Source organism: Triticum aestivum, chromosome 4B, assembly GCF_018294505.1.
Source record: "Triticum aestivum cultivar Chinese Spring chromosome 4B, IWGSC CS RefSeq v2.1, whole genome shotgun sequence".
NCBI classification, from domain to species: domain Eukaryota; kingdom Viridiplantae; phylum Streptophyta; class Magnoliopsida; order Poales; family Poaceae; genus Triticum; species Triticum aestivum.
Window position 1 is genome coordinate 450,979,546 of NC_057804.1, and position 72,089 is coordinate 451,051,634.

A 72,089-nucleotide genomic window follows, 5' to 3' on the forward strand; every position below is an offset into this window, starting at 1 on the left:
AGAGGCAAATGGCAAATAATGTAAATGCGAGGGAGATGAGTTTGTGATGGGTACTTGGTATGTCTTGACTTGAGCGAAGACCTCCCCGACAACGGCGCCAGAAATCCTTCTTGCTACGTCTTGAGCTTGCGTTGGTTTTCCTTGAAGAGGAAAGGGTGATGTAGCAATAGTAGCGTAAGTATTTCCCTCAGTTTTTGAGAAAGGTATCAATCCAGTAGGAGGCTCCACAAAAGTCCCACGCACCTACACAAACAAACAAAGAACTTGCAACCAACACAATAAAGGGGTTGTCAATCCCTTCACGGCCACTTGCGAAAGTGAGATCTGATAGAGATAGTATGATAAGATAAATATATTTTTGGTATTTTATAATATAGATTGGAAAAGTAAAGATGCAAATAAAACTAGATTGAAAGCTTATATGATAAAAGATAGACCCGGGGGCCATAGGTTTCACTAGTGGCTTCTCTCAAGATAGCATAAGTATTACGATGGGTGAACAAATTACTATCGAGCAATTGTTAGAAAAGCGAATAATTATGAGATTAGCTAGGCATGATCATGTATATAGGCATGCCGTCCGCGACAAGTAGACCGACTCCTGCCTGCATCTACTACTATTACTCCACACATCGACCGCTATCCAGCATGCATCTAGAGTATTAAGTTCATAAGAACAGAGTAACACATTAAGAAAGATGACATGATGTAGAGGGATAAACTCAAGCAATATGATATAAACCCCATCTTTTTATCCTCGATGGCAACAATACAATACGTGCCTTGCAACCCCTATTGTCACTGGGTAAGGACACCGCAAGATTGAACCCAAAGCTAAGCACTTCTCCCATTGCAAGAAAGATCAATCTAGTAGGCCAAACCAAACTGATAATTCGAAGAGACTTGCATAGATAACTCAATCATACATAAAAGAATTCAGAGAAGATTCAAATATTTCTCATAGATAAACTTGATCATAAACCCACAATTCATCGGATCTCGACAAACACACTGCAAAAAGAGTTACATCAAATAGATCTCCACAAGAGAGGGGGAGAACATCGTATTGAGATCCAAAAAGTGAGAAGAAGCCATCTAGCTAACAACTATGGACCCGAAGGTCTGTGGTAAACTACTCACAACTCATGGGAGGGGCTATGGTGTTGATGTAGAAGCCCTCCATGGTCGATTCCCCCTACGGCGGAGCGCCGGCGAAGGCTCCAAGATGGGATCTCATGGATACAGAAGGTTATGGTGGTGGAAATTGTTTTTCTTTGGCTCCGTGGATATTTTCGGGGTACGTGGGTATATATAAGAGGAAGAAGTAGGTCGGTGGCCGCCCAAGGGGCCCACGAGACAGGGGGCGCGCCCTCCACCCTCGTGGTCACCTCGACCGCTTCTTGACTTGCACTCCAAGTCCTCTGGATCACGTTCGTTCCAAAAATCACGCTCCCGAAGGTTTCATTCCGTTTGGACTCTGTTTGATATTCCTTTTCTTCGAAATACTGAAATAGGCAAAAAAACAGCAATACGGGCTGGGCCTCCGGTTAGTAGGTTAGTCCCAAAAATGATATAAATGTGTAAAATAAAGCCCATAAACATCCAAAAGGGGTAATATAATAGCATGGAATAATAAAAAAAATATAGATACGTTGGAGACGTATCAGGAAGCCGCTGACAAAGCGGCGAAGGAGTTGGAGGCTGAGCAAACTGCCCGCCGCAAACATGAGGCTCGGGTGGGCGAAGTCGAGCAAGAGCTCAAGGACACCATTACCAAGTGCGAGCCTTGGAGCAGAAGACTTCAGACCAAGCATCTGAACTCGCCAAGGCTCTCTAGGATATTAAGGAGGCCCAGGTTGTGTCCTAGAGCGCTCACCAGGAGATCCAACAGGAGAGGCAGATAGCGGCTGGTAAGGCCTTTCTTCTGCAGTGTAAATTTGGAAGTAGGAGGTATATCTTGCTGACCTGAGTTTGGAGTTCCCCAAGAGCGTTTGCGGATCTTTCAAGGAGTGTTGCCGATGCCGCGCAGTTCTTCCGAGCTGAGGAGGGGAGCTCGACCGAGAAGCTGTTCTGGTCGCAGTATCTTGCGCAAGAATATCCGACGCCTCTCAGCGACCAGCTGAAGCAGCTGACCGAGCTGCACAGGGTGGCCGGTTTGGCCATGAAGGATCTAATAGTCCAGCTTTGGCCAGCCGAGCCCATGCCCAACAGCTACTTCGGCCTTGTGAAGCGGCTTGTCAACGCGCGTCCTCGGATTGATGCCATCAAGCGGTCAGCCTGCATAAAAGGTGCCCGGATGGCCTTTGCCCGCGTGAAGATGCAATGGGTGAAGATGAAGGCTACCGAAGTGGCGACCGCAGGTCAGCCCGAGGGCAAGAATCACCGGAAGTCGGAGAAGTACTTGGAAGATGTCCTAGAAGGGGCCCGAATAGTAGAGGGCTGATACGTCTCCAATGTATCTATAATTTTTTATTGTTCCATCTATTATATTATCTGTTTTGGATGTTTAATAGGCATTTATATGCTATTTTATATTATTTTTGAGACTAACCTATTAACCGAGGGCCGAGTGCCAGTTTCTGTTTTTTTGCCTAGTCTAGAGTTTCGCGGAAAAGGAATACCAAACGGAGTCCAAACGGAATGAAACCTTCGCGATGATTTTTCTTGGATCGAAAGTAAACCAGAAGACTTGGAGATGAAGTCAGAGAGGCAACAAGGCGGCCACGAGGCAGGAGGGTGCGCCCAGGGGGTAGGGCGTGCCCACCACTCTTGTGGGGCCCTCGTAGCTCCCCTGACCTAGTTCCTTCACCTATATGTACTCTTATACCCTGAAAACATCCAGGAGAGCCACAAAACCACTTTTCCAGTGCCGCAACCTTCTGTACCCGTGAGATCCCATCTAGAGACCTTTTCCAGCGTCTTGCCAGAGGGGGATTCGATCACGGAGGGCTTCTACATCAACACCATTACCTCTCCGATGAAGCGTGAGTAGTTTACCACAGACCTTCGGATCCATAGTTATTAGCTAGATGGCTTCTTCTCTCTCTTTGGTTCTCAATACCATGTTCTCCTCGATGTTCTTGGAGATCTATTCGATGTAATATTCTTTTGCAGTGTGTTTGCCGAGATCCGATGAATTGTGGATATGATCAGATTATCTATGAATATTATTTGGTTCTTCTCTGAATTCTTATATGCTGTTCGCACACGAACACGTCACCGTGTACCCTCGACACCGGGGGTGATGCACCGTAGCTCACGTTGAAGGAGACCCGTCCCGAAGCGCGGTATGCAAGCAATCCGGCGAGCGCTTTTGTAGACCCAAAACCCCACACGCCCGGAGGGACCCCGTCTGGGCGCGCGGAGGCTATGGGCTGCCCTAGGTCAACATGATCGCCCCTAGGGCCTTGAGGTTTGCCGCCCTACAACAAGAAGAATAGACGAAGAACGAGGAAGAAGAAGAACTAGGGTTAAGGAGAAAAGATAAAAGATAAAAAGTGGTAGATGTGTTTGTTCGATTGTGTATTGTTGTTCAATCGGCCGTCATCTCTTGTCTATATATGAGGCGAATGGACTTCCAGTACAAGAAAAGGACTTTCCTAGCCGTCCAAATCATCAAAACCTAATAAAACACAGAGTACTCATGACCTCCGGCCCGGATAACCGGCTCAAGGCCCGGATGATCCGGCCTAGCCCTGTTTTCTGACAGCAGCTCACTAATCGGGTTGTAACTTTTGCATACGAACTCGGAGTAAGATGGTCTTTATATCAAAATCAACCACCTCGACGAGACGCACAACTTTTCTGCCGAACACTTTTTGATATGAGGTCATCTTGAGGGAGTTTCGGGCTGTTTTCTAACATATGCAACAGAAAAAACTGCCCGGACGTCCGGACTTTTACCCGGGCCGTCCGGCCTCCATCCGGATCATCCGGGACTGTAACCAGGTCATCCGGCTTCAGAGCCAACCTTCTGGTATCTTTGTGCTTCAATTACCCGGATGATCCAGACCCCGGCCCGGATGATCTGGCCAAACATTGTTGCAGCGCACGGTTTTGCCTGTAACTTTTGCATACAACCTCGGATAGGGACGCTTTTTATATCAAAATCGTCTGTTTCGACGAGGCGAAGAACTTTGCAGTTGTAACTTTTCCACCTGAGGTGGGTTTAATTAGGTTTCATGCCATTCTTTAATCTGGCATCAACACGTGTATCTTAGAAATTGTCATATCTTTTGCACTTGAGCTCTGTTTTGGTCCATCTTCATATTTATTTCGATCATCTTGACGAGGGACATCAAATGGTGACATGAACTCATAATTTTAACCTCATTCCATTATAGACTCAAGTCACTCTTTGCGATCATGCCATTTTTTAGCGTCAACACATGCCCCCCTGTTTTTCGGCAAAGGTAGTATGCCGAAAAATAACTTGTTCCGTGTTGGTTCTAAGGACGATGTCAACACTCCATCGGCCACTTTGCATGTGCTTGGGCGATAAATATATATCGGCCATTATTTCTTTGAATTCTTGATGCAAAATTGGGTGAAACCTTCTCAACTTCCTTAACAATCTGATGATAAAGCTCCATAGATATGTATCTCAAGGTCATACTATGAATCATATTGTTCACCTTTTTGCTAGGATTTTGCAGATAATTAATAATAAACTTTCTCCAATCCTTACTTTCGCCTGCATAAAAAAACCATTAGTGGCCAAAGCGGTGGACTTTGGTTCGGCCTTACCTCTGTTGACGAGACTAAGCATCGACTATTGACATAAATGCAATACACCATGATTAACATAGTAGCCATATGCTTGCTGTGCCAACTCTCTTGAATTGTCATGTCTAGAAATATGAAAAATGTTAAAGGAACCCAAGGTAAATTTTGCATCTACATACCTCAAGATAAACTATAAGTGATTCATCAAAACATTGATAACTCTTGGATATTTGTTGTACTACTCATAACGAATCACCCAAATCCTTAATATGTATAGCACCTATGGCAACCAAAATCTCCAAACCGAATAAAATTTTATATTTGGCTTTGATCATTGTGAAAAAATATTTTAAGCGGCATGAGGCTTGTTTTGGTCTCCAATTGAACTAAGGACGATGTTAGGATACTACACCAGCCATGCTTTGACATATTCTTAGGGCGATAGATAAATATCAGCCATTAACATGAGGTCCATGTAGAATTCACCTACCAAAGTATGTATAGCCGAAATAAACAAATAAAATAGGAATAAAATATTTCAGCCCCTTTGTATTAGCAACAATGTAACTAACCAAATGTATAGTAATTTGGTAATACCCTCTCATGATATAGAAAATTATGTTGCATCCATGGATCAAAATAAATCCATGGAGGATAATTGATCATACCTAGGGATGAATTCCATGGCAAATGCATCAACGGCATGGTTGAAGAAAATGTATGATGTGCTAACCGAAGATTTTGATGTTGTGATGTGCACCTTCGGTTTAATTGTTTGTTGCTTTCATTCTTTTCCTTCTTCACTTTTATTGTACTTGTTGCAATAGAAGCATGCACATCATTTTTGTCTTGATTGATCTTCTTGGGAACCCATGCCATGTTCTTCTTTCTCAGCTCTTGTGCACTAAGATTTTGTAATTTCTTCTTTTGCCAATATGATAAGCCGAGTGGGCATCTCGGCTATGATTCTGTTTTGACCAATGTCAATTCTTTCTTGGCCTTGTGCACTCTCAACTTTTTTTCTTCAGATTTGGCACTTTGACTCTCAATAATTGGTTGCTTCATCTCATTACCTATAGTAGCCAATGTCAACATTTTCATTGGCTCTTTTTCATTTGAGATCAAATCTGAAGTAGCACTCTTATGACCATCTCTTTTAACGCGGTAAACTTGTTTGACTACCTCTTTCTTCTTCCTTGAGCTCCGGACCGATTCCTTATGATTGAAACGGTCTTTAACATGTGATTGTTCAAATGTTGTTTTTCTTAGAGCTGCATAATATTGGTGAGATGTTCTAAAATAAGATGGAGAGTGTTCCCTTGTATCATACCTGTCCCATGATGGATATGGATCTACATGAGCATAGGGAGGCATCCACGACATTGGCATTGGCGGCCCAAAATAAGGATATGAACAAGTTGCATTCAAATTCTCTTCTTGCCAATATCGATCCTTGGGTTTGTGCCTAGGGGGTGATCTTGATGCTTTTGCATTAGTTGGCCGATAAGTACTGTTCTTCTCACTTATCTTCTGATATTTTTCCAATAGTTGTGCGAAAGTGACTTTCGGCTTTTTACCTTTGTGCTTACGTCGACCTTTGTTTTCTTTGGTTGTGCTTGCACCGACCTTTGGATTTGCTTGCTGCCCCCAGTACTTGGTATCTCCATTGTAGCTTTGATGGACTTGCCCTCAAGATTATGTTCATTATGCCCTTCAGCAACTTGTTTACTTGAAAGCTTGATCCCATCACCTGAAGTTTTTACCTTCACTTTAAATGGATCGGCTTGAAGCAGTCGATGCAAAAACTTTTTGCCATTGGGACCAATCGGAATAGACTGGTCATCTCTTGGTGTTTCAACAAACTTCAATCGTCCTTTTTCAATGGCCGATTTAACTATTTGACGGAACATGTTGCAATCCTCAAAATTATGCTTGAACGAATCATGCAACTTACAATACATTCGTCCTTGGATAGATGGCTCAACATGGTGATCAAGAATTCTTATGTAATTATTTTTCAGCAATAAATCAAATATTTGGTCACACATGCTTGAATTGAAGGTAAACTTCTTGATTTCTAGCCGATCTTGCTGTGTGAACGGCTTTGGAGATAAGCAAACGAATCGTTCAGATTTGGAATCTCCTCATTCGGCTATACATTGTGTTTTCCACTCTATCTCCGGTGTCTTTGGATAAGATATTATATTAGCATCGGATTTCTCAAAAGAAATTAACCTTGGCTTTAAACTTCTAAAACGATAATATTTAGAACACACATGTCTCAATTGAGACCAAGTGCAAGCCAAGTAAGTGTGCAAGCCAAGTAAGAAATAAGCAAAGCTACCCAACTAGATATGAACTTTAGATAAATCAACGGGGAAAGCTTTGGCCGCAATAATAAGTCATTATCGGTCTTTATAAATGGTGCAATGGGTTGACCGATATGTTCCGTAACAATTTTATTGCTAACAAGTAGATTACCCTTCTTCATTGGTCTTTCAAAATTACTTATGAGGATTTTTCTAATAGATGCATTAACAATAAAGTTCTGACCAAATCTGAAAATAGGTAAATTACTTGCTAAACATACCTCTTCAAATATGTTGGGAGAGCATGACGGTGGTGTGACTTGAACAATATCTTGCTTTGCATTTGGATGACTCCCCAACGCCTCTTCATCATCTTTTTCTTGATTCCGTGTATCATTACATTGAAGATTTTTGTCAGCCGAACTTTGTTCGACTACTTGTTCTTGTCCTTGAAGCTTGTCGATTTCTACGGCACGGAACTCATAGGGCAGGAAGTAGGTTCCATTAACTTCAGAAAAATCAAGCACCGTTGTTTTCTTATGCTTGCCATGCCCTTTCTCAGTAATGCTTGCCTCGTTGGATTTGATGGATTCAGAATATATACTACTTGATTCAGCTTTTTCAATCGAAGCACTTTCATGTTCCGAATCATCCTTCTTTTCGTGATACTACCAATTGGCAATGCTTCTTTTATCTGAGCCAATTCTTTTTCTATTTGTTTCTGGCGGCGAGCGGCAAAATTGGCTTTAAGATTTTTCTCAATTTCAGACCACTCCAGATATGATTGCCCCCCAATGCTTTTAGATTCTTTCGGCAATGACACACGGGTGTTGCCGAAATTTTGCAATTGTGTAGGGGGTGTATAATATGATGTAGTACTAGGTGAAGGCATATGCATTGTTGTAAAACCATATTTTTGCTCGCCAATTTTATCAATTGGCAAAGATTCATCTTCTTGCAAAACTCTAGCTTTTATTGCGGCATAATCAGGAAATAGCCCATTTTCATGTTGTTCAAGGCAAAGAGCACCAATCCTCTTATTTTGGGCTAAACTCTTCAATGCAGCCACCACTACCTCATCTTCTACAATATAGGGCATGACCGCTCCTAGAAAATTTACATTTATTCGGCTATGACCAGGAAGGTGTGAAGCCAAATTATGAACATCTAAAATTGTGTATGGTGCTGAAAAATTACTAACATGAGGTGTATCATATGATGGTTGAGAGTAACTGGCCGAGTGGCTAGTAGTAGCATGAACAATTCTCCCATCCATCAGCAAGGTTGGATTCACATATTGCAAATTAGTTGCCGATGAATAAAAAGGTGAAACACTTTCTTGTATGCTATTGGAAATTTTAACATGAGGTGTTTCAATTTGATTAACCAAACCCATCATGTTGTTCATCAGCGTATGGATTTGTGGGGTTGCCGATGCATGAGAGTTTGAATACATATGTTGTACATTGCTAAAATCATAAGAATTTGAGGCATGAAGATTGTCTTGCATCGGCCCTTGCGCATAATTAGATGCATGATTGATAAATCTAGGGCTAGCCAATACATTATGCTCATTAGGTGATCTAGCAACAACATATGCATTATTTGCATCTACATATGTGAATTGGGTATTCATATTACCTTTGTAGATTGCAACCCCTAGATGACGATCTCTTCGTAGCAAGAACGGGCCGGAGACCGTTCAAAGCTTCGTCCCCAGCGGAGTCGCCAAAAAGTGTGTTCGCACACGAACACGTCACCATGTACCCTCAACACCGGAGGTGATGCACCGCAGCTCATGTCGAAGGAGACCCGTCCGGAAGCGTGGTACGGAAGCAATCCGGCGGGCGCTTTTGTAGACCCGAAACCCCACGCGCCCGGGAGGGACCCCATCTGGGCGCGCGGAGGCTATGGGCTGCCCTAGGTCGACCTGATCGCCCCTAGGGCCTCGAGGTTCGCCGCCCTGCAACAAGAAGAACATACGAAGAACAAGGAAGAAGAAGAACTGGGGTTAAGGAGAAAAGATAAGAGATAAGAAGTGGTAGATGTGTTTGTTTGATTGTGTGTTGTTGTTCAATCGGCCGTCACCTCTTGTCTATATATGAGGCGGATGGACTTCCCGTACAAGAAAAGGACTTTCCTAGCCGTTCAAATCATCAAAACCTAATAAAACACAAAGTACTCATGACCTCCGGCCCGGATGACCGACTCAAGGCCCGGATGATCCGGCCTAGCCCAGTTTTCTGACAACAGCTCACTAATCGGGCTGTAACTTTTCCATACGAACTCGGATTAAGATGATATTTATACCAAAATCAACCGCCTTAACGAGACACACAACATTTTTGTTGAACACTTTTTGATCTGAGGCAATCTTAAGGGAGTTTTGGTCTGTTTTCTAACATCTGCAGCAGAAAAAACTGCCCGGACGTCCGGATTTCTACCCGGACTGTCCGGCCTCAAAAAGTGTGTTCGCACACGAACATGTCACCGTGTACCCTCGACATGGGGTGATGCACCGCAGCTCACGTCAAAGGAGACCCACCGGAAGCGCGGTACACAAGACAATCCGGTGGGCGCTTTTGATGACCCAAAACCCCACACGCCCGGGAGGGACCCCGTCAGGGCGTGCGGCGGCTATGGGATACCCTAGGTCGGCCTGACCGCCCTAGGGCCTCGAGGTTCGCCGCCCTACAACAAGAAGAATGAACGAAGAACGAGGAAGAAGAAGAACAAGGAAGAAGGAAAAATAAAGATAAAATGTGGTAGATGTGTTTGTTCAATTGTGTGTTGTTGTTCAATCGGCCGTCACCTCTTGTCTATATATAAGGCGAATGGACTTCCCGTACAAGAAAAGGACTTTTCTAGCCGTCCAAATCATCAAAACCTAATAAAACACAGAGTACTCCTGACCTCCGGCCCGGATGACCGGCTCAAGGCCCGGATGATCCGGCCTAGCCCAGTTTTCTGACAGCAGCTCACTAATCGGGTTGTAACTTTTGCATACGAACTCGGATTAAAATTATCTTTGTATCGGAACCGCCTCGACGAGACACACAACTTTTCTGTTGAACACTTTTTGATCTGAGGTCATCTTGAGGAAGTTTCGGGCTGTTTTCTAACATCTGCAGCAGAAAAAACTGCCCGGACGTCCGGACTTCTACTCGGACTGTCTGGCCTCCATCCGGATCATCCGGGACTATACCCAAATCATCCGGTTTCAGCACCAACCTTCTGGTATCTTTGTGCTTCAATTACCCGGATGATCCGGACCCCGGCTCGGATAATCCGGCCAAACATTGTTGCAGCGCACGGTTTTGTCTGTAACTTTTGCATACGACCTTGTATGGGGACTTTTTTTATATCAAAATTGTACGCTTTGATGAGGAGAAGAACTTTTCAGTTGTAACTTTTTCCATCTGAGGTGGTCTTAATTAGGATTCATTCCATTCTTAATCTGGTGTCAAGACGGGTATCTTCGAAATTGTCATGTCTTTTGCACTTGAGCTCCGTTTTAGTCCATCTTCATATTTATTTCGATCATCTTGACGAGGGCCATCAAATGGTGACATGAACTCATAATTTTAACCTCATTCCATTATAGACTCAAGTCACTCTTTGCGATCATGCCATTTTTGAGCGTCAACATATGCATGATTTGATATCTTTGCAAGTATCTTTGAATTATCAGATTAGTTTGGCCTACTAGATTTATATTTCTTGCAATGGGAGAAGTGCTTAGCTTCAGGTTCAATCTTGCGGTGTCCTTTCCCAGTGATAGTAGGGGCAGCAAGGCACGTATTGTATTGTTGCCATCGAGGATAAAAAGATGGGGTTTTCATCATATTGCTTGAGTTAATTCCTCTATATCATGTCATCTTACTTAATGCGTTACTCCATTCTTTATGAACTTAATACTCTAGATGCATGCTGGATAGCGGTCGATGTGTGGAGTAATAGTAGTAGATGCAGGCAGGAGTCGGTCTACTTGACACGGACGTGATGCCTATGTTCATGATCATTGCCTTAGATATCATCATAACTATGCGCTTTTCTATCAATTGCTCGGCAGTAATTTGTTCACCCACCATAATATTTGCTATCCTGAGAGAAGCCACTAGTGAAACCTATGGCCCCTGGGTCTCTTTCCATTATATTGAATCTTGTTTACATCTTACTAGTTTCTGATCTACTGTTTTGCAATCTTTTACTTTCCGATCTATAAATCAAAAATACCAAAAATATTTACTTTACCGTTTATATATCTCTATCAGATCTCACTTTTGCAAGTGATCGCGAAGGGCTTGACAACCCCTTTACTGCGTTGGGTGCAAGTTGTTGATTGTTTGTGCAGGTATTCGGTGAGTTGTGCGTTGTCTCCTACTGGATTGATACCTTGGTTCTCAAAACTGAGGGAAATACTTACGCTACTTTGCTGCATCACCATTTCCTCTTCAAGGGAAAACCAACGCAAGCTCAAGAGGTAGTAAGAAGGATTTCTAGCGCCGTTTTTTGACAGCTAAAACAGTAGGAGAGGCTCCTACTGTGTATATTAAAGTATCAAAAAAAGGTTCTTACAAGGTCATAACCTTACATCCATAGCCATTGACAAACTAAGCTAGAAATGGGAAACCAAGGAGAATACAAGGTTATGGTACAACAAAGGATTGGGCAAAAGAGGAAATAAATGCTCTGTGCTTCTCTTTGGCTCTATGTCTGAGTAGAGAGAAATCCTCTATGAATCTTCTTGCCCATGAACCTAGCATGGGGTTAATCCTTCGGAAGTGTTTGTTATTTCTTTCTTTCCATAGACTCCAAGAGGCGTATAGGAAAATCTCCATGAACATCGGGTTGTCCCATGCTGTCTTTGCTTCTTTGATCCAATTGAGACGATCTCCATTAGTTGTCCAGTGGATGTTCAAAGTATCCCAACAAGTTGAACTGAAATGACACGTAAAAATCATGTGCTCGACTGTTTCTTCCTCCGTACTGCCACACAAGATGCAACCGTGATTGTCTCCAATGTTATAATGACGTCTCTTAAGCATGTTTCTAGTATTCAGGCGATCAGATAGCAGTAGCCAACCAAAAACCTTTATTTTCATTGTGGCCGAAGATTTCCAGAGCCATTTATAACTATCGTGTGCAGTGACCTCTCAAAAGTAGAACTTGTAGTACCTTTTTGCTGTGTAAATCACAGATCGCCACTCATAGACCCAAGCATCTACGCCCTCTTCTGCATCATTGCCAACATGTAGTGTGATCTCCTGGATATCTCGCAGTTCATTGTAAGCTTGCATGGAAAGGGGGAGGTGGAAGGTTTCGCTGAGGTTGGTGCTGCCAAGGAAGTCCCGGACCGAAATATCTTCATATAAGAGAACGCACGCGGATGTGAATGATTGAGGACCTCATCCAGCCAGAGGTCTTTCCACATAAGCGCAGTATCTCCTCTGCGAACGATCACATGCGAGATGCCTTGATAGATAGGGGTAAGTTTGAGCAAATCTTTCCACCAGAAAGAGCCACAAGGGTCTGAGGCATGTGGGATTTTGTCAGTGTAGTATGTGGACCAAATTAAATCAACCCACGGTAGATCCGAATGGTTGTAGAACTTGTGTAGGCATTTCATGAGCAAAGCATCACTTTGAGTTTGTAAGTCAAGCACCCCAAGTCCTCCACATTCCTTGGGTCTGCAAACCATCTGCCATGAGGCCAAAGAGTTGCACTTTCCCCCATCATCAGTCTTCTTAGTCGAAAGACATTGCCTTCTAATTTTATCAAGTAAATCAATAATCTTTTGTGGCAGTTTAAGGGTGCAGAGTGCAAAGATGATGAGTGAAGTGATGACCGAGTTGAGAAGCGATAGTTTCCCTCCATAGGAGATCATTGATAAAGTTGCAGAGAGTCTTCGTTGAACGCCACAAACCAAAGGCATGAGATCTTGTACAGAAGGTTTTGTCGTGCCCATTAGCAATCCAAGATAGGTAAAAGGGAGCTTCCCCACCATGCAGCCAAAAATTTGTGCAATATGTTGGGCAGTTGCAGCGTCGCAATTCATTGGCACCAGGGTTGACTTGTGAAAGTTGATCTTTAGTCCAACAGACGTGGCATAATCGGTGAGTATGTTTTTGACAAGAGTCGCTTGGTCTTGACACGCCGGTAACAAAATGATAGTGTCGTCCGCATATTGGATCACTGGGTAGTTCGATTGGTTGGGACGGTTGAAGGGCAAGTGTAGTTCATTCCTTTGAAAGGAGTCATTAATCGCAGCTTGCAATAAATCTGCCGCCAAGACAAAGATTAAGGGGGACAACGGATCACCCTGTCATACGCCACAGACGCAATTAAATTGTTTTCCCGGGACGCCATTAAGTAGAACAGAAGATTTGGCCGATGAGAAAATTGTTTTGATCCACCCCAACCATTTTTCATTGAAGCCCATGTGCTTCATAATATCCAACATAGCCTCATGATCAATGGTGTCAAACGCTTTTGCAAAGTCCAGTTTGAGGATAACTATTGGATTTTTAGAAGCTTGACATTGGTAGATGTACTCAAACGCCCATGCAAGGCAATCCTGGATGGACCTCTTTTTCAAAAACCCATACTGGTTATGGTGTATAATTTTCAGAATGATTTTTTGAAGCCGATTGGCGAGGAGTTTTGTAATGACTTTGAGACAGCAATTTAACAGAGTAATCGGTCAGAAGTCATTAACTCCTAGAGGTGCAACAACTTTGGGAATGAGAGTGATTAATCCATCGTTAATGCTCTCCAGATTAAGGCCACCCTCGAAGAACTGATCACAGAGAGCATAAAAGTCCTCCTTAATTATATGCCAACAAGATTTGAGGAATGCTCCGTTGAACCCATCCAGACCTGGTGCCCTATCCGCCGGCATTTCTTTGATGACTAGATCAATCTCTTGTTGAGTAAAAGGTACAGTTAGGTCGTCCAATCCCTCAATTCGCTTGATGATGGAGGGAAGATTGAATTTCATATCATGTTTAGATGAGGTCCCAAGTCGTTCTTTGAAGGAGTGATAAATGACCGATTCCTTGCTTGCATGATCATCAACTACAGTTCCATCAAGTAAGGTTAGAGAGGCAATATTGTTTCTTCTGTATCGTTCGGAAGCCATTGCTTGGAAGAACTTGGAATTCTCATCACCAAAACGGACCCATCGAATTGTGCATCGTTTCCTCCAATACTCTCTTTGGTAAGAAAGTAACCGTAGAATGTGGGCTTTGAGAATTTTCCTAAAGTTTGCCTCCGGAATGGTCAATTGCCTTCTATTTTCCATCGTGTCCAGGTGCGCAAGAGTTTTGTTGGAGTTTTCAATTGCAATAGAGAGGCGGGAAATGTTCTTACTCCATTTTTTCAGACAGTACCGTAAGTGCTTGAATTTTCTGCAAAGAATAGTTGCACTATTGGTAGAACATACTGGCTTATCCCAAGCTGACTGCACAATATCCATGAAGCCCGGGTGATGTATCCAAAAGGGTTCGAAACGAAAGAGTTTGCTCCTTGGGATCAAGGTTTCAATTGTGACTACGCACGGGATGTGGTCAGATACTGGCTTACCCAATGGTTTAACAATGGTGTTAGGGTAAGAACCCGTCCAGTTGCAAGAGGTGAAAAACCAATCTAGTTGCTCCAAAAGTGGATCCTGCTGCATATTACTCCAAGTTAAAGAGCGGCCTTTAATTGGCAGTTCAACAAGACATTGCGTACGTATGAAATCGTTGAACGTGATCATGTCATTAATGCTTCCGCTGGGCTTATTACGATTGTCGGGGCTACGGATATAATTAAAGTCCCCGAGGAGAAGCCAATCCTCGTTGGCAGGGATGTTCAAAGAGAAAAGCCAATTAGTGTAATTAGTTCGAGCTTCACCTTGACATGGGCCATAAATGTTCACTAACGTCCAAGACTTAGATGATTGTGTGGACTGAAACTTAATCACCAGAGCAAAATCTTCAGAAGCTATGACCGAGCCAGTGAAAATCGAACTATTCCAAATAGTAGCAATGCCACCCGAGGCCCCATTCGAAGGAACAAAGGCAAATTGGTCAAAACGACAGGGACAACAAGATTTGATAAACGCATGATCGATCATAGGCTTCTTAGTTTCTTGCAAGCATAAAACCGAACAACCACTAGCATTGATAGCATTAGAAAGAGCTAATTGTTTATCCCCAGAGTTTAACCCACGAATGTTCCAACATAGCACATTCCAATTAACCAAAAGACCCATTTGAGCAAATAAACCCGAAGATTAGGTCGAAGACGAAGGACCCGCGTCGGCGGATTCCAAGAGGGCAGCTTCAGTGAGTTCCTCGGTCGGGAGTGCGCATTTGAGGATGCCCACCTATTGGATAATATGAATAGGAGTTGGGGGTGGAATCTCTGGAGAGTCAGCACTATCCAGCTCCGTGATGATCACTGAGGAGGGCGCAGCAGGCGTGTGACGCGGCTTCACTTTGGACACCTTCTTCTTAGTATCAGCCAGAGCATGCACCCGAAATCCATCATATTTATTCGATCTGGCACTGCGATGGAGAGAGACCTCACATTCTGGTGCCTGCACTTTACCACGGTGCGAGGAGGCGCCGATCACACTCTGGGGCCCCTCGGAAAGAGGCAAAGAGAGGGAACAATTAGCCTGAAGCATAGACGAGTCGTCAGAGCGAACAGTCCAGGATTTCTAGCGCCGTTGCCGGGGAGATCTACGTCAAGTCAAGCCATACCAAGTACCCATCATAAACTTTTCTCCCTTGCATTACATTATTTGCCATTCTTGTGTGCTCGTGTGTTAAATCACTTGATTCGCCTTCATGGCTAGTCCTCCTATCATTGTTAGTACTCCCGATAATGAAGTCCTCAATTTTAAACAAAGGAAGGGAGAAAATCTAAAAGATGCTTGGTACAGAATTTGCAATGCTCAAAATAGATCTACCAGAAAGCAATCTACTTCCATTCTTCTCCGTAATTTTTATGTAGGCATCACTCCTTAGAATAGATATGTTCTTGACACCATTACTGGAGGTAATTTCTTGGGAAGCCATACTTTTGATTCTTATAATGCGATGATAGATTTGTTAGGCCCACTGCCTCTTTTGGTCAATGGAACTATTTTAACCTTGGAACATGTGATGCAAAGACTTGATATTATTCAGAATAAAATTGCTACTGTAGAGTTAATCGAAAATGTCGGGGAAACCGATCACCTATGGGGTCACAAGGATCCCTTCTATGTTCAGCGGGGGATTTGTTGCACGAAGAGCAGGTCGAGCCGTTAGGACACAAAGGATTTTTATCCAGGTTCGGGCCGCGAAGAAGCATAATACCCTAGTCCTGCTTTATCTGGTTATATGTGTGTTCTTGAGATTTTGAACTAGCTATGATGCGTGCTTTGTCCAAAAGTCCGAATCCTCTCTGTGTGTGCCTTGGGCCTCCTTTTATACACAAAGGGGTTGCCAGAGTGGCACACAGGAGGTGGCAAGCTACGGTGGTACGAGCTTATCACTCGACCAACGTTGGAGAAGCGCATTTAATGCGTTGCCTACACGTCCTCTCGCTTTATTGGTGACGGCAACAGAGGCCATCTCGTCCTTCGCCGTTTTTCCTCGCCTCGCCACGCGTTCGGGCCGACGAGGCATGCAGCGCCACGCTGGCCAACCAGCTACTGTGTTGGCAAAGTGGTAGTCTTCCACGAAGATCCGCATGCCGCCACGCATGCGACTGCTTTGTTGGCATGCTTATCGCCATGTTGGGGTGGTGGTGAGGTGGCGGAACCCTGCCGAGCATGGGCCTGGCCGCGGCCCAGCGATCATCCTCGACAAGGCTTGCTGGGTGCCTTGGAGTCGTCCCCGGCAAGGGTCTTGCTGGGGGTCTTCATCATTTGATCCCACGTGGACTCGTGGGTTATCGATCTTCGTGAGAAGCCGCATGCTACCAGGCATGTGCTCTTCAAATCTTGATCTGTAACATTGTCGATAGTGTCAGAGCTCCCAAGCCCAAGGGTGGTGGCCTTGCTGGTCTCTTCGCAAGCTGCCCCGGCGAGGGGCTTGCCGGGGGCCGCGCAGGTCGCCTCGGCAAGGCTTGTTGCCGGGCGTGGCCCTGCTTGCCTCTTGCTGCTTGCTACTCTGGGCAGCTAACTTGATATTCTTTGTACCTGTCTTGCCTTCTGCTGTCTTCCTCTGCCTGGCCAAGCTTTGTTGTAGGGGTGGCTGCGACCGTCCATGCACAAGTAAGGGGTACAGAAGTACCCACACTTTTGTACACCGATAGGAGTCCCAGGCCTGGGCCACTCATAAGTGCAAGGCGTAGTTGGGCCAAGCCCAAAGCAGTGCGCGGGCGGGCGTGGCAGAGGCGAACCACCACGATTTTTCTGGCAGTTGCACTTCCCCCCACCCCGCGTCGTGTGCGTGATGTGGGGGTCATGCGCGGGATGGGCGTGGCACACATGCGTCATCCCGTAGTAAATGGTAAAGAGCTGACCCGCGCATTCCCCATAAAAAGGAAAAATCGCGGGGCACTGCTCATTTACCTTTTCTGCTTCTCCCAATCTCGGAACCATCGTTCCCCTCTTCTCCCCCAAATCCGAACCAGACCTTTGCGCCTCTGCTCGCCGCCGTCGCGCCTCCATCGCCTTTCGATCCCTTGCCCCTCCATAGCCGCCATGGCGCCCAAGTCTAGCAAGGGCAAGAAAGTGGCCAAGGCCGCCGCGGGGAAGGAGTTGCCGGAGAGTGAGCTGGTGAAGATGTGGAAGGAGCACACCCTCTTCTCCCATGATTGATGTGCTCACGCTCAAGGACCAGTTCCTGTGCTTGTGGGGGAAGGAGACAATGGGGCATCCTGCCACCAAGGTCATCCCTGCTCCCTTCGCCAAGGCCGGCCCGAATATTTACCCCTTCCTCATCGACTATTTCTCCCACGACCTCTGGCCCCCTTTCTTAGATTTCTTCAACGATATCATTCACACTTACGACTTCCATCTCCTGGACTTCACGCCTAATGTGGGGGCGTGCATGGACTTTTTTTCCCATCTCTGCGAGGGCTTCGCCGGGTTCTACCCCAGCACGACGCTCTTCCGCCATTATTTCTTCCCCCAGGTTCAGCAAGGGGACGCCATCTCTGGCTCCGTCGCTTGGATCTCGAGGCCTCTGTGCAAGGGTGCATATCCGGAGGGCTTCTAGAAGGAGCGGTGGGACAAATGGCGGGGCCGGTGGTGCTGGATTGTGGAAAAAGATCCATAGCAGTTCTGTGAGGTCCGTCAGAGCCCGCCGGTCCGTGGCGATGACTAGAGCGACTCTGACCCCAACGACACGAAGCTCATGGTCGCCACCACCAGGATCGTCCGCCTCGTCTCTGCCGGCCTCACGCTAGAGGTGGTTGGGGCTGATTTCATCCGTCTCCGCATCGCTCCCTTGCACCAGAAGGGGAGGCCGGCCTGGGATTTCATGAACGCAGCGGACATCATGAGGCTCCGCCCCGGCTTAAAGCACAAATTCACCGTGATGCAGCACGCATCCGTCTTCCAGAGGCTCTTCCAGCTCAAGATGGATGAGGACGGCAATGCCGAGTGGACTGCTAAGGCTGCAAAATCCGGCAAGGCCAGCCACCCATTCAGGTTGCCAGCGGGGGTGCATCCAATGAGCAATAACTCCTGTCAGTCTGAGATCATTGCTATGATGCCCGCCTTCAATGCCCACGCCCTGGATCCAACCTGGGCCGAGCCGAAGGCGGAGGTGGTGCAACAATTCTTCGACAACTTGTCGGAGGGCTCTGTTCGCAATGAGCCAGAGCTCATCCACCCTACCACCGCCCAAGAGGTGGCGTACATTGCCGCTAGGGCGAGGGAGGCAGACCTTGCCGCGGAGGCTGGCAGCTGCGGTGTCGTGGAAGACGAGGCCGAAGAAGCTGAAGAGGATCAAAGGTTCCTCAAGTGGGTGGGGCCCACCGGAGAGACCAGTGGCGCTGGTGCCGGGGCTCCCCCTGCCGTGGAGGCAGCCGAAGAGCCGGCCGGGGAGGCGTCCGGGGTGGACGAGCCCTCGGCCCCGAAGAAGAGGCCCGTCTTGCAACGGACCGACTCCAACAAGCCAGTTCGCCCTGGCAAGGCCACGCAGCGGCAAGGGGCTTAGGCTGAGCCCATGCGCCAGACGAGGCGTTGGAGGCGGACGCAGCGGCGAAGAGGGCCACAACGTTGAAGAAGGCCGCAGCTGCTGCCTCCTCTTCGATCAGGCATGGCGCTGCTTCCTCCTCCTTGAGCAGACGCGCCGCCGCTTCTCCTGCGACTGGGCGCGTAAGGACTCCATCTCCTTCCCCGGCGGGCTCCGTCCCAGTGACCAAATATGACCTTGGGCCGTTCAGCCCGAGGAAGAAGAGGAGGGCAGAAGAAGAGGAGGACGAGTATGCACTCTGCTCCATCCATCCATTCCCTGTTTCCTTAGTTGAATCACTTGACCTTGAGCTGATTTCATTGTTTGCAGTGACGCGGAGACACTGGCCCAAAGGGTGAAAAGGGCCAGGGCCTCGACGAGTACTGAGCCCCCAACAAGCACCCCTTGTGCTCTGGGGGTGATCTTCACCAGTCCGTAGTCCAGCCCCCGGCGCCGCCCCCAATGTGAGTTTGTCACTGGGATCAAGCACCGTAAGATTGAACCCATCACAAAGCACCTCTTGCCATTGCAAGATAAATAGATCGAGTTGGCCAAGCAAAACCCATATATCGGAGAAGAAATATGAGGCTATAAGCAACCATGCATATAAGAGATCAAAGAAAACTCAAATAATTTTCATGGAAAAAAACATTGATCTGATCATAAACTCAAAGTTCATCGGATCCCAACAAACACACCAAAAAAGAGTTACATCATATGGATCTCCAAGAGACCATTGTATTGAGAATCAAGAGAGAGAGAGAGAGAGAGAGAGAGAGGAAGCCATCTAGCTACTAACTACAGACCCGGCCTGTAGGTCTACAATGAACTACTCACACATCATTGGAGAGGCACCAATGAGGATGATGAACCCCTCTGTGATGGTATGTAGATTGTATCTGGTGGTTCTGGAACTTGCGTCGGCTAGAATTGATTTTCTTCGACCTTAGGGTTTCTGGAATATTGGGGTATTTATAGAGCAAAGAGGCAGTGCGGGAGGCCACCTAGGTGGGCATAACCCACCTAGGCGCGCCTGGGCCCCCATGTGCACCCTGGTGGGTTGTGCCCCCCTCGGGGCACCAATTTGGTACTTCTTCAACCTATCTTGTGTCTTCTGGTCCAGAAAAAATCCACAAAAAGTTTTGATGCGTTTGGGCTCCATTTGGTATTTATTTCCCACGCTGTAACAAACAAGCAGAAGACATCAACTAGCACTGGGCACTATGTCAATAGATTAGTATCAAAAAATGATATAAAATGATTGTAAAACATCCAAGAATGATAATATACATCATGGAACAATATTTTTTTTATAGATACAGTTAATACATATCAGCATCCCCAAGCTTAATTCCTCCTCGTCCTCGAGTAGGTAAATGATAAAAACAGAATTTTTGATGTGGAATGCTGCCTAACATGTTCATCACATATTCTTTTCTTTGTAGCATGGACATTTGGACTTTTATATGGTTCAAGGCAATAGTCTAGTTTTTACATGAAGACTTTAATACTCAAGCATATCAACAAGCAACCATGTCTTTCAAAATATCAATGCTAAAGCAAGTTATCCCTAGCCCATTATGCTCAATCATTGATCCATTCATGAAACACACTCGAATACTAGCTGTACCCAATGCTCAAGTACCATCATAGTGCCCCTTAGTTGGTGATTTATAAGAGAAGATGGAGACTCAAGTAAAAATTAAAAATTGCATAAAGTAAAAGAAATGCCTTTCGCGGAGGGAAGTAGGGATTTGTAGAAGTGCTAGAGCTCAAAGAGAAAATTGAGAGATAATTTTTTTTGGGAGGCATAATTTTCCCACCAATGAAAATGACATAGAGTTCCCACCACTTTCCATGCTAGATATATCATAGGCGGTTCCCAAACAAAAAAAATAAAGTTTATTCCTTTTTCCACCATACTTTAACTTTCCATCGACGGGTGCCCTCCATACCAACACTTTCCAAGGAATTTATTATTCGACAACATAAATTAAATTTATTTTTCATTTCGGGACTGGGCATCCCTAATACCTTTCTCGTACTCTCGTGCAGTGACAAGTGAATAAACACTCATTGTGAGAATAACACATCTAGCATGGAAAATATCGGCCACCCCTCGCCGCCTCACGAGAAGTACAAGCACACAAAAGAGAAATTTATTTTGAAAATTAGAGATGGCACATACAAATTTGCTTAGAACGGCATGGAAATACCGCATATAGGTAGGTATAGTGGACTCATATGGCAAAACTGGTTTAAAGGGTTTTGAATGCACAAATAGTGATCATACTTAGTGAAAATAAAGGCTAACAAAAAGATTGAGAAGCGTCCAGCCAAGAAACGAAAAATCTCATAAGCGAGCATTAAGCATAACTAACACCGAATAATGCATGACAAGTAGGATGTAATTTTCATTTCATAACTATTGACATTCGTGCTTGCATGGGGAATCACAAACCTTAACACCAATATTCTTACTACAACATAATTACTCATCAACATGACTCACATATCATATTGTCATATCTCAAAACCATTACAAAGAACCAAGTTTATTTTGCCCAATGATGTTCATGAATTTTTTTATTATATCCTCCTTGGATATCTATCACTTTAGGACTAATTCCATATGTTGCTTTTAATAAGCTCAAACAAATATAAGTGAAGAACATGAGCATAATATTTCTTCCTCTCAAAATAATTTAAGTGAAGCAAGAGAGAATTACTAACTCCCAAATAAATCTAAGTGAAGCATGAGATAATTTCTTCAAAAATAACAAAGCACACTAAGCTCAAAAAGATATAAGTGAAGCACTAGAGCAATTCCATGCTCTAAACATTTAAGTGAAGCATAGGAGCAAGCATAACATAATTTTTGGCTCTCTCAAATAGATGTGTCCAGCAAGCATTCAAGACTTAACATAAAAATCAAAACAAGCAAAATTCATAATATGTCACGAATAAAAATACAGCTCCAAGTAAAATACCGATGGTCATTAGAAGAAAGAGGGGATGCCACTCGGGGGAATCCCCAAGCTTAGTTGCTTGCTACTTCTTGAATATTATCTTGGGGTGCCTCGGCCATCCCCAAGCTTAGCCTTTTGCTAATCCTTATTCCTTCATCCATCGTAATATCACCCAAAACTTGATAACTTCAATCACACAAAATTCAGCAAAAACCTTCGTGAGATCCGTTAGTATAAGAAACCAAACCACTACTATAAGTACTGTTCCAAACCCATTCATATTTGTTTTTTGCATTATATATACTGTATTCCATCTTTTATATGGCAAAGACTCTTCAAATAAAACCATAGAATCATCAAAACAAGCACACAACGCAAAGAAAACAGAATTTGTCAAAAACAGAACAGTCTGTAGCAATCTGGATATTTCCAATACTTATGTAACTCCAAAAAATGTGAAAAATTAGGGCAACGTGGGCAATTTGTATATTAATCTTCTGCAAAAAGAATCAACTCAAAATCACTTTTCTGTTTAAAATGGGAATTATTCACATGAGCGCAAAAGTTTCTGTTTTTCAGCAAGATCAAATCAACTCTCACCCAAATCATCCCAAAGGCTTTGCTTGACACAAACACTAATTTAAACCAAAAAAACACATCTAATCAGAGGCAGAATTGGGTATTTTATTGGAAATAGCAAGAAAACCAAAAAGAAAAAAGATACAAGTTGGGTTGCCTTCCAACGAGCGCTATCATTTTACGCCCCTAGCTAGACATAATGCGAAGGATCTAACTGTTGTCATTTTTAGTTCTAGATCCATACAATGCCCTCATGATTGATTCATATGGTGGCCTAATTCTTGTTCTATACCCTTCCTTAGTGGAAATTGAAATTTAATATTGCGTTCTTTCATAACAATCATGGCACCAATAGTACGTAAAAACGGTCTACCAAGTATAATTAGACAAGATGGATTGCAATCAATATCAAGAACAATAAAATCTATGAGCACGTAACTTCTATTTGCAAGAATAAGAACATCATTAATTATTACCGTAGGCTTTTTAATAGTAGAATCCGCCAAGTGCAAATTTAAAGAGCATTCTTCAATATCGGTAAGACCAAGCACATCACATAAAGATTTCGGAATTGTAGAAACACTAGCACCCAAGTCACATAAAGCAAAACACTCATAATTTTTAATCTTGACTTTGATGGTATGTTCCCATTCATCATGTAATTTTCTTGGAATTGAAACTTCTAATTCAAACTTTTGTTCAAAAGCTTTCATCATGGCATCAACAATATGTTTAGTAAAAGCTTTATTTTGTTCATAAGCATGGGGTGAATTTATCATGGATTGCAACAAAGAAGTACAATCAACCAAAGAGCAACTATCATAATTAAAGTCTTTGTAATCCAAAAGAGTGGGCACATCACTAATTAAAGTTTTAACCTCTTCAAACCCACTTTTATCAATTTTCTCAACAAGATTTTCACCCTCCGAATTATCGGGACACCTTCTAGATAAAGTTGACTCTTCTTCAATCCCTTTTTCATCAATATTAATTTTAATAAACAAATAATTAATAGAATAAACACTAATCATTTTAATATCTTCATCACTTTTATGAAAGCAATCACTAGAAAACGCTTTTTCTAAAAATTCTCTTTTAGCTCTAAGTATAGCGGTTCTTTTCTTACTTTCATCCATAGAAACATAAAGAGCTTTAATTGATTCTTCAACCTTAGGAACAAAATTTTTCATCTTGAGAGTTTCTACATCATGAGAAATTCTATCAATACTTCTAGACATATCATCAACTTTATTCAACTTTTCTTCTATCGTAGCATTGAAAACTTTTTGGGTTTTGATAAATTCTTAATATTATTATCAAGATCAGAGGTGTTCCTATTATTATTATTATAAGAAGGATTACCATAGGAATTAACATATTGTTAGAGGAATTACTAGGAAAAGGCCTAGGATTAAAATTACCTCTATAAGCATTGTTATTGAAATTGTTTCGCGAGATAAAATTCACATCTATGGCATCACTATTTTGCTCAATGAAAGTAGACAAAGGCACATCATTAAAATCAACAGGAGCACTTTTATTAGCAGCCAACTTCATAAGAGCATCGACTTTTTCACTCAAAGAATTTATTTCTTCTACCGAATTGACTTTTTTTACTAGTAGGAGCTCTTTTGGTATGCCATTGTGAATAATTTGCCATAATATTGTCTAGAAATTTAGTAGCTTCACCCAAAGTAATTTCCATAAAAGTACCCGCCGCGGCAAAATCTAAAAGAACGAGAAACAAAATTCAATCCCTCATAAATTTTTTGTATGATCATCCAAAGATTTAACCCATGAGTTGGGCATTTCCTTAGCATCAATTTCATCCTTTCACAAGATTGTGCAACATGCTCATGTTCAAGTTGCTTCATGATCTAGTATCTAAGGGAAATGATTTTTGCGGGCAGAAAATACTTAGTAATAAAATCATCCTTGCACTTATTCCAAGAATCAATACTATTGCGAGGCAAAGAAGAAAACCAAATTTTTGCGTGATCTCGCAAAGAAACGGAAATAATTTCAACTTCACAACATCATTCTCCACATGTTTTTTATTTTTCATATCACATAATTCCAAGAATGTGTTAAGATGGTACACGGCATCCTCATTAGGAGTACTGGAAAATTGATCTTTCATAACAAGATTTAGCAAAGTAGTTTTAATTTTACAAGACTCTACACTAGTGGTGGGAGGAGCAATTGGAGTGCTAAAAAAATCATTGTTGTTGGTATTTGAGAAATCACACAACCTGGTGTTCTCTTGAGTCATGGTGGCTACAGAACAAGTTGCACTCAAAATAGATCTGACAAGAAAACGACAAACGAAAATGAGGGCGAATAAAACGACAAATTTTTATGAAGTGGGGGAGTGGAAAACGAGAGGCAAATGACAAATAATGTAAATTGCAAGGAGATGAGATTTGTGATTAGGAACTTGGTTGATGTTGATGATGTCTCCCCTGCAACGGCGCCAAAAATTCATTTTGATGTTGCGTGAACTACGTCGGTATTTCCCCAAAGAGGAAGGGAAGATGCAGCACAACAACGATAGGTATTTCCCTCATTGATGAGACCAAGGTTATCGAACTAGTAGGAGAACCATGCAACACCACATAAATTGGTCCTACACACAAAGAACAAATACTTGCAAACCGACGTAAGAGAGGGGTTGTCAATCCCTCACGGGTGAAAGGATATGTAAAATTGTAGTAGATTGGATAAATAGATTTCGCGGGAACGCGAGATAACATAAATTACTAAAAATTGCAACAAGGTATTTTTGTATTTTTGGTTTAATAGATCTGAAAATAAAAGCAAATAAAAATAGATCACGAAGGCAAATATATTAGAGAAGAGACCCGGGGGCCGTAGGTTTCACTAGTGGCTTCTCTCTCGAAAAATATCAAACGGTGGGTAAAAAAATTACTATTGGGCAATTGATAGAACTTCAAATACTCATGACGATATCCAAGCAATGATCATTATATAGGCATCACGTCCAAGATTAGTAGACCGACTCCTGCCTGCATCTACCACTATTACTCCACATATCGACCGCTATCCAGCATGCATCTAGTGTATTAAGTTCATTTAAAAATGGAGTAATGCAATAAGAACGATGAAATGATGTAGACAAGATCTATTTATGTAGAAATAGACCCCATCTTGTTATCCTTAATAGCAATGATACATACGTGTCGGTTCCCCTTCTGACACTGGGATCAAGCGTCGTAAGGTCGAAACCATCACAAAGCACCTCTTCCCATTGCAAGATAAATAGATCGAATTGGCCAAACAAAACCCAAATATCGAGAAGAAATATGAGGATATAAACAATCATGCATATAAGAGATGAAAGAAAACTCAAATAACTGTCATGGATAAAAACATAGATCTGATCATAAACTCAAAGTTCATCAGAACCCAACAAACACACCGCAAAAGAGTTACATCATATGTATCTAAAAGTGACCATTGTATTGAGAATCAAGAGAGAGAGGAAGCCATCTAGCTACTAACTATGGACCCGTAGGTCTACAATGAACTATTCACGCATCATTAGAGAGGCACCAATAAGGATGATGAACCCCTCCGTGATGGTGTTTAGATTTGATCTTGTGGTTCTGGAACTTGCGACTGTAATTGATTTTCATCGACTCCCTTAGGGTTTCTGGAATATTGGGGTATTTATAGAGCAAAGAGGTGGTGCGGGAGGCCACCGAGGTGGGCACAAAATTTTCATCTTGGGAGTTTCTACATCATGAGAAATTCTATCAATACTTCTAGACATATCATCAACTTTATTCAGCTTTTCTTCTGTCATAGCATTGAAATTTTTTTGAGTATCGATAAATTCTTTAATATTATTCTCAAGATCGGAGGAGTTCCTCTTATTATTATAAGAAGGATTTCCATAGGAATTACCATAATTATGAGGAATTACTAGGAAAAGACCTAGGATTAAAATTACCTCTATAAGCATTGCTATTGAAATTGTTTCACGAGATAAAATTCACATCTATGGCATCACTATTTTTCTCAATGAAAGTAGACAAAGGCACATCATTAAAATCAATAGGAACACTTTTATTAGCAACCAACTTCATAAGAGCATCGACTTTTTCACTCAAAGAATTTATTTCTTCTACCGAATTTACTTTTTTTACTAGTAGAAGCTCTTTTGGTATGCCATTGTGAATAATTTGCCATAATATTGTCTAGCAATTTAGTAGCTTCACCCAAAGTAATTTCCATAAAAGTACCCCCCTCGGTGGAATCTAAAAGATTACGAGAAACAAAATTCAATCCCGCATAAAACTTTTGTATGATCATCCAAATATTTAACCCATGAGTTGGGCAATTCCTTAGCATCAATTTCATCGTTTCCCAAGATTGTGCAACATGCTCATGTTCAAGTTGCTTGAAATTCATGATCTGGGTTCTAAGGGAAATGATTTTTGTGGGCGGAAAATACTAAGTAATAAAAGCATGCTTGCACTCATTGCAAGAATCGATACTATTGCGAGGCAAAGAAGAAAACCATATTTTTGCGCGATCTTGCAAAGAAACGGAAATTATTTCAACTTCGCAACATCATTTTCCACATCTTTTTCTTTTGCATATCGCATAATTCCACGAATGTGTTAAGATGGGACGTGGCATCCTCATTAGGAGTAACAGAAAATTGATCTTTCATAACAAGATTCAACAAAGCAGTATTAATATCACAAGACTCCGCACTAGTGGCTGGAGGAGCAATCGGAGTGCTAATAAAATCATTGTTGTTGGTATTTGAGAAATCACACTAAGGGAGTCCTGGATTAGGGGGTCCTCGGACATCGGGACTGTATGCTTATGCCAGACTGTTGGACTATGAAGATACAAGATTAAAGACTTCGTCCCGTGTTCGGGTGGGACTCTCCTTTGCGTGGAAGGCAAGCTTGGCAATTCGGATATGTAGATTCCTTCTCTGTAACCGACTCTGTGTAACCTTAGCCCCCTCCGGTGTCTATATAAACCAGCGGGTTTAGTCCGTAGGACAACAACAATCATAATCATAGGCTAGCTTCTAGGGTTAGCCTCTACGATCTCATGGTAGATCAACTCTTGTAATACTCATGTCATCAAGATCAATCAAGCAGGAAGTAGGGTATTACCTCCATAGAGAGGGCCCAAACCTGGGTAAACATTGTGTCCCCCGCCTCCTGTTACCATTAGCCTTAGATGCACAGTTCGGGACCCCCTACCCGAGATCCACCGGTTTTGACACCGACATTGGTGCTTTCATTGAGAGTTCCACTGTGTCGTCACCATAAGGCTTGATGGCCCCTTCGATCATCTACAATGATGCAGTCCAAGGTGAGGTTTTCCTCCCCAGACAGATCTTCATATTCAGCGGCTTCGCACTGCGGGCCAACTCGCTTGGCCATCTGGAGCAGATCAATAGCTACACCCCTGGCCATCAAGTCAGATTTGGAAGCCTGAATTACACTGCCGACATCCACGGAGACCTGATCTTTGACGGATTCAAGCCCATGACAGGTGCGGCCTACAGTCATAGCACGACCTAGATCTGCCATCGGATGGTGTTCCGGAGATCACACCTGCAGCTGCCCTAGATTTAAATCAAGAACAGATCGTGCCATTCGAGGACGGGTGGATGGACCCCTCCATGGAGGCCGCACACTCAGCAGCGAGAGAGCTGAACACCGATCTCACTTCCAAGGAGGTCTGCATCATCGGACCCTCGGACTCGTCTCCGGCCATAGGCTCCAAACCGCATGCATCCGTGCCCATCGTACCTAACTGGGCACCGATCATGGAGTTTAGCCCCGCGGATATCTTTCAGCACTCGCCCTTGGGTGACGTGCTAAACTCACTAAAATCTCTCTCCCTGTCAGGAGACTCTTGGCCGAGCTATGTACAGGGAAGCGGGCGACGAAGGAATTCGCTGCCCACGCACCACCCACTTTATAGCCACTGTCGATGACCTAATGAACATGCTTGATTTCGACTCCGAAGACATGAACGATACGGATGATGATGCTGGAGAAAAATGGGAACCACCGCCCCTAGGGCGCTGGACGGCCACCTCATCATATGATATATATATATATATATATATATATATATATATGATGGACACGACGATGACGAAATATATGGCGATGATCGCCACACAAAGAGCTACCCAAAACACAAGCTACTGCTCGAATTTGACGACGAGGCTATCGCGCCCATTCCAACAAAAAATAATACCGCCGATCTGCCAGACAGACCACCCCGTGGCCGAGACAGAGCGGCCAATGACGCCGCACACAAGTTAGCACACGGTCACGTGAGCACTTGGACAAAAGAGCTGGTATGACCAGGTCCATCTATGGATCTAGAAAACATGTTCCTATGCAGGATCACGACCACCGAACCGACTATATTGATCAACTACCAGCTCAGAATCAACACCGAACACTACAGCCGTCGAACCCACGCCACGGCACATCCAAATACAGGGGTGCCGTGAACCCCCTATGCTTCACCGATGAGGTGCTGGATCATGAATTTCCGGAGGGGTTTAAACCCGTAAACATCGAGGCATACGATGGAACGACAGACCCTGCAGTCTGGATTGAGGACTTTATTCTTCTCATCCATATGGCTCGTGGAGACGATCTCCACGCCATCAAATACCTGCCCCTCAAGTTGAAAGGACCAGCTCGGCACTGGTTGAAAAGCCTCCCCGAAAATTCAATTGGAAGTTGGGAGGAACTCGAGGACGCTTTCAGGGCTAATTTTCAAGGGTCCTATGTTCGACCTCCGGATGCAGACGATGTAAGTCACATAATCCAACAACCCAGAGAGTCAGCCCGTAAGCTTTGGAATAGATTTCTCACCAAGAAGAACCAAATCGTTAACTGTCTGGATGTTGAAGCCCTAGCAGCTTTCAAACACAGCGTCCGGGATGCATGGCTTGCCAGACACCTCGGCCAGGAAAAGCCGAGGACAATGGCAGCCCTAACAACTCTTGTGACCCACTTTTGCGCGGGCGAGGACAGTTGGTTGGCCCGCAGCGGCACCAGCGACCCAGGCACATCTGAAATCAGGGATGGCAATGGGAAGCCGTGACGCAATAAAAACAAGCGTCGAAATAATGAAGACAGCCCAGACAACACAACAGTAAACGCCGCATTCAGGGGCTCTCGACCCGGTCAACGTAAAAATCCATTTAAAGGCAGCAGAGATGGACCATCCAGCCTAAATAAAATTCTAGACAGATCCTGTCAGATTCATGGCACCCCCGAGAAACATGCGAATCACACCAACAGAGAATGCTGGGTCTTCAAGCAGGCCGACAAGCTAAACGCCGAACACAAGGGGAGGGAGCCACCAAGTGAAGACGAGGACGAACCTCGCTAGCCGAACACTAGGGGATAGAAAAAAATTCCACCAGAGGTCAAAACAGTGAACATGATTTACGCAACCCACATACCAAAGAGGAAGCGCAAACGCACACTCCGAGACATATACGCTGTAGAGCCCGTCGTCCCCAAATTCAACCCATGGTCGGCCTGCCCGATCACTTTCGATTGCAGGGATCATCCGACTAGTATTCGTCATGGAGGTTCGGCTGCCCTGGTGCTTGACACAATAATTGACGGATACCATCTGACCCGAGTCCTCATGGACGGTGACAGTAGTCTTAATCTGATATATCAGGGCACTGTCCGCAAGATGGGGATAGACCCGTCATGAATCAGCCAAAGCAGTACTACCTTTAAAGGAGTAATACCAGGCATAGAGGCCCGCTGCATGGGCTCTCTAACATTAGAGGTTGTAATCGGTTCTCCCGACAATTTCCGAAGCGAAGAACTAATCTTCGACATTGCTCCATTCTGAAGCGACTATCATGCACTACTCGGAAGAATGGCCTTCGCTCGTTTCAATGCAGTACCGCATTATGCTTATCTTAAACTTAAGATGCCCGGTCCACGTGGCATCATCACAATTAGCGGAAATATGGAGCGTTCCCTGCGTGCGGAAGAATATGTGGCGGCTCTAGCAGCCGAACCACTGAATGGCCTCTCCAACCCAAGTAACTAATCGGTCGTCGTGACCACGGACACGGCTAGACATGTTCGGCGCACCACTAGTTGTAGCAGCCCAGATAAACCTGAGCTTGATTAACGGCTATTCCCCCATATATGGTGCTGGGGGCTGCCCGCACGAAAAGGATCCATAAGTCGGCTAGATCCTATTTACACTCAAGAAATTGAATTTCCACGGTTCATTAAGTTTAACCGACTTTACGCATGGTCACACACAATTCTTTCACCCGGGTTTTTCTTTCTTTTTTACAGATGACCATCGTGCTATACCCTTCTAGGATACGGCACAACGGAGACAAAGGCGCAGACATGCAGAAGGGCCCCATTCCAAGGTTTCTTTTTAGATTAATACCCTGTGTAAACCTTTTTTTTATTATCTCTTGTTGGCTCACACCCTCCTGATACTTAAAATGACCAAGAGGGATATCGGCGTTATTGGCAAGCTTATTTTTCGTCGATCTAAAATAGACGTTACAAGGGCAGCAACCAATGTGTTTTGGGGATCTATGCTCTCACCACAGCTGCTCTTTCGTCACGCTAGATTAATGCACATACCTGGAAATTCCGGGCTCATTATCAAGGGCGGTACTCAACCCAGTATATGTTGTAAAGTCTGAATACCTTCGGGAGTATTTGGCGTCGCGAGTTTGGCCTTATATGCATCAGCTCTGAATCATGTCTTTGGTCAATAGTTGGGTTTGCTCGGCTCCCGTGTTTTGCTACCTTACGTTCCGCTCTATCGGCTAAGGTGGCACCGGGAGAACTACTGCGATTGTGCCCTAGTTCATCCGGATGAGCACCTCAGTAGAGAAAGCCGAAAACTGACTGTCATGATAAAGCTAGAGACTGGTCAACCATTCGATGACTCAGCGGAATCTTTGCGATTCCTCCGCATTAACGAAGGACCGGTTTCCTGGTCACGTATGTACACACACCGTATTCGTATGAACGCAGACATACCAGGGGCTATATAGTAGCCCCAACGTCAAACTCCTATGGCTAAGTGAAAGTGTTAAATCTACATTGTCTGATTGCCTCATTTGCCGCGCTACCACCTCCTTAATGGACCAAGACGTTGGATCAAGTGTGATTACGCGCTTTGCTAAACACCCCCGCATTATATGCGAGGGGGCTGAAGCCGACGACTGCAAACTTTCAGGTTATATACATATATACATAAGTGGCTGCACAGGAGGCACTACAATACTTTACGGGCAAAAGTATAAATATAGCCTTTATTATCAAAAGCATTGTTTTTACAATCAAGATACATGTCACTGGAACATGGTATTCTTTGAGCACCGAGCCTCTATTAAACGGGCACCTTCTAAGAATTCTTCAAAATAGTGCTCGGGCGAGTCCTGGCCCCTGGGCGGACCCCTGGTTGCAATATTGGTGGCCTCCATCTTCGCCCAATACGTCTTAACACGGGCAAGGGACATCCGCGCACTCTCTATGCACGCCGACCTCTTGACAACATCGATATGCGGCACAACACGAATAAATCGTCGCACCAAACAAAAATAACTATCGGGACTTGGTTCCTTTGGCCACAGGTGGTCCACGACGGTCTTCATGGCAAGCCCAGATAACCTATGGAGCTCGGCCCATTCGGCCATCTGCTCATTCAATAGCAGCGGACGCCTTGGATTACTGAACTGCGGCCAGAACAATCTTTCCACCTCATGATCTTCTCGATCTTTGAAATACTGCGCCGCATCAGCAGCACTCTTTGCTAAATCCAAGTATGCGTCTGAAGAACTCCACAATTGATCAAGAGGGGCATACTTAGGATCGCCGAACTTCGTTCGCAATAAAAAGGGCTTCCCAGCCGCGATATCACCGGCTTGCCGAAGCTCCTCCCGCGCCGCTCTGATTTTAGAGTGAGTTTCCTTTGATGCTTGCAAGGCCTTCTTTAGGTCAGCCATTTTCGTTTGGTTTTCCCTTTTGAGAAGCTCATATTGGCTGGCAGCATTTTGTAGCTCAATTGCCATGTTAGCTATTTTATCCTCACTTTGGCGATGAGCAGCCTGTTCGGCTTTTAATTTTTCGGCTGCCTTCATGACAGCCGCATCACTTCTCCTGGCTTGCTCCTTGGCCCGGGCAAGCTCTGCCCGAAGGGTCTCCACGACGGCAGCTCCATCTGCAGTCAAAGCATATTATAAATCCTAGCATCATGCTCTTATTAATATTTGCTGACCACTCAAATATACATACCCTGTGCCTCATCAAGACGCTTGTTCACAAGCATGATGTCCGTATCCTCCACGTCAAGTTGCCGCCTCAGTTCGGCAAATTCTGCAGTCCAGTCAGCTGCCGGATCTACAGTCGCCTGCGAACAAAATCAGCGCTATCATTACCTGAGACTATGTTCCTCTGCTTGCCTCGTCCGGATGGCAACCAGAGTCTCAGGGGCTACCATCTATACAAAGTACACCTTGCATGTACGGTACAATCAAACACACACACACACACACACACACACACACACACACACACACACATATATATATATATATATATATATATATATATATATCACTTTGCGTACCTCAAAGCCTCTTAGCAGGCTCGTAAAAGCTTCATTCAACCCGCTTTTTGCGGATGAAATCCTCTCAACCACCGTACCCATTAAGGTACGATGTGCCTCTGTAGCCGCTTGCTGCAGAAGACCCGTCAATGTGTCTGGTGGCGCATCAGACAATCCGGGCCTTTTTCTGTTGGTCTCTTTAGGAGCTGAAAACCCCAGACCTCGGACGGCCGAAGAGTTACCTACTGGTCTTTGCGGACTGGGAGAGATCCTCCGGGATGACACCTTAGGGTCGTCCGCCTCATGAGGCAGAGAAGTAGGAGGAGGCATTTCGCTCTCCATCATCTCCGGAAGAAGATCCCCCGAAGACGAACATTGTTGAGGGAGGCTATGAGCCGAACTGCAAAAACATATGTCTCGGTCGTTATCATTAGGGAAAGAACAGGGTAGGTTCACTAAGCACCATTGTTCACTTATGGCTCGGTTAATAGCTGGCCTCTCTGAGAGCGTTGAGCAGCAATGTAGCCCTCCGGGGCGGGGCCCCCTGATGAAGCTTTCTTCCCTTGTTTGGAGACCTCTGCTTCCAAGTCTTTAGGGTCGGCCCTTTTCTCCCTGTGGGGAGAGGGGAAGCTGGATTCTCCTTCCCGTTCATCCTCCGACACGGGGTTACTGATTTCCCCGGTTAGAATGCATAACGTACCTCCAGCATGAAGTCCGCTTTTGGCTTCCCCATTCCTCTCCTTGTCCTCCCCTGATGGCACTTGGTAAGGTGCGCGAGCCAGCATCCTGGTTAGTACAGGATCCGATGAGTCTTCGGGAAGAGGGGCCGAACACCTGATCCTCTCCGCCTTTCTTATCCAGTCCTGGCTGAGGGTGGTTACTCAGAATAATGTTGTGACAAATATAATGACGGTGTGTTCGGTTGTGGAATTACTTACCTGGGTTCTGGATGGTTGCAGTTGAGGCCCGCATCCTCTATGGTGACCAGACACTTTATTCATGATCCGAAGAATAATTGATACATTCCTTCGAGCGTCCTGCCAAAGAAGTGCTGAACAGTTCACGGTCTTTTCGGGTTGAACTCCCACATACGGAGAGGTCGACGTTGGCACGGCAAGACCCGACGGACTAGCATTACTTGAATTACTTTGACGAGACTGATATCCCTCTTGAGGAGATCCCGAATGCGGCTTTGCAATATCGGCACGTCATTTACTGATCCCTAGTCTAGCCCCTTGTTGACCCATGATGCAAGATGTGGCAGAGGGGCAGAGCAGAAGGCCGGGGCGGCCGCCCACTTACTCCCTCGAGGCGCAGTGATGTCAAAATACTCCCGTTGCCATAGGTCAGAAACTTCTAGGAAAGAGCCCTTTGGCCATAAAGCAACGACACCTTTGCTTATTATAGCGCCTCTGCACTCTGCATGTCGCCTGTCGATCATCTTTGGCTTCACATTGAAGGTCTTGAGCCATAGGCCGAAGTGTGCGGTAATGCGGGGGAAGGCCTCACACACAACGATGAACATTGAGATGTGAAGGAAGGAATCTAGAGCTAGATCGTGAAAATCTAGCCCGTAATAGAACATGAGCCCTCTAACGAAGGGATTAAGACCAAATCCTAGCCCTCGTAGGAAGTGGGAGATGAATACTCTCGTCGGGTTCGGGAGTAGGGATAACCTGCCATTGAGCAGGAAGCCTGTGAAGGATTTCGGCGGTCAGATACCTAGCCTCCCTAAGCTTCTTGATGTCCTCCTCTGTGACGGAAGAGGCCATCCACCGGCCTTGAAGGTTGGGTCCGGACATGGTTGAAGGTCCGGAGCGCTTAGACTAAACCTTGGGTGTTGGAACTCGAGGTAGGGGAAGGGGAGGATTGGGCGTGGAAAGAAAAGGACAGGTCTTGACCTCTTTATATAGAGGAATAATACCAAGCGTCCTTCACGCGGCCGTTTGGAACTTGCCTAAACCAAGGAGTCGTACTAATGGCGCGTTTGGGTTACCCACGCCCGTATTGATGAGAATCCCGTAATAAGAGGGACACGATTGTCGGATATCGGGTTCCGGCAAAACCCTTAAGGTTTGAACTCTGGGGTGCGCACGAAGATCTACTCCCTACCAATCCACGTCCCAACGCTTCGCCGCGAATCTAAGCTACACGATGAACAACACAAGGGACACAAGGTTTATACTAGTTCGGGCCACCATTGTGGTGTAATACCCTACGCTAGTGTGTGGTGGTGGATTTCCTCTAAGGCTGATGATGAACAGTACAGAGGAAGAACAGCCTCGCGAGGGGTGTTCTTGTGGTGGTGTGCTTGGAGAGGAATGGCTCCATCTCTGTTGGCTCTAGGTGAGATCTCTCTCCTCTACGGTAGTGGCTATCTCTATTTTATAGAGGCCCTGGTCCTCCTCCCAAATATTGAGCGGGATGGGAGCCAACAACGACCATTTTGAAGGGGGACAGCTAGTACAAGTTATCCCGACTAAAGTTGGTCTTCGATTGCCAAAGGCAATGGCGATGACGCCGTCTTGGCTCCACAGTGACCTCCGTCCTGCCGCTCTGCTGGTCTTGGTCTTGTTGCACCCATATGGAAACCTTTGCTTGATGCCTCGGTACTCCGCACCTGCGCTCGCCCCCTTTGCACTAAAGAGGAAACGAGGACACTGTGCAGGCTGGCGCCCGCCTGGTCTTGATCGTCATGGCTTGCGTCACGAGCACCTCGCGAGGTACTCCTTGCCTTGATCTCTATGCCTCCTCGTGAGCCTGCCTGGTGAGGCCGCCCCTGAGGAAGCCTTGCATCGTCCGCCCCGCGAGGCTTGGCCCCTCGCGAGGGTCTTGAGCTTGGGTTGATGAAGACGGGCCGTGCTGGGCCACCCCTTGAGCCACGTCGCAGGCTACAGGCAGGCAAGTCTGGGGACCCCCATTCCCAGAACACCGACAACAATCTCTGCTTCGACAAGACGTGCCAATAAAATCGCCTCGCAAAACATGTAGTGGCAGGTTGGAAAAACGGTTTGAATAATAACCGGGCCGCAACATGATGTCACACCATCTAAAAGTTGTCAGCATATTAGACTCAGGGAATATTGTGCTCTCTATGGTGGTACGTGGAATTTGTTTTGCAGAGCTGGACACGATTCATGCGTTCAGTATCTACCTTGAAGTATTCGGATAAGGAACCCGCCTTACAATGTCGAAGACAATCTGCGCGCCGGACTCATCGTCATTGAAGCCTGGTTCAGGGGCTACTGAGGGAGTCCTGGATTAGGGGGTCCTCAGACAGCCGGACTGTATGCTTATGCCGGACTGTTGGACTATGAAGATACAAGATTGAAGACTTTGTCCCGTGTCCGGTTGGGACTCTCCTTTGCGTGGAAGGCAAGCTTGGCAATTCGGATATGTAGATTTCCTTCTCTGTAACCGACTCTGTGTAACCCTAGCCCCCTCTGGCGTCTGTATAAACCAGAGGGTTTAGTCCGTAGGACAACAACAATCATAATCATAGGCTTGCTTCTAGGGTTAGCCTCTATGATCTCGTGGTAGATCAACTCTTGTAATACTCATATCATCAATATCAATCAAGCAGGAAGTAGGGTATTACCTCCATAGAGAGGGCCCGAACCTAGGTAAACATTGTGTCCCCCGCCTCCTGTTACCATTAGCCTTAGACGCACAGTTCGGGACCCCCTACCCGAGATCCGCCAGTTTTGACACCGACACACACAACTTGGTGTTCTCTTGAGTCATGGTGACTACACAACAAGATTCCACTCAAAAACAGGTCTGACGAGAAAACAATGAACGAAAAAGAGGGCGAATAAAACGACAAATTTTTGTGATGGTGGGGAGAGGAAAACGAGAGGCAAATGGCAAATAATGTAAATTGCAAGGAGATGAGATTTGTGATTAGGAACTTGGTTGATGTTGATGATGTCTCCCCAGCTACGACGCTAGAAATTCCTTTTGATGTTTGCTTGAACTACATTGGTATTTCCCCAAAGAGGAAAGGATGATGCAGCACAACAACAGTAGGTATTTCCCTCAGTGATGAGGCCAAGGTTATAGAACCAGTAGGAGAACCACGCAACACCATGTAAACAGCTCCTGCACACAAAGAACAAATACTTGCAACCCAACATAAGAGAGGGGTTATCAATCCCTCACGGGTAAAAAGATAGGTAAAATTGTAGTAGATTGGATTAATAAATATCGCGGGAACATGAGATAAAATAAATTACTAAAAATTGCAGCAAGGTATTTTTGTATATTTGGTTTAATTGATCTAAAAATAAAAGCAAATAAAAATAGATCGCGAAGGAAAATATATTAAAGAAGAGACCCGAGGGCCGTTGGTTTCACTAGTAGCTTCTCTCGAGAAAAATAGCAAACGGTGGGAAAACAAATTACCGTTGGGCAGTTGATAGAACTTCAAATACTCATGACGATATCCAGGCAATGATCATTATATAGGCATCACATCCAAGATTAGTAGACCGACTCCTGCCTGCATCTACTACTATTACTCCACACATCGACCGCTATCATGCATGCATCTAGTGTATTAAGTTCATAGAAAAACGGAGTAATGCAATAAGAACAATGACATGATGTAGACAAGATCTATTTATGTAGAAATAGACCTTATCTTCTTATCCTTAATATCAATGATACATATGTGTCGGTTCCCCTTCTGCCACTGGGATCAAGCACCGTAAGATCGAACCCATCACAAAGCACCTCTTCCCATTGGAAGATAAATAGATCGAATTGGCCAAACAAAACCCAAATATCTGAGAAGAAATACGAGTCTATAAGCAATCATGCATATAAGAGATCAAGAAAACTCACATAACTTTCATGGATAAAAACATAGATCTGATCATAAACTCAAAGTTCATCAAATCCCAACAAACACACCGCAAAAAGAGTTACATCATATGGATCTCCAAGAGACCATTGTATTCAGAATCAAGAGAGAGAGAGAGGAATCCATCTAGCTAGTAAGTACGGACTCGTAGGTCTACAATGAACTACTCACGCATCATCGGAGAGGCACCAATGAGGATGATGAACCCCTCTTGATGGTGTTTAGATTGGATCTGGTGGTTCTGGAACTTGCGGTGGCTGGAATTGATTTTCGTCGACTCCCTTAGGGTTTCTGGAATATTGGGGTATTTATAGAGCGAAGAGGCGGCGCGGGAGGCCACTGAGGTTGGCATAACCCGCCTGGGCACGCCTGGGCCCCCAGGCGTGCCCTGGTGGGTTGGGCCCCCCTCGGGGCACCCCTATGGTACTTCTTCGGCCCATCTTGTGTCTTCTTGTCCAGAAAAAATCCACAAAAAGTTTCGCCGCGTTTGGACTCCGTTTTGTATTGATTTCTTGTGATGTAAAAAACAAGCAGAAAACAGCAACTGGCACTGGGCACTATGTCAATAGGTTAGTACCAAAAGTGATATAAAATGATTATAAAATGATTGTAAAACATCCAAGAATGATAATATAACAACATGGAACAATCAAAAATTATGGATACGTTGGAGACGTATCATCGCTCCGCCACAAAGTAACCATCAGGGGGCTACCAGGAACCCATGCCCACCACTACCTAGGTAGAAGCACCTGCCGCTTCAGCCCCCATCTCTGAATCATCAACATAAGTATGTAATAGTATAGTACATACCCGTGATCACCTCCCGAGTGATCACGGCTCAGTAGTATAGCATGGTAGACGGACAAGAGTGGAGGGCCACTGATGTAATACTAGCAACCTATACTAAGCATTAGGATAGCAGGTAAAGGTATCAACAAATGTAGCAACAATGACAGGCTATGCAATAGAATAGGAGCTATCGAATCAATAATAGTAGCAAACCTAATGCAAGAATAAGAGAGAAGAGAGTGGGCGATATATGGTTGATCAAAGGGGGTTTGCTTTCCTGGAAGCTCTGCTGAGAAGGAGGGGTCGTCAACACCGTAGTCGACCGGGGCAGCAACAACGTCCGTCTCGTAGTCTACCCGAGAGAAGAGGGGGAAGTAACAATGAATACAATGCAAATAGATGCATGATGATGCATGACATAGCAATAAGCAATGATAGAGGTGATCTAACGCAGTGTCGGATGATACTGGCGAAGAGGTATGACATCCGGGAAAGTATTCCCGGTGTTTAGCATTTTCAGACAGATGAACCGAAGGTGGATTGTTGCATGTTTGCAATGCTAGGGATGTGTGGCAGATGAACGGAGTGCATATTCGGATTCATCTCGTCGTTCTGAGCAACTTTCATGTACAAAGCATTTTCATCCGAGTTACAGATTACTTTATATTAAGTTTTAAAGTTTTAGTTCATTTTTTAAATCAACAGAATTTATTTAAATCAAAAGCATTTATGATATCATCATGACATCAGCATGATGTCAGTGGTCAAAGTTGACCATTGACGAGTCAACTGTGTCCCATTTGTCGTTGACTTAGACTAACTAAACATGGTTAAATTAGTCCAACTAAATGATTAGGTTAACTAGATTCAATTAGTTTAGTTAACTAAATTAATTAACTTAATTAACAAATTAATCAATTAATTAAATATTATTATTATTATCTTACACATTTTTAAAAAATGTTCTGGGGGTGGGCCCCTTGTGTCATAGGCTGGGGGCGTCCTAGCGGGCACGGGCGCGCGGGCTAACGGGCAGAGCAGAGGACTCTGCCAGCCGAGTGGAGCAGAATGGAGTAGGGGGGCCGAGCCCAGCACGGTGACGCGGGGCAGCAGCGAGCGGCGCCAGCAGTAGACCAGCAGCTGCAACGGCTGCAGCATGGGCGGCGCGGCGAGGCCGCGTGTGGAGGCGGGGTGCGGGCAGAGCGCGTGGGGCGAGCGAGGGGGGTGCGGCCGCCAGAGGCCGACTCAGCCGGAGGCATGGCCAACCCATGGCCAGGGATGACGGGCCCTGCATTCTGCAGCAGGCGGAGTTGGGGGCGCACGGGCGACAACATGCGGTTGCAGCTTGAGCAGCAGCAGCGAGGGGGCAAGGCGGGAGGGGCAATGGACGCGCGAGGGGTGGCGCTATTCGGCGGTGGCTGCGAGCGGGAAGAGTAAAGGCGGGGCAAGCTCGCACAGGAGCACGGCGGGGGCGACTGGGCAGTGCGTGCAGCGAGGTAGGGCGCGGAGCAGCGTGCGCGAGCTTGCAGTGCAGGGTGCGGGGAGCAGAGCGCGGGCCGCAGTGGGGCCAGCGGTGGCGGGGCGCGCAAGCGGCAAGGGACGCGGGGCGGTGCGGGCCAGGCGAGCAACAGTTGGGGACGAGTGAGAGAGAGGGGAGGTGGCGGTCGGGCCTCACTTGTGGTGCAGGGGAACGGGGCGGCGAGGCGCGATGGTGACCGGCCAGGAAGGGGATGAGGATGCGAGGAGGCAGTCCGGTGAGGTGGCTCCGGCGACAGCGGTCCGACGACGGGATCCGGGCGGTACCGATGCTGCAGTGTCGGGGCGATGCATGGGTGCCCCGATCCGATCTAGATCGGGGGGAGGGGAAGCGAGGAGTGGGGGGAAGCGGGGCCGACGGGGGGGGGGGGGGTTAGGTTTCCCTCGGGTGGGGGATATGGAGGGGGAAGTGGGGCTTTGGCTAGGCCAGCCTGGCTAGCCTAGTGGACAGCTGGGCCGAGGCCCAGCAAGGGGGGAGGGGGTCTTCTCCTTTTATTTATATTTTTGTCTTTTGTTTTATTTATTTTCTTGTCTGTTTTATTAAAATTTATATTTCTTAGAAAATACATAAGTTGTACTTATAATAGTATTAATAATTATGCCACCACCACAATTAACTTGGCACCAAAAATAAAATAGTTCATAATATTTTATTATTTTAAAAGCATTTAAATAATTGTTTTTGCTATTATTTTATTCACTTTAGAGTATCTAAACATGTTGTAAAAGTGTGGTTTCTCCACCATAATTACCTATGCATTATCTAGCACAACCTGAACATTTTAGTTTTTATGTTTGAAAACTTTTACCGTTTGACTTTAATTCAAAGTTGAATTTGGATCGGTTCTGAACTAAGGCGAGATTAGCAACAGTAATCAAGGTGACGTGGCATCATTAGCAAAGGTTCACTGTAGCTTAATTATCCGGGTGCCACAAGTATCGGGGGGTAAGAAGTTATAATACAGTAGATATAACACCAATATAAAATTGGAATGAGTTTACAACAATACATAAAAGTGGTTATTTTCTTTGTTTCACTAAAGGATCTCACGAGTTTTCTATTGAGTTTTGTGTTGGTGAACTTTTCAAGTTTTGAGTAAATTTTTGATGGACTACAAAATAAGAAGTGGCAAGAGCCTAAGCTTGGGGATGCCCAAGGCACCCCAAGGTATTATTCAAGGACAACCAAACATCTAAGCTTGGGGATGCCCCAGATGGCATCCCCTCTTTTGTCTTCAATCCATCGCTAAAATTACTTGAGGCTATATTTTTATTCGCCACATGATATGTGTTTTGCTTGGAGCGTCTTGTATTATATTTGTCCTTGCTTTTTAGTTTGCCACAATCATCCTTTCTATACACACCTATTGAGAGGGACACACATTAATTGTGAATTTATTAGAACACTCTATGTGCTTCACTTATATCTGTTGAGCTAGGTAGTTGCTCTAGTGCTTCACTTATATATTTTTAGAGCACGACGGTGGTTTTATTTTGTAGAAATTGAAGAACTCTCATGCTTCACTTATATTATTTTGAGAGTCTTATAAATAGTATGGCAATTTGTTTAGGTTAGGAATTTAGTCCTAATATGATGGGTATTCAAGAGGGATATAATAAATTTTTTCATGTAGATCATTGAATATATGAGAAGTTTGATTCCTTGCAATTGTTTTGAGATATAAATATGGTGATATTAAAGTCATGCTAGTTGGTAACTGTGAGCTGCTAGAAATACTTGTATTATGGTTTGTGATTCCCGAAGCATGCACGTATGTTCTTATGTTATGTGATGAAGTGGGAGCATGATTTATTTTTGATTGTCTTCCTTATGAGTGGCGCTCGGGGATGAGCGATGGTCTTTTCCTACCAATCTATCCCACTAGAAGCATGTGTGTTAGTACTTTGTTTCGAGGGCTAATAAACTTTTGCAATAAGTATGTGAGTTCTTTACGACTAATGTTAAGTCCATGGATTATACGCACTCTCACGCTTCCACCTTTGCTAGCCACTCTAGTACCGCACAACTTTCGCCGGTGCATTAAACCCACCTTATACCTTCCTCAAAACAACCACCATACCTACCTATTATGGCATTTACATAGCCATTCCGAGATATATTGCCATGCAACTTCTACTATTCCATTTATTATGACACATACCATCATTGTCATATTGCTTTGCATGATCATATAGTTGGCATAGTATTTGTGGCTTGGCCACCATTCAGATTATTTTATACATGTCATGCTAGATAATTGCACATCCCGGTACATCGCCGGAGGAATTCATATAGAGTCATATTTTTGTTCTAGTATCGAGTTGTAATTCTTGAGTTGTAAGTAAACAAATGTGTAATGACCATCATTATTAGAGAATTGTCCCATGTGAGGAAAGGATGATGGAGGCTATGATTCCCCCACAAGTTGGGATGAGACTCCGGACTAAGAATAAAAGGAGGCCAAAAAAAATAAGCCAAAGGCCCCCAAAGAAAAGAAATGAGAGAAAAAGAGAGAAGGGACAATGTTACTATCCTTTTCCATACTTGTGCTTAAAAATAACACCATGTTCTTCATGACAGAGAGTCTCCTATGTTGTCACTTTCATATATTACTAGTGGGAATTTTTAATTATAGAACTTGGCTTGTTTATTCCAACGATGGGCTTCCACAAATTGCCCTAGGTCTTTGTGAGCAAGCAAGTTGGACGCACACCCACTTAGTTTTCCTTCGAGATTTCATACACTTATAGATCTAGTGCATCTGTTGCCTGGCAATCCCTACTCACTTGCACCAATATCAATTGATGGGCATCTCCATAGCCGATTAATTTGCCTAGTTGATGTGAGAATTTCTTTCTCCTTTTTGTCTACTACCACCCTCGGGGTTGTGCATGATAAATACTTTATGTGATGAAGATAGAGCACGAAGTGATTATATGATTTTGTAGGGATAACTTTCTTTAGCCGTGATATTTTGAAAAGCCATGATTGCTTTATTAGTATGCTCGAAGTATTATTTTTATGTCAATATTAAACTTTTGTTTTGAATCTTATGGATCTGAATTTCCATACCACAATAAGAATGATTACTTGATAAACATGCTAGGTAGCATTCGACATCAAAATTTTTGTTTTTGTCATTTACCTACTCGAGGACGAGCACGAATTAAGCTTGGGGATGCTTGATACGTCTCCAACGTATCTATAATTGCATGTTGACTTTGCTTGAACCATGTGTGTGTAGGGACAGTATATTCATATCATGTTTCCATCTGCATTTATACAATCTGTGTTATATGTTCGTATTGCTTGCCATTTCATGCCATGACTTAGCTTCATACTATCATTTGCCATGTTTGCTATAATATTTTTATTGATAATATCATGTTGATACTTTGATTTAGTCTCATGCCATGGTTATCAATACTATTTTGATTTTGTTGCATTGTTGATATGTTTGTATCATGTGTTTCCTTGCCTCATATGTTATAATTGTTCTCTTGATAAATTTGGTATTAATTGCTCACCAATGTATTTGTAACATTCATGTTCATAACTTTTTGATGATATGATAAGATGATGGAGATGTTAAGCTAAACGGTAATAACAAACCTCCTCCATGTTCGATGGGATCAAGTCATAGTGCCATTGAACCGAGCTTTTTCAGCGCAGCCACATTTGCCTTGATGGGGAGGCCCTAATTCGGTCTATTGTCATGCCTCCCACCGGTGCCTCCTACTAGGGAAGGTTATGTGTTTGCGCTACCCTGGCCCGGTAGGCGGGCATAACCTTGTGTGCCCGGTTTTGGTATTCAGCCCATGTCCCCATTTGGGACCATTTTTGTTTGGCCACGTCGGTGGCGGCCACAAAGGTGGCGGATCTCATGAGTTGACATCGGGGCAACCCATGACATATCCCAAAGGGGAGTTTGTTGGAGTGGTCGGGAGTGTGTCACGCAATAGATTGGTTTTGTTTGAACATCTTTGGTCCACTCAAATGGGAGTACGAGGAGGTCCATGGTGTGGGTATAGTGTGCTAACCTCTCAGAGTGTATAATCTATCGATAGCCGCGTCCTCGATTATGGACATAGTTCATACTAGATCACACTATCGGGTCTTCGTCGACATGGAGGATAAACCTGATATAATTAATTTGATAAATAATGTGCTATAAAGAATGTGGTGACTTGGACCATGAGATAATCATGAGAAGTCACAGTGTTGTTCTGACGTGATCACGACATGAGATCTCGGTGAGTCATGAGTTAGCCCAGAGGGGCAGTGGTAGTGAAACGGATTAATGAACAGTATATTACTTTAACTCTTCACGGGAGGTTAGTGTAGTTTACTTTCGAGCCTAGTTTCATGCATATATCCATTTCTTGTAGATACAACTATGACATGCCATGACATTCCATGATATGACATTCCATGATAGGCCATGATATTCCATGATATGCAATGACATGTTATGATATGCTATGATATGCCATGATATGTTAAAGAATTGCTTAATGTTAATATCATGCCATGTTTATTCATTGCCATGAGATAAATTCATGTATGAGCACGAGACTTGCTTGCTCTAAGTGCATCTAGTGCCACCCCTAGTTGGTTTTGGAGTATTTACGACAAACGTGGTTGAGGGACTAATGTGTTTGTGAGATTCATAGGAGAAAACAGGTAGGAGTCCCTCATTGATTTGGTTTACCCATCAGAGATGACCCCTAAGAACGTATGAAGACATTGAAGACAATGGTGGTTTGTGGAGACATTCACGTCGAAGATAATGACGTATGAAGACATTCACTTGAAGTCAATGGAGTCAAAGATGTAGTTTCTTTCGTAATTTCATTTTCTACTTTCTTGAGTCATAGGAACCACCGAACTTTCAAGTGGGGTCCTGTAAGTGCATCTAGTGCCACCCCTAGTTGGTTTTGGTGTATTGACGACAAACGTGGTTGAGGGACTAATGTATTTGGGAGAATTGCAGGATAACACAGGTAGTAGTCCCTCATTGATTCAGTTTACCTACCAGAGACGACCCCTAAAAATGTATGAAGACACTGAAGACAATGGTGGTTCGTGAAGACATTCACATTGAAGATAATGACAATGAAGACATTCACTTGAAGATATGGAGTGCGAAGACATAGTTTCTTTCATGGTTTCCTTTTCTTCTTTGTTGACTCATAGGAACCACCGTACTGTTAAGTGGGGTCCAAGTGAACAAAGTCAGATGACTGAAGTGATTCTCAACCAAAATTCTATGTCTTCGAACAAAGACAATGAGAGCAAATCTTATCCAGAGCTGGATGAGTAAGCTTTGCTTGTAGCCCAAGCCAAGCTGCCGCGTGTGTTTGAAATCCGATCGTTGGACACGTGTCGGTTCCTTAGTGACCCAGGGTCATTTCAAACATATCAGGTCGGTTTGCCTCCTGGCTATAAATAGCCCACCCCTACACCATAATTTGGTGGCTTCTCAGAGTTAGTGCACGACTTTTGTCGTTTGAGAGCAACCCACCTCCGAAGCATTCGAGAGAGAGATCCTTGCGAGGACAAAGCCCAAAAGACCTAGAGCCAAAGATTGTTAGGCATCACTGAAGTCTTTCTGTCCGCATGACCTAAAGACTTGTTACACTTGAGGACTGTGCATCCTCTAGCCAGTTAGGCGTCATGTTCTGAGGATCCAAGAGTCATTGTGGATTGCTCGTGAACGGAGTCTGTGAAGGTTTGGAAGTCTACCTTGAAGAATTACCAGAGTGATAGGGCGAGGACTAGGTATCCTTAGCTCTAGGGGAATAAGGTGAAGACACAGTCTTCTGAGTTCAATCTTAGCCTCCCTAACCAGACGTACAGTTGTCACAACAACTGGAGCTGGTCTACCAAATTCCTATCTTCAACAAGCAACTGGTTCTATCCCCTACCGTCCTTACTTTTCAGTTTATCTTCGTGAAGTCATTGCTTGCTTGCCTCATCTATTTGACTTCACTATGTGAAGAGTTGCAATTGTTTGTCTTCGTATTGTCTTCCATTCTGATCATGTCTACCTAGTTGTTGATAGTCTTCGAGCGTTCACTGTGTTGCTTGCTTGACTATTGCTTGTCTAGTGTAGTTTATCTTCCATTGCGTACCATATAGGTTCAGTCTCACTGTTTGTCTTCAAAGACCTCATGTTTTGAAGACTTCAATAAAAATTGCCTATTCACCCCCTCTAGTCGATAACTAGCACTTTCCATTGGTATCAGAGCAAGGTGCTCCCTTGTTCTGTGTGATTTGGTTTAACCACTTGGAGTTTTAGCTATGTGGACTGCTGGGATAATCAAGGTCTCCGCTGCGTGCCCAATCTTCGATGGCACTGACTACCCCTATTGGAAGAATAAGATGCGCATGCATCTTGAAGCCATTGACATTGACCTCTGGTATGTCGTCGAGACAGGCGTTCCCAAGGTCGGTGAAGGTGTCACCGCTGCTGATGTCAAGAGGTTCTCGCAAGTGGACTCAACTGCCAAGAACATCATTTGTGGTCATTTGACCAAAGGGCAGTATGACCGTGTGAGTGCACTGGAAACTGTGAAGCTGGTCTGGGACTGGTTGTCCAAGGCAACGAAGGTGTCTCAACTCAGAGAGACTCAAGGATTGATGTTCTTCGCAATCTCTTCAACCGCTTCAAGAGGAATGACAATGAGAATGTCCAGCTCACGTTCGGTCGCTTTACTGATATCACAAATGAGCTTCACACTCTTGGCACCCATGAGATCACCAAGCATGAAATTGTGAAGAAGCTTCTGAGATCACTTGACAGCTCCTTCGACACCTTAGTCCTAATGATTCAAGAATTCCTGACTTCAAGGACCTTGATCCATCTGGCATACTTGGGAGGCTCAACATGCATGAGTTCTAGCTATCTAAGAAGCATGATATCTATGGCCCCAACTATGGCTGATCCCATGCTTTGAAGGCAAAGGTTGTTTCCTCATCTCAAGAAGAATCTGAGTGCAGTTCTGGTGATCACGAAGACATTAGCAAAGAGCTAGCAATACTGGTGAGAAAGTTCCAGAAGTTCTCCAAGAAGAATCGATTCGGAAAGTCTTCAAGATCCACCTCAAGAAATGATGAGGCTTCATATCATGACTACAAGAAGAGAACTTGCCGCAAATGCAAGAAGACAGGCTACTACATCTCAGAGTGTCCTCAATGGGATTAGGAATCAAGGAAGAAGAAGAAGAAGAAGAAGAGCAAGGAATATGATTCTGATGACAACAAGAAGAAGAAGAAATCTTCACAGTCTTGTTCAAAGTCTTCGTCTCACAAGAAGACCTCATCGGGAAAGGCTCGTGCATTTATTAGCAAGGAGATGGATTCATAGGAGGAGTCTGCTTCTGAGGAGGCAGAGGTGGAGTCTCTGGAGGAGTCTGATTCATGCGTGGCAAGCCTGGCTCTTGCTTCCTCATTCATCGCCAAGTCCATCTTCAACACTAAAGACAATGGTCACTCCGCCGAAGCTGAAGCTGGTGATGAGGATGACTCTGCTCCTGCCTACTGCTTCATGGCACGAGGTGCCAAGGTAAACTCATGCGATGCTTAGTTCCAAACCTCTAGTGAAGATGACTCTGAATGTGAATCCAAACCTAGTTATATGACACTTGCTAAAATTGCAACTGAACAACAACTGCTATGGAACATATTCAAAAGCTGCTAGACAAAAGCGATGACCTGTTGGATGCAGAAATGAATCGAACTCAGTCCTGAATCGAAGACATTAAACATATTCGTGTTAAGTACAAGGAACTTGAAAGTCGTCATCAAACTCTCTCAGCCTCTCATGAGAAGTTGTCCTACGATTATGTTCAAAGGAAGCAAGATCTTGAGAAACTGGGAGCGTCTCATGAAGATCTTCAAAAAGAGAATGATTCACTACTCGCTCAATAGATCAGTTCCGCTCAGGAAGAATTTGTTCCACCATGTTTAAAATGTCTTGAGCATGATAATGATGTCTCTGTTGCTGAATGTTCTACTTCCTCTAATGTTGCAATATCTTCAACTGCTGATGTGGTAACTAACCCCTCTACTGAGGATGCCGCTACTATTGGTGATGAGCATGCTAGGTTGAATACATTGCTTGAAACAGGCATGTACAAAAGCCTCAAAGGGCATCAGACTCTGTGCGATGTCCTCAAGAAATAGATTCTGAACCGAAACCCTAGGAAAGAGGGTGTTGGGCTCGAGAGGAAAATGAATGTTGATGGTTCTTACTGGAAGCCTGAGCAGTACCCCAAAACCACCTGGGTTGCTGGTAAGGATCCTTTAGTGGACCCATCCACCTTATCTAGCTTCACTTGTACTAATCCCATTATCATTGATGAATCCTTTAACGCCAATTATAAGTTGTTTAAGAATCAGAATGGTGAAGTGTTTGCGAGGTATATTGGTACTAACCGCAGGAATGGGCCACCCTTGAAGAAGATCTGGGTGCCCAAAAGTTGTCTTGAGAAGCTTCCCGTTAATGTCGTCATGACGCCACCTGGGAAGAAGACAAACCCTAGACCAAAGGTGTCATATGGCCCAAAGGCTTCATACAGACAGAGGACCTCACATGGTCACCCTACCGCCAATGTTTTGTAGGAAAACCATCACAGGACTCATGAATATGAGCATGTTTCTTCTAACCGCTATGTTCACAAAACTAAGAACTTTTCTGCATATTCTTATGAGTATTATTCACCTCTTGCAAACCTATTTGCTAGGGCTCCAAAGAAAAAGTTCTCAGATGCTGCACTTAGACTTATTGCTTCTAAGCCACCCCTGAAGATGTGGGTGGTTAAGAATAATTAACTTCTCTTGCAGGGAAAGGTCTCAAGCCGGAAATCAAAGACTTCTAACGCCAATGCTGGGGACCTAAAACATCTTGTGGGATGCAAGATAAAGTGCCAGAATGGTCTTACCATGTATTTCGTCCCAGGGTTTCTTGAAGAGCATCCTATCCTGCCAAACCAAAATCTTAACTTTGATAATATGATTGTTCGCTACATGTTTCTGCTTCACAATACTCTTGGTGAAGCCTACCCTGCTAACTGCACTATAGTGCATGACTCCGAAAGCCATTGAATGGATCATGGACAGCGGCTGCACTAACCACATGACTGGTGATCAAAGTCTTCTCATGGATTCAACCCTATGTCCTTCTACTAAAATCCACATCACATTCGCTAACACTAGTAAAAGCAAGGTATTGTGTCAGTGAGAACGACACCTATGGGATCAACGGATCCCTACTGTGGTCGGCGGGCGCGGGGTTGTGAGAAGAGTAGGTCTAAGAGACAGCACAAAGGTCGTTTACCCAGGTTCGGGCCGCGGAGACGCGTAATACCCTAGTCCTGCTTTGGTGTGTATATCAGTGTTCTTGAACTAGCTATCGAGCGTGACTTACCCAAAGAGCCCGAATCCCCCTCCAGTACGCCTCGGGCCTCCTTTTATAGTCGAAGGAGGCGCCACAGTGGCACACAGAAGATGTAAAGGGTACAGTACACTACAAAAAAAAGACACATCCGTGACATTTTGGGCCGAACGATTTTTTTTCCTGTCATACTTATGACACTTCTATGACGATAATTGTGACAAAACCCGGTATCATCATAGATGTGGTAGGCTCCTACTTCTGTGACAAAAAAATCATGACATAAAATGGGCTTTTCGTCCTGGGCGGGCCGGAGACGCAACTGCATGACATTGTTTGGGCCGTCCATGACGGAAAATCTGTGGTAGAAGCGAGGGCGAGGAAAATTTTGGGGAGTTCCCGGTTACATTGGGTGGTCGGGGGCTGAGCGATGCGCATTTCTCTCGTACACGTATGCGCGTGTGTGCGAGGCGTTGGGCTCTAACCGAACCCGAGCGAGGCATCGCCTAACTGAACCCGAGTGATTGTATTGCAGGCTACGCGTTACTGAACCCAAGCGATCGAGCGATTACTTCACTACTGTTGCTAACTGAAGCCGATTGATGCCGCCTCTGGATGAACAGTGGGTGTTGCAGGGGGTTTGGATGAACAGTGAGCATTGCGGGGGGGGGGGGGGGGGGGGGGTTGGATGAATAGTGAGTAGTGGGGGTGGATGAACAGGACCCCGTGGTGTTGCCTCTGGATGAACATGACCCCGATCGATCGAGCCGGTTGGGGCTAGATGAACAGGACCCCGTGGAGGGCTGGATGAACAGGACGACCCCGTGGAGGGATGGATGAATAGTAGAAGGTGGAGGGGTGGATGAACAGTAGCTCGTTGAGGGGTGGTTGAATAGGAGACCGTGGAGAGGGGTGGTTGAACAATAGCCGGTGGAGTAGCGCGCGGTGGAGGCTGGATGAACATGAGCCTATAGATGAACAGTCACATGTGGAGGCTAAAGGAGGTTGACGGTGGATGAACAGTAGCCTATGGAGGCTGGAGGAGGTCGATGGTGGAGATGAACAGTATCCCGTGGAGTCCCGTTTTGCGGTATGCCACACCCCTCCCGATGAACAGGACCCCCGTTTCGACTGTAGCGCTCCAACACAAGTCTGTTTCGTCCGTTTTGCGGTACGCGACACCCCTCCCGATCAACATGACCCCGTTTCGATTGTAGGTGGTCCAACACAAGTCCGTTTCCTCTGTTTTTCGGTACCCCAGACCCTTCCCGATGAACAGGATCCCGTTTCGAACGTGGCCGGTCGAACACAAGGCCGTCTCCTCCATTCTGCGGTATGCCAGGCCTTGTTTCCATCTCTTGTTCTATCCAAGCCCTCCCAATGAACACGACGACGCATTCCATTCCGACCCAGCCGGTTGGCTCCCCATGAACATGACGACGACGCTATTTCTCCGTTCCGACCCAGCCATGTACACGAGCCCTGGCCGTACGTATGCGTGAGTAGGCATTTGAGACCCCTTCCGTATGTACGTATGTGGCCATATTTTCTTTCTTGCACACTGACCGCTGTACGTACGTGTACATGCTACGTGTGCGCCTCTACTACGACACTTGCACGCCTCTACATCCACCAGTATGTACGTACACGTTCGCGACCAGAATGACAATGCTACGTACGCTTCAACAGGGTGGGTCCCGACTGTCAGGCACTTCCTTGCGTGCGAAGATGTAGATGGTGGGTCCCAACAGTCAGGGGGGTGAATCATTTTTTCCCCGGACACACTTCCTTGCGTGCGAAGATGTAGCTGGTGGGTCCCAGCAGTGAGGGGGGCGAATCGTTTTTTCCCCAGATGCACTTCCTTGCGTGCGAAGATGTAGTTGGTGGGTCCCAGCAGTCAGGGGGGAAACATTTTTTTTGCGAAATACAGTGGCCCATCCGGTGGGTCCCAGCTGTCAGGTGGAGGGATCATTATTTTCCGTGTAATAAGGAGGCACTTCCTTGCTGCGGTCGTGGACCTAGCTGTCAGCCTCTCCACAGATAGTCCACGTCCGATGGAAGTCATTCCTTGACCATGTTGACCCTGCCGCGCCGAGAGCACCATGGTGGTGGACGATGGAGAGGCCTAGGAAGGGGACGACACGGAGCCGGGGAAGACGCGGCAGTGGATGCCCACGCGGAGAGGAGTACAAGGGTTCACTGGTTCGGCTGCGGTGTGAGGCTGCCATCACCGCAGATTAACAAGGGGTGTGGGTGAGTGGAGGGATGGCCTAGCCAGCGGTGGGAGTAGTAGGGGGCGGTGAGGCCTCCACAGCAGCACAGCTGGCCACGGGAGGCAGGAGAAGGCGGCACGACCGATGCTACTTTGGGCTGCCGGAGCAAGAAGACCAGAGGTTGAAGAAGCACGATCGCCGTTGGATGGACATCGTACGGTCACTGCAGCTAGAATCGTTTATATTGACTAAGTTGACAAAGCCCTTGGTACGTGTCAACTTAGTAGGCCCACAGGTCAGCTTCCAAAATGGTGCGCCCCAGATGTCAGGGGGAGGAATCATTTTTTGGGCGGGTGAAGCTAGAATATCCGAGATTGAAGAAGAAGCACGGCATCCGTTGGATGGACATCCAACGACCACTGCTGCTAGAACCGTGTGTTGACTATAAGTTGACAAAGCCTTGCATACGCGTCAACTCTTTTTTTAGGGGACGCGTCAACTTAGTAAGGCCACAAGTGTGTGGCAGAGAAATTATAGCCCATTTGAGATTTGTAAGAATGTGCAGCCCATTTCTGAATTCTAATGGAATTTACTACATCCCATCTACAGTTTGTTAAAAGTACATTCCATTTCAACCAACCATTCAAATTAGAATTCAATAAAATTTCCCACATTTTGATGGGATCCGAAATATTTTTATCCCAAAATTTCTAGTCAAATTAAATACAGTTTCAATATAAATTTATATTACGTAAAAATCCAACGAAACATTGCGCTCACAACAATTAATGAGATTTAAATTTTCAATACCCAAAAATAATATTTTATAAAGTAATTAAGTGTTTGGTGCATTTTTTTATAGTTACTGCCCAGTTGTTATAATTACATCCCATTTATTATTTCTTAAAGCCCATTTTCTTGTTAAGCCTAATGCATCCCTCCTAGGAAAGATTTGCAGCCCAGCGGGGCAGAGAATAACAACTTGACCTTGCCTGGGTATTCCTAAAAAACAGTATAGCTGGGCAAGCCATTTTCATCTTGAAAAAGTTAATATCTGGGCTGGATATCTGGCCCGGGCTAGACGGGCCACAGCCCGCTAATACGTCTCCAACGTATCTATAATTTTTGATTACTCCATGCTACTTTATCTACTGTTTTGGACTATATTGGGCTTTATTTTCCACTCTTATATTATTTTTGGGACTAACCTATTAACCGAAGGCCCAGCCCAGAATTGCTATTTTTTGCCTATTTCAGTGTTTCGAAGAAACTGAATATCAAACGGAGTCCAAACGGAATGAAACCTTCGGGAACGTGATTTTCTCACCGAACGTGATCCATGAGACTTGGACCCTACTCCAAGAAGTGCCAGAGGCGGTCACGAGGGTGGAGGGCGCGCCCCCATGGGTGCACCCCTACCTCGTGGGCCCCCTGTTGCTCCACCGACGTACACCTTCCACCTATATATACCTACGTACCCCCGACAGATCCAAAACGAAGCCAAAAACCTAATTCCACCACCGCAACTTTCTGTATCCACGAGATCCCATCTTGGGGCCTATTCCGGAGCTCCGCCGGAGGGGGCATCTACCACGGAGGGCTTCTACATCAACACCATAGCCCCTCCGATGAAGTGTGAGTATTTTACTTCAGACCTTCGGGTCCATAGCTAGTAGCTAGATGACTTCTTCTCTCTTTTTGGATCTACAATGTTCTCCCCCTCTCTTGTTGAGATCTATTCGATGTAATCTTCTTTTTGTGGTGTGTTTGATGAGAACGATGAATTGTGGGTTTATGATCCAATATTATCTATGGAAAGTATTTGAATCTTCTCCGAATTCTTTTATGTATGATTGAGTTATCTTTGCAAGTCTCTTCGAATTATCCTTTTTGGTTTGGCCAACTAGATTGGTAGTTCTTGCAATGGGAGAAGTGCTTAGCTTTGGGTTCAATCTTCCAGTGTCCTTACCCAGTGACAGAAAGGGTTGCAAGGCACGTATTGTATTGTTGCCATCGAGGATAACAAGATGGGGTTTTTATCATATTGCATGAATTTATCCCTCTACATCATGTCATCTTGCTTAAGGTGTTACTCTGTTTTTAACTTAATACTCTAGATGCATGCTGGATAGCGGTCGATTAGTGGAGTAATAGTAGTAGATGCAGAATCATTTCGATCTACTTGTCTCGGACGTGATGCCTATCTACATGATCATTACCTAGATATGCTCATAACTATGCTCAATTCTGTCAATTGCTCAACAGTAATTTGTTCACCCACCGTAGAATACTTATGCTCTTGAGAGAAGCCACTAGTGAAACCTATGGCCCCCAGGTCTATTCTCATCATATCAATCTCTATCGCTTTATTTACTTGCTTTGTTTTTACTTTGCCTTTTACTTTTCGCTTTGCATCTATCTATCAAAAATACCAAAAATATTATTTATCATCTCTATCAGATCTCACTCTCGTAAGTGACCGTGAAGGGATTGACAACCCCTAATCGCGTTGGTTGCGAGTAGCTATCGTTTTGTGTAGGTACGAGGGACTTGTGCGTGGTCTTCTACTGGATTGATACCTTGGTTCTCAAAAACTGAGGGAAATACTTACGCTACTTTGTTGCATCATCCTCTCCTCTTCGGGGTAATCCAACGCAGTGCTCAAGAGGTAGCAAGAAGAATTTCTGGCGCCGTTACCGGGGAGGCTCATGCAAGCAAGTCAACCATACCAAGTACCCATCACAATCCCTATCTCTCACATTACATTATTTTCCATTTGCCTCTCGTTTTCCTCTCCCCCACTTCACCCTTGCTGTTTTATTTGCCCTCTCTTTCCCAATCTCGTCCTCTCTTTCCCGTTTGCCTTTTTCCCGTTGCCTTTCTGTTTGCTTGTGTGTTGGATTACTTGTTTCCATGGCGCAAGATAATACCAAATTGTGTGATTTCTCGAATACCAATAATAATGATTTCCTTAGTACTCCGATTGCTCCTCTTAATAATGATGAGTCTTGTGAAATCAATACCGCTTTGTTGAATCTTGTTATGAAAGATCAATTCGCCGGCCTTCCTAGTGAAGATGCCACTACTCATCTAAACAATTTTGTTGATTTGTGTGATATGCAAAAGAAGAAAGATACGGATTCTTGGAAAATAGTATTGTCAAATTGAAGTTATTTCCGTTTTCACTTAGAGATCATGCTAAAATTTGGTTTTCGTCTTTGCCTAAAAATAGTATTGATTCTTGGAACAAGTGCAAAGATGCTTTTATCTCTAAGTATTTTCCTCCCGCTAAGATTATCACTCTTAGGAACGATATCATGAATTTTAAACAACTTGATCATGAGCATGTTGCCCAATCTTGGGAAAGAATGAAATTAATGCTTCGCAATTGCCCTACTCATGGTTTGAATTTATGGATGATCATACAAAAATTTTATGCCGGATTGAATTTTGCTTCTAGAAATCTTTTAGATTCGGCCGTGGGAGGCACATTTATGGAAATTACGTTAGGAGATGCTACAAAATTGCTTGATAACATTATGGCTAATTATTCTCAATGGCACACCAAAAGATCTTCTAGTAAAAAAGTGCATGCTATAGAAGAAATTAATGTTTGGAGTGAAAAGATGGATGAACTTATGAAGATGTTTGCTCCTAAAAATACTCCTCTTGATCCCAATGATATGCCTTTGTCTACGTTTCTTGAGCATAATAATGAATCTATGGATGTGAATTTTTTTGGTAGGAATAGTTTTGGAAACAACGCGTATAGAGGGAATTTTAATCCTAGGCCTTATCCTAGTAATCCTTCTAATAATTATGGAAATTCCTACAAAAACTCTTATGGAAATTTTAATAAGATGCCCTCTGAATTTGAGAGTAGTCTTAAAGAGTTTATGAATTCACAAAAGAATTTTAATGCTTTACTTGAAGAGAAATTGCTTAAAGTTGATGATTTGGCTAGGAACATTCATAGAATTTCTCTTGAGATTGATTCTTTAAAGCTTAGATCTATTCCTCCTAAGCATGATATCAATGAGTCTCTCAAAGCCATGAGAATTTCCATTGATGAGTGCAAACACTACTAGGAAAAGGCCTACTAATGGTGCACCGGTTTTGCCTACTAATGGCGCACTACCGGTGCGCCATTAGTAGCACGCCATTAGAATTTTTTACTAATGGCGCACCACTGGTGCGCCATTAGTATCTGGTATACTAATGGCGCACCTGCCAGTGCGCCATTAGTATGTAACACCATGCGCCATTAGTATGCCTCCCGGGGGGCCATATGTAACCATGTGCTTTGTCACACTAATGGCGCACTCTGCCACGATGCGCCATTAGTATCCTTTGGCATACTAATAGCGCACTCTGCCTTGATGCGCCATTAGTATGAATATTTGTTTTTTTGCTTTTCTGATTTTTGCACAGGTTACAAAATATATTATTGGACAGAATATAGACAGCAGCACACAGCAACATCAGATTCATCAAATACAATAGAAGATTAGTCTCTGAATACAATTCATCATATTAGTCTCCGAATTCAAAAGACCGAACAAAGATAAAACATTACAAGTCTCAAGACCGCAAGTATCGAGTTTGTCTTCACATTACAAGTCGATATCGATCATCTAAACTACCATCACATAAAAGAGAGTTGTGGTCATCACGATGAGCATCATCGCGATCAAACTGGTCCTCATCCGGTTCCTCCAACGCTCCCTCCTCTCTCCCTCTAGATAGCGGGCATATCTAGATTCGGCCTCCGCCCTAGTGGTGTACCCTTTGTAACTGTTACCGCTGAAACGGTGAACCTGTCTCCGACACTCCTCCCAGTCGACGTAGACTCCGGGAACCTTACCCTTGTACACGACATACGACGGCATCTCTATGCACAAGCCAAACAACAGACAATACATAAGCAATATGTAAGTATGCAACAAAAGGATCGAAAGAGAAAAGCAAGACATTAATAGCCCGATTCATGGTCCTACTAATAAATACCATCGATTACATCTAAGTTGAACGACTGTCCAAACCAAAGAGACATACGAATTCATTAAAGTTTAATTACAACATGAGCTAATCAATGTTTCAGAACTACACATCACTACTTTCGACTCGACTCATCGGACAGGAGCGTGGATGAAGCCGCCGTCTGTCGTGATGGTCATGAAATCGCGGTCGTTGTCACCCTGCATTTGTAGCGTTTCATCTATCTCACTGTTGGACGGTTGATATCTGACGAAGAACTGCCCCGAGGTATGAAGGACATCTTGATGGATGATGTCCGCAAACTCCGACTGGATGCGAAAGAATTCTTGTCTGAGGTCCGCGTCCTGGACTGCCGACAAGCTCGCGGCCCAATCTTTGAGATTATCTGGTAGCAGAAGTTGATGATGGTCCCTTACGATCGCCCGCATGTGATGGAGGGCGTAGTAGGCATCCTTCTGACCGCCAGGCGGCTGCTTGACACAGCAGAACTTCGTATTGTGTGAGAACATGTGCTTGCCGTACTTACGAACTGCCCTGGTGAAGGTGCCTCCAGATTTGGCGTAGCCGGGGAGAACATCATCAAGAACTTTCTTGACATTTGTGTAGTCTATCTTGGAGTTACGGTTCGGGTCGAAATACGTGGCCATGGAATATTTCGGGCTTAAGAGGATGAGTGTGCAATGTGTGTCACTGCACAGAACACGGAATGTTAGAAAAAAAGAACGATCAAAATCTAAGAAATCATATGTTACGGGGCGGTTAAGGGATGACTTACTCGGGAAAGTAAGCCACAAGGAAGTTATCCTTATCTGGGTTTGCCAGAATGACGCCTTCGAGGTGTGAACTCGCAACTTGGCGGTCCCCACGCTGTTCAAGTGCTTGGCACGCATGTAGAAGGGGTCGACTATCACGATGTCCGGGGTCTTGTCTCTAATGATCCGCATCTCCATACTCAGCGAAAACAGCCGAACGAAGGTGTAGTGCAGCGGATGAAGGTTAAACATAGCAAAGATGTCATCAAACCGCAGGACGATCGTACCCCCGATGTCGCCATCCGCAAAGCCCTTGCCCTCTGGCACCTTGGCCACGAAAACCGGGTATGCCACATCATTCTCTCTCAGACGCCGCTTCTCCAAAGAAAGAACACTGTCGTGCAGACTCCGCATAGCACCGGTTGCAGCATTCAGCATATTTGGCGGTAGCATCGCCCTACCCGCCACATGCACCCTCCTCGAGATATCCTTAGGTGAAGGTGGCCCGTCCTGAGCACGGATCAAACTCGGTGCCGGCTGGCTCGCACCGGCGCCCTTGTTAGTCTTTCGTTTCCGTCCCTTCTTCTTGATCTCCTGTAATGGGACCGAGTTCTGCTCACAGACTGCTTTCTTGAGCGTGTTGGGGCTGATAATATTTCGCACCTCAGCTATCCGAGGCTCGGTGAAGGAGGGAGCTGGACGCGTCTCCTGAGAACTGAACGGCAGACGACGCCTATTGCAATTGGATTTCTCTGCCGTACCAGCTAGATTGCAGTCGTCTTGGTTGGGTTCTTGAGAAAGAGGCCCGCAGAACTCGTCAGCGTACCCATGTTCGGCAAAGTACTTATCGACTTTGGTAAATGTATCATCGTCGTTGTCGTCGTCGTCCGGATCCTGTGCCATAGGGCTGTCCGGATCCTGTGCCATAGGGATGTCTGACATAGGGATGTCCGACAGGTCCGGTAGCGTTGCGACATTCTTGCCATGGCTTGGCGCCGACACGACTGGTGGTCTTGTCTGTGGGGTGGTGTCCCCCGCCCCCAAACGAATCTGGCTCTTCGGCCAAAGCAGCGGCCAGTTTACGCAGGTGCTGAGGGTCATCTCATCCTCTTCGTCGGCCCCAGCGGGTCGAACCGGAGGTAACAGCTCGTCGCAGCCTGGCAGCACCCGAACCACTCCAACCCTATACACTGTGGGTGGCATCGTATTACCGTGGAACATGCGGTTGCCCGGTTGAACGATTCTGCCCTTGGCGACATCGACCAACTCGGCGCCCACGAAGTGTAGAAGAGTGCAAGGAATGTCGGCGGTGCCCTGCGAAAACATGTACAGGGCGTCAGGGATGCCTAGTCAAAGGCAAGGAGATGAAGTCATCGGCCGAGAGGCTTAGTTACCGTGATGCCGTCGAGCTCGGCTAATGTCGAGGCACCTCCAACGGCGGGCATGCAACTGACGGAGGGGGAGCTTGCTGGCGAGGTCCCGGCCGGCGTACACCCGGGTGCATTAAGGTCCAATGCCCGTGCCGCCGCCGGAGACACGAATACCGCCTCCGCCGGAGACACCAATGGCGCCGCCGCCGGAGACACCAATGGCGCCACCAGAGACACCAATGGCGCCACCTGCGTGTTGTGTGAGTTGCTGGCCGTGAAGCTGGGAACCGGGGGAGGCCCCTATTGGCCGGCCGCAATCCACGTCGTCAGCCCATGAATCAACATAGGCACCATGGCGTTGAGCTTTGTTCCCAATTGTTGTTCCACTTGCTCTTGGACAAGCTCCGGAATCCGCGCCACTTGTGCCTTGAGTGCTTCAACCTCGCGCGTCTGGCTTTCTGAGCTGGCCTTTTTCTCCTTCCGCACACCAGCGGTATAGTATGACCCCCATTTTGTGGACAAGCCTTTGCCGGCCACACGACCAGCTGACGTCGGCTTAGTGAGCTTATCCTTGCTTTTCATTATGTTCAACGCCCTATTTAAAGGGCTGTCGAAAGGGGAGCTCTGAGACGACCCCGCGCTACTGCTTTCAGTTTCCTGCGAAAGGAACGTGAACCATTTAGAAATATTGGGGATTAGTTAGAGTGCAACCATATGGAGCTAATTATGCGGGGGTGTATTCCTTACCAGAACAAGCTCAAGCGCCCTGGTCTTCAGATCCGTGGTAAGCTCCTTTGTTATCGGGTCCTCCTTGTACCGGGCCCTGACATAGTTCCTGGTTTGCTTGTTACCACTGTATTTCTCGAAGCGGGGCGGTAGGCCTTGCTCGGCACACTCCGCGTCCTCCTTATCCCATATAGGCTCCACCACTCTGTAACCGCCGGGACCGAGTTTGTGTTCCCCTAAGTTCAACTCCCGCATTTCTTTCCCCCACTGACTTGATTCGGTGGTTGCACTGCTCTCGCACTTTATCTTGAACTCCTTGTAGTCATCTTCGCTCATCAAAGGATATTTCGCCTTGATCTTCTCATAACTATCACCTTTATCAATCATTCTCTTCACCGCGCTTCTCCAAGTAGACAGGGCCGTGCTCATCTTCGTGAGGGCGGCACTGTTCACTTTATTCCCTGAGAGGCGTGTGTTTTCAAATTCGGCAGGGAACTTGTATCGTTCGTGCAGCTTCGTGAAGAGGAGGTTGCGCAAATTCCCTCGGTCCTTATGCCTAAGGTTCTCGGTGTTGATCGAGACGGTGCTCCGGAGAATGCACCCGAGTTGAACCGAGTACCCCTTGACTATATGTTTGGGCTCCGTTGGATTCCCGTCGGAGTCCACTTGAGTGAATTCCTCCTTGAGGGTGCGGAGCGCATTCGGGCGCCGGTCCTTCCTTTGCTTCTTCGGTTGGCTGCCATCTGTGTGTGCGCCGCCATCATCAGTGGTGGCATCCTCGGCGGCACCATCAGTGGTGTCATCCCCGACGCCACTAGGGGTTGTGTAGTCAGGATCGGTGTCTTCTGCGGCATCCTCATAGCGGTGAGGTTGTTCCTCCATCTCCTGGGACAGCTCCCAGAATTGCTTGCCGCCCGAACCGCCGGCCTCATCGTTGTTGGCCATGTTTCGCTTTAGATAGGAAAACAGTTTGGTCAAAAAGTTGGTTATTGTCAAGGAACAAGATCATGGTCTCATCATTTAGGGTTTGTCGACACCGAGGCATCCTAAAAGCTAAGCTTTTATCATTTTGGGTTTGTCGACGCCGAGGCACCCTAAAAGCCTAAGCCGAGGCACCATAGGTTGGGCCTAATCACTTGGCACTAATCACTTGGCTCTATTGCCACCTATGGTTTAATACAACAAGAATGGCGGGGCATTTGATCCTACTTAACTAAGTACTAAGATACCCCGGTCCATGCATTAGTCACAAGTACCCCATATGTCCTATTTTTAGCAAAGTCATGCTAAAATTTCAGCATGACCTTTGCTGAAAATAGGACATATGGAGTACCCGAATTTGCCGGAACGGAAGTTAATCAACATTCCGGCAAACTCAAGGGCCTCTCGGGGTACCTGCAAATTCATCACGACACGATGGTCGGAGACAAAACCCAGCAAACTAGCAAGATGATCATCATCTTTGCAAGATAGTAGCTCAAGTTTTTGACAGTAGCCTCTGAAGAAAACAGCGTTGCAACATTCAAGTTCACAGGATAAAAAAATCATCCACATTCACCAACCCACATGATGTTAAAACCCACATGAGCTGTAAACAGACTTAAAAAACCCACATGATGTTATAACTGTATACACTGAACATGATGATACCAAATGGGAAGGAAAATTGTATCACTCTAGATTAGTGTAGCCACTATCTAACAAAACCAGAATGTTAACAAAATTACACCATGATGATACCAAATTCTTGTAGCAGTACAATGAGTTCACAAGATAAAAAAATCATCCACATTCACCAACCCAAACTGGTGGAGATACAACAAACCAGAACCTGCCAGGTTTCTGCCATTTTATTTTTCCCACCGTATATGTTTTTTGATTCATATCATGGTACTTGCTGTCAAACCAAGTATTTTCTTTCTACATAATCTGGGAAGTTTCCTTCTTACTGTCTCACTATCTTACTGTCTCACTACAAAAAACTAGTATGCTTAGTTGAGACTAGTATGCTTAGTTGCATTATGACAGACAAAAACTACAAATATTTGTGTTTTTAGTTGAGCAATACAGCGACAGTGTGATAGGCAAGTTTCAGCTAGCAAAGTGTCATGATTCAGACAACAGAGCAGCTAAGCATAGCAAGTGGATAGTTTAGTCAGTATACTAGTACTCTTTAGAAAGCATGAGACATATATTACCTGGAGGAGACTTCGTCGGAGAGTTGCCTGTGCATTGAAAATACAACGAGATTAGCAAAGGATAGTAAGATATATACTGAAATTATAATAACAAAATGCCAGCTACTGCCATGGTCAAAGAATAGATTATGATAGCTGGACAAGTATAGGTCAAACTAGATAATTTTCAGAACCGGTTTAACCACTGCAGGATAAAACAATGCATCCAAGACTGGGCTTAGACTAATATCCTCATAGCATAATGTGACATCAAGCAAATATTATAAGAACAGTGAAAATGTATGTTCACTGCAAATGAATATGGACCAAATGAATATGGACCAAGTATCCTCTAAAATGCATCGAAATGCAAGCTCAGAGATTTGAACATTTGGAAAATCCTAGCTACTTAATTCTCCAACCCCCTTTCCTTGTCCAAATTTCTCCAACCCCCAACCCTAGAACACATCAGAAGGAAATAAAGAGGGGGGAGAGGGGGAAGCGGCTCGGGTTCTCACTTGGGAGGTCGAGGGCGACTCGGGGCAGCCGGAGCTAGTCGAGGCGGCGCGAATTCGGCGTCGAGCGGTGGCGCTCCTCCTGGGCAGGCCGCATGGTCGAGGGCGTCGAGCGGTGGCGGTCCTCCTGGGCGTCCGAGCTCGTACGGGTCCTCATAGTCGAAGAGGAAGATGGCGGCGGTCCTCCTGGGCAGGCCGCGCGGTGTTGGACGGCGAGCACGTCGAGGGCGCAGGCGGGGCCGCGGGGGGAGGGGGCGCTTGGGCGGGAGGACGTCGAGAGAGGCGGCGCTCGGCTCGGGGACGACGAGGGAGGCGGCGAGGGAGGCGGCGCTGGGCTCGGGGACGGCAAAGGAGGCGAGGGGGGCGGCGAGGGGGACGGCGAACACGGGGGGCAGCGGGTGCGATCGATGGGGGCAGGGGAGAGATTAGAGAGATTGGGGATTTAGTGTGGGGGGAAGCTTTCTAATGGTGCACCACCCCCTCGTGCGCCATAAGTACGACTATTCTAATGGCGCACCACCCCTCGGTGCGCCATTAGAATTTTGTTTTAATCTAGCCCACTAGCCTTATCTACAACCTAGCCCTATCTACAACAGAACCCACCCACTAGCCCGACTGGTCAGCACGCATCACACACACCAGGAGGTCCTGGGTTTGATTCCCAGGCTCCCCAATATTTTTTATGCATTTTAAATGCTGTTTTTATATTTATTTGTGTTTAAATATGTTCAAACTTGTTTAAATCATAACAGTAATATTTTTTTATAAAAACAGTAATAATTTTTTAAAAAATATGTTCAAATTTGTTACTTGAAAATATCATCGGCGGCGGTGGAGGGTTGCGGTGGGTCGTCGGCGGCGGTGGAGCTAGCGGGGGAGGGTGCGGGATCGAGATGGAGGGGGATCGAGATCGAGATGGAGGGGGAATCAAGATCGAGATGGAGGGGGATCGAGATCAAGTGTCCTCATGATTTCAAAAAGTGCCCATGAAATTTAAAAATATTCATGATATCAAAAAGTGCCCATGAAATACAATCGAGAAATGAAGACTATGATTTAAATACAATCGATCTTAGCTAGCTATCTGTTCACAATCTTCTTGCCCTTCTTTTTCGCAAATGGAGTTCTTCTGTGGAACGGACGTCCTTTAGGTAGGGTGGTCCTGCTTCTTCTTGTGGTGTGTGCTGCTACTTCATCGTCGTCGTCATGTTCGATCTTCGGGTCGCCGTACTTGTTGAAGTCTTGCTCATTGGCTACTCCATCCATTCCGATGATCTTCCTTTTGCCTCTCCTCACGACAACACGACTGGGCTTTGGCGGGTCGGTAATGAAGAAGCATTGGTCCACTTGGGAAGCCAGTACCCATGGCTCATTTTTCGCGGTGACGTTTGCGCCCGCGGTCTTGGATTTGGCTTCGGGTATAACCATGGTGGTGAAATATCGGTCTTCTTTTAGGACGCTCTTGGCCCATCTATCACGGAACATCGGCACCTTCTCTCCAGCGTAGCTCAGCTCCCAGATCTCCTCGATCCTTCCGTAGTATCTGTCCTTGTCCTTACCGGTGTAGGATTCCATCGTTACCCCAGAGTTCTGATAACCATCGCTCTTCATGTCCTTGTCCTCGGTGTAGAATGTGTAGCCGTTGATATCGTATGCCTCATAGGTCATCAGGTTGTGCTCGGCGCCCTGTGACAAGGTGAATATGAGTTGTTCTTCCGCGGAAGAATCCTCATGTAAAGGGTATGACAGAAGCTTCTGCTTGAACCAACGCGTGAAACATGAGTTGTGCTCTTTGAGTATATCTCCGTCCGTCCTCTGTTGGCCTCGTTCATTGTACGTCTTCTCAATAAAGGTTTTGTGCTCTACCACCCAAGGATCGACCACGTCTATGTGTTGTAGCGCGACTAGGTTTGCTCTTTCAAAGTCGGCGAGTCGACCCTCGAAGTCGACATGCATTTCGCAGCGACCCTCACGATGACCCCATCCAGCGAGCCTGCAGAGGTGCCTGTTGACGGGTAGACCAACGGGGTTCTCGATGCCTAGATAATTCTTGCAATAGGAGATGCACTCTTCGGTCAAAAAGCCCCTGGCTATACTTCCCTCTGGACGTGACATGTTCCGAACGTATCCTTTGATGACACCATTCATCCTTTCAAACGGCATCATGCTGTGCAGGAACGTCGGCCCGAGTTGGATGATATCCTCCATGATATGGACCAGCAGATGCACCATAACGTCGAAGAATGCGGGCGGGAAGTACATCTCAAGCTCGCATAGTATCACCACGATCTCTTCCTGTAGCCTTCTGAGTTGCCTCACGCCAATCGACTTCCGAGGGATGACGTCGAAAAAGTTGCATAGGCCAAATAGCATTTCACGGACGTGCACGTGACAGTCGTGAGACTTCATCCCGCTGAACTTCTGCTTCGCTGGGTCTAGGTATCTGCTTATCTTCCCCGCGTAACCGTAAGGAAGTTTTACTCCTAGGAGGCAGGTGAAAAACTGCTCGATCTCCTCCTGACTTAGAGTGAAGCATGCGGGAGGGTAGTCATTTCCGGTCTTCTTGGCCTTCTTGCCTTTGCGACGACTTTCTGTGTCCTGCTTCGCCTCATCATCATCATCATCATCATCATCATCATCATCATCATCATTAGCGTGAAGCTCCTGCCTGATGCCCATTGATTTCAAGTCTGCCCTTGCTTTCGGCCCATCTTTGGTCCTCTCTGGCATGTTGAGCAGGGTACCAAGCAGACTCTCGCACACGTTCTTCGTGATATGCATGACATCAAGGCTGTGAGGCACACGGTGGATCTTCCAGTACGGCAAGTCCCAGAAAACAGACCTCGTTTTCCATACCTTCAGCAGCGGCTCTGGCGCCTTTCACTTCTTTTCCGGCTCTGGCGCCTTTTGCTTCTTACCCGGTAGTGGGAAGTCTTTCCAATTTTTCAACAGCTCGTCTATTTCCTCGCTGCTCCTCCTACACGGGCGTTTTCGGGGTTCGGTTTCACCATCGAACAGATCCTTGCGTTTCCTCCACGGGTCATCATCGCGAAGCCACCTTCGATGTCCCATGAACACGGTTTTCAAAGACCCGGGATCTCTATCTAGCTAGCGATACGTTGTGTCATCCATGCACCTTACGCATCCAGAAAATCCGTGGACTACCTGCCCCGCGAGATATCCGTAACCAAGATAGTCGTGCACCGTCGTGAGCAGTGCGGCTCTCATAGGGAAATATTCTTTCTCTGCAGTGTCCCACGTATTGGCTGGCGTTTTCCACAGCGTGTCTAGCTCCTCCTTCAGCAGCCCCAGATACAGATTGATGTCGTTCCCTGGTTGTTTCGGCCCTTCAATTAGCATACTCATGTGAATGTACTTCCTCTTCATGCACAACTAGGGGGGAAGGTTGTACATCCACACAAACACAGGCCAGGTGCTATGTGTGCTTCTCTGGCTGCCAAACGGATTGACTCCATCGGTGCTCGTGCCCAGCACGATGTTCCTTGGATCCTTCCCATATTCTGGGTATTCGAAATTCAACGCTTGCCACTGGCTCGCATCCTTAGGGTGACTCAGCATCTTGTCTTTTTTATTTATCTTCGGATCATTTCCGTCATCTTCCCGCTTCTTCTCCTCCCTATCCGCGTGCCAACGCAGGAGCTTTGCTACCTTAGGGTCCGCAAAATACCGCTGCAGACGAGGAGTGATCGGAAAGTACCACACCGATTTTCGAGGAGCTTTCTTCCTCTTCTTGTATCGAGTGACGCCGCACACCGGACATATGGTAGACTCCGCGTGCTCGTCCCGATAAATGATGCAATTGTTCATGCACACATGGTATTTCACGTGCGGTAAATCCAAAGGACACACGATTTTCTTCGCCTCCTCGAAACTTGTAGGGCACTTGTTCCCCTTGGGAAGACGTTCGTGCCAGAATGACATGTTCTCGTCGAAGCATGCGTCGGTCATTTTGTGTTTTACCTTCATCTCCAGAGCCATGAGTGTTACTTTCAGGCGGGTATCCTTAGGCCTGCATCCTTCATACAATGGAGTAACCGCGTCTATCTCCAGTTGATCCAGCTTGGCTTTCTCTCGGGCGGCAGCTCTTGTGTTATCCGTCTGCTTGCGAAGCAGCTCTTGAATATGAGGGTCCTGCACCCAGCCACGATCATCATCTGCTCCGGCATCTTCATCTTCATGATCATGCCCTTCGTCTTGATCTTCCTCATCATCATGTACGACATCTTCTACAAGATCATTGTGTACATCATCACCGTCGTGATCATGTCCTCGAGATTCTTCGTCTTCTCGCGCGCCCTCGCCGCGGTGGTTGTCTTGTTGCCCTTCCTCATTTCTTGCCCGGCCCCCATGGACGACTTCATAGTCATCTTCATCACCTTGCCACAGATAGCCATCCATGAAACCACGCAAGAGCAGGTGGTCCCGCACCTGCCCGGAATCCGGGTCCGCAATAAGGCTCTTCAGCTTGCATCTTCGACACAGACATCTTATCTCCGTCTTGTTCTTTTGAAGCATCTCGGCCTTCGCGGAGCTCAAAAACCTATTCACGATGCCTTCGGTCATCGTGCGGACCATGGTCGCCTGCGGGGTAGAGAAAAACGATATTTTAGAACCAAGAAAAAAATTGGCATGACCTTCCCTAAAAATAGGACCAAAAAGAATGCATACTGCCAAAATTCTCGCCGAAACGGAAATGAATCATCATTCCGGCAAAATATTGGCAAACACAAACATATATGCAACACCACAAACACAAGCAACACCACAAACATACATAGATCTAGCTAGGCCACAAAAAGTGCATGTGCACATTGTTGGAGCGAGCTAGGGAGGAAAAAAGTAGATCTACATCATGAAGATAGCTTTCCCCTTACTTACCTATCAAAAAAGGTGATTTCACCACTTAATTTTGATGAATCTATGATGGAAATGAGGTGAGGAGGAGGAGGCAGCCGAGACAAGCTTGGAGGAGGAGGTGCAGAGAATGAAGTGGGGAAAGTGAGTGGGTAGGTGGGCTGTCCAAAATATCTTGTTCGTGCTAGGTTACTAATGGCGCACGACCACAAAATGCGCCATTAGTAACCCTGGTTACTAATGGCGCACCGGCAGGTGGTGCGGCATTAGTACGTTTTGCAGAAAAGTAAAAAAAACACTAATGGCGCACTGTGGAAAAGTGCGCCATTACTAGTTTAAACTAGTAATGGCGCACTTTGGCATAGTGCGCCATTAGTAGGTTTGCAAAAAAGTAATATATATATATATATATACTAATGGCGCACTGTCTTGGTCGTGCGCCATTACTAGTTCTAACTAGTAATGGCGCACTTTGCCGTCCATGCGCCATTAGTTTGTATGGAAAAATGGGAAAAAAATCAATAATAGTGGCGCACCGTGAGCACGGTGCGCCATTAGTATATAGTAGTGGCGCACTACTTACCTGGTGCGCCATTAGAATCAGTCCTATCTATAGCCCTTTTCCTAGTAGTGAAAGAAAGAACCGCTAGGATGCGTGCTTCCAAAGATGCTTTTATTAAAGTGTGTTCTTCCAATTCCCATGAAAATCAAGATGAAGATCTAAAAGTTATTGATGTGTCCCCCATTAAATCTTTGTTTCGCAATATGAATCTTGATGAAACTGAATATGATCTTCCTTTACCTAGAAGGCGTTCTAAGAATTCGCACTTTCTAGATCTTGATGATGAAATTGATGAAAGTGGGATTGAAATAAATAAAAACCGAGATGTTGCTAAACCCACTATTTTGGATCTCAAGAAATTTAATTATGAAAATTGCTCTTTGATTGGTTGTATTTCCTTGTTGCAATCCGTGCTAGATTCTCCTCATGCTTATAGTCAAAATAAGGCCTTTACCGAACACATTGTTGATGTCTTGATGCAATCTTATGAAGAAAAACTTGAGTTGAAAGTTTCTATCCCTAGAAAATTCTATGATGAGTGGGAACCTACTATTAAAATTAAAATTAAAGATTATGAGTTTCATGCTTTGTGTGATTTGGGTGCTAGTGTCTCTACTATTCCCAAAACTGTGTGTGCTTTGCTAGATTTCCGTGATTTTGATGATTGCTCTCTAAACTTGCATCTTGCGGATTCCACTATTAAAAAGCCTATGGGAAGAATTAATGATGTTCTTATTGTTGCAAATAGGAATTATGTGCCCGTAGATTTTATCGTTCTTGATATAGATTGCAATCCTTCATGTCCTATTATTCTTGGTAGACCTTTCCTTAGAACGATTGGTGCAATTATTGATATGAAGGAAGGGAATATTAGATTCCAATTTCCCTTAAAGAAGGGCATGGAACACTTACCTATAAAGAAAATAAAATTACCATATGAATCTATCATGAGAGCCACTTATGGATTGCCTACCAAAGATGGCAATACCTAGATCTATCTTTGCTTTTATGCCTAGCTAGGGGCGTTAAACGATAGCGCTTGTTGGGAGGCAACCCAATTTTATTTTCTGTTTTTGTTTTTGCTTCTGTTTAGGAATAAATAATCCATCTAGCCTCTGTTTGGATGTGGTTTTGTCTTTTAATTAGTGTTTGTGCCAAGTAGAACCTATAAGATAACCTACGATGATAGTTGATTTGATTCTGCTGAAAAACAGAAACTTTGCGCGCACGAATATAATTTTGTTATATCACAGGAACGTGCTTTTGCGTTGATTCTTTTTTCTGCTGTTCAATAGACAAAATTTCCAGGACTTCCTATTTTGGTAGAATTTTTAGAGTTCCAGAAGTTTGCGTTAGTTACAGATTGCTACAGACTGTTCTGTTTTTGACAGATTCTGTTTTGCGTGTGTTGTTTGCTTATTTTGATGAATCTATGGCTAGTAAAATAGTTTATAATCCATAGAGAAGTTGGAATAAAGTAGGTTTAACACCAATATAAATAAATAATGAGTTCATTACAGTACCTTGAAGTAGTCTTTTGTTTTCTTTCTCTAATGGAGCTCACGAGATTTCTGTTGAGTTTGTGTTGTGAAGTTTTCATGTTTTGGGTGAATTCTTTTGATGGATTATGGAACAACGAGTGGCAAGAGACTAAGCTTGGGGATTCCCATGGCATCCCCAAGATAATGCAAGTACACCAAAAAGTCAAAGCTTGGGGATGCCCCGGAAGGCATCCCCTCTTTCGTCCAGTTCCATCGGTAATTTACTTGGAGCTATATTTTTATTCACCACATGATATGTGTTTTGCTTGGAGCGTCTTGTATTATTTGTGTCTTTGCTTGTTAGTCTACCACAATCATCCTTGCTGTACACACCTTTTGAGAGATCCATACATGAATTGGAATTTGTTAGAATACTCTATGTGCTTCACTTATATCTTTTGAGCTTGATAGTTTTTGCTCATAGTACTTCACTTATATCTTTTGAGCGTGATAATTTTTGCTCTAGTGCTTCACTTATATCTTTTAGAGCATGGTGGTGGATTTGTTTTAAAGAAACTATTGATATCTCATGCTTCACTTAGATTATTTTGAGAGTTGTTAATAGCATGGTAATTTGCTTAATGTTAATATACTTGGTATTCAAGATATGTGAAACTTTCTTTTGAGTGAATTGAATACTAAGATAAGTTTGATGCTTGATAATTGTTTTGAGATATGGAGGTGATAATATCAAAGTCGTGCTAGTTGGGTGATTATGAATTTGAGAAATTCTTGTGTTGAAGTTTGGAAGTCCCATAGCATGAATGTATGGTTAAAGTTGTGTAACAAATTTGAAACATGAAGTGTACCTGGCTTGTGCATCCTTATGAGTGGCGGTCGGGGACGAGCGATGATCTTTTCCTACCAATCTATCCCCCTAGGAGCATGCACGTAGTAATTGATTTTTGATAACTTATAAATCTTTGCAATAAGTATATGAGTTCTTTTGACTAATGTTGAGTCCATGGATTATACGCACTCTCACCTTTCCGCCTTTGCTAGCCTCTTCGGTACCGTGCATTGCTCTTTCTCACCTTGAGAGTTGGTGCAAACTTCGCCGCTGCATCCAAACCCCGTGATACGATACGCTCTATCACACATAAACCTCCTTATATCTTCCTCAAAACAGCCACCATACCTACCTATTATGGCATTTCCATAGCCATTCCGAGATATATTGCCATGCAACTTCCACCACCATCATCATGACATACATTACTTTTGTCATATTGCCATTGCATGATCATGTAGTTGATATCGTATTTGTGGCAAGGCCACCATGCATTATTTTTCATACATGTCACTCTTGATTTATTGCACCATCCGGTACACCGCCGGAGGCATTCATATAGAGTCATATCTTGTTCTAAGTTTCAAGTTGTAATCCTTATGTTGTAATCAATAGAAGTGTGTTGATCATCATTATTAGAGCATTGCCAAAAAAAGGAAAAAAAAGAAGAAAGGCCAAAAGAAAAAAAAGAAAGGCCCAAAAAAAAAGAAAAGAAAAGAAAAGAAAAAAGGGCAATGCTACTATCTGTTTTTCCACACTTGTGCTTCAAAGTAGCACCTTGTTCTTCATGTAGTGAGTCTCATATATTGTGCTTCAAAGTAGCACCTTGTTCTTCATGTAGTGAGTCTCATAAGTTGTCTTTTTATACTAGTGGAATCTTTCATTATAGAGCTTGGCTTGTATATTCCTACGACGGGCTTCCTCAAATGCCCTAGGTCTTCATGAGCAAGCGAGTTGGATGCACACCCACTAGTTTTCTTTTGTTGAGCATTCATAGCTCTAGTGCATCCGTTGCATGGCAATCCCTACTCCTCATGTTGACATCAATTGATGGGCATCTCCATAGCCCGTTGATTATCCTCGTCAATGTGAGACTTTCTCCTTTTTGTCTTCTCCACACAATCCCCATCATCATATTCTATTCCACCCATAGTGCTATATCCATGGCTCACGCTCATGTATTGCGTGAAGGTTGAAAAAGTTTGAGATTATTTAAGTATAAAACAATTGCTTGGCTTGTCATCGGGGGTATAGAAGTTGGGAACATCTTTGTAGACGAAAATGAAGCATAGCCTAACTATATGATTTTGCAGGGATGAACTTTCTTTTGCCATGTTATTTTGAGAAGACATGATTGCTTTGATTAGTATGCTTGAAGTATTATTATTTTTTGTGTCAATATGAACTTTTCTCTTGAATCTTTCGGATCTGAATATTCATATCACAATTAAGAAGATTTACATTGAAATTATGCCAAAGTATCACTCCACATCAAAATTCATTTTTTATCATTTAGCTACTCGAGGACGAGCAGGAATTAAGCTTGGGGATGCCTGATACGTCTCCAACGTATCTATAATTTTTGATTGCTCCATGCTA